Genomic DNA, 72,089 nt, shown 5'->3' on the forward strand with positions numbered 1-72,089 from the left:
CCAGCAATGTAGCGAGTAATATACTCAACAGTTACTGGATCCTCAACCATAAGTTGGTGGCTTTGACATTCAATTCTCACCTTGTTTATCAAGGCACGAGCATCAGCTTTGAGCCCAGCACAGGCCAATGCAATGTGATCATCCAAATTCACAATCTTCCTCACCGTTCTACACAAAAACAACCAATAAGAGAAGATAATCTTCTTTTCATCAACATAAAATGATTCCAACACATGAGCATTGCCAACTCCCAGTTCTTATTTAACATAGACTCTAACTAGTTCAATCTTCATTTCTTATAAAACTACACATTCTAAAATAATCCAAATTTCAAGGCTCATGCCTCATGGGGTAAGGGATATAGCTAAATCTCTCTCTATTTCCTCTATCCCCAAAAACTAAACATAAATTCATACACCTGTTGGGCTTAATTGAGTATCAAAGTTCAGTAAGATTATGCAAAAAAGAGCCAATTCCAAGATCAAATCAAACCCAATGAATTTCAATTTCTAGCAAAAGTACATTTAAAAAAAACACTACATTTCCTTTCTTTCTTACTCCAAATAAAACCCCTAAAATCATAATTTCACAAAAACTAGATCAACCCAAACCCCTATAAAATGCAAATCGTTTCGGCCTCATCAGACTTTACAAACATCTAAACATAAAACCCTAGTTCAAGTTCAAAATCTCACTCCACTCAAATAAAAAAAAAAACGAGAAAATACCAAAATAAAACTCAGTTTGTATTTAGTTAAGTGTGCTCTGTAGAAGTGTTTTTTGAACAAACATAAATAAAACCCAACAATGAGAGAAGATAATGAATATGGAAATGTCTTGCTATATAAAAATGAGATATATATTTTATATCCATAGATTTATAACAACCCACTCCTTCAAAGGTTAAAGAGTGGAATTTTTATACGTTTAAAGAGATTTTAAAATTACTTGCATGATAATTTGTTCACATCAGAGACCAAGTCTTGCTCACATTTGAAGATTGAGTGAACTTGAGCAAAAGCTTTCTTTTGATTTACATAATGGAAAAACTATACCAAATGCCCTTTTGTGCTATCACCTAGTCCATGAAGCTTTAATCTCTAACTAAACATATTATAAAAATAATAATAATAAATAAAAGTAAAATCCAACTTTAAGATCAAACTTGCCCAATAAGAATTTTCTCTAGTAATAATGGTGCCTATATCTCCAACTTAAACACAGAGTTCTCTGATATGACATGAACATTAACAGAATCAGAAGAAAGGGCAATTAAGTATTAACAAGTAAAACATTTTATTAAAAAGAAAGCCAAAAAATAAATTCATATAAGATAGCATCTTCTTTTCAATAAATAATAAGCAAAACATGCTGGTACTGGAAAACATATTCAGACTTTAGACAATCAGAAATTTGTATCTGAGAAATACCAAATTAAACAAGGATATCATCATTTATGTCCAGTACAGAACTCAGTTAATTGGCATCATCTGGTTTGGGACAAACTGACTATAACGAGACATAGATTTCTGGTTTGGTATGTCACCAATTTTTTTTAACGAATAAATTAATAATGTTAACATGGGTGTGCATACAAAAATAAACATAATCAGATGACAATATATCTTCTTATACAGATTTTCTAGCCACTTTACATTGAGAACGAATTCAAGGGAGTGTAAGCATAATGAAATACCCATGAGCAACCTCAATATTCAAATCCCAAACCCCAAATCATATCTGACTTTCACATAGACACGGAAACAATTTGAAACTACAAACCCCAAACCGTATCTGATTTTGGGATGTAGAATTTGGATTATACTACTAAAGTATTGTAACACCCTATAAATAATTAAAAAATAATGTACAAACTTGCAAAACAACCAATTTCCCCAAGAATTTTTTATAAACAAAAGGAAATACAGAGATGGAAGATAGACCAGTCGAGCCATGTCGTGGACCCACTGTCGCACCCACGAGCGAGCCACGCCATAGACCCACGAGTCGAGCCTCCCTGTCATACGACCCAAGCCGCAGCCCCCATCACCTTGTTACACACCTGCAACAAACAAAGAGAAGGAAAGAAGGATTGAACGAGAGAGTAGCTAAGAGAGAAAGATAGAACGAGAGAGAGTTACTGAGTGTGAGAGAGGAGGCGTAAAGGGTTATTAGGATTCAACCTTAGAGATTAGGGTAAGGGATGGGTTGGAGATTAGAGAGAGTTACTGAGTTGGAGATTAGGAAGCTCCACTCTGGAGCGTGACTTCGTGAGGCGGAGAAAGAGCTCCACTCTGGAGCGTGTCTTCATGAGGCAAAGATGAGTTGAGAAGACTTCGTGAGGCGGAGAGAAGAGACGAGGTTGAGAGACGGAGACTTCGTGAGGCTTCGTGAGGATGAAAGACGCTGAGAGACGGAGACTTCATGAGGCTTCGTGAGGCTGAGAGACGGAGACGAGAGTGTAGATTTAGGGATTAAAATTTGGGACTCAAAAAATTTTTTTCATTTGGCGCCTGAGGTTTATTCATATGGCGCCAAAATAATGCGTGTGTTTTTAATCACCCACCATTAATAGCACTTCTAAATATATGCTATTTTTTAATGTAATATATACTAAAAATGGTTGTAGTAATTAGAGGGCTGCGCCACGGTTCGTGTCCAACAAAATTGAGGGTTGGGCTCTCTGACTTGTTAAGAGCTGCAACGCATAGTGAGGGGCGCCACGGCTCAAATTGGGGTTATTGGGCAAAGTAGGTTTTGGGTGGCGGGAACTCAAACGTAAGGGCTCGGCATGGATTATACTACCCGGTTTAGTAGAATTCGAGGTCTCGGAGACTAGGACTTGACCCAGTATTCTTTATCTATTCGATATTGGTGAATATCGCTTATTAAATTTTTGACTAGGATATTGCTAGGGCTCAGGACGGGATCGTGCTCGGGGTCATTGTTAATTAGCTTGTGCTTGGAGTAGAGGTAAGAAAATTGGTGATTAGGGCTTGGCTCGGTTGTTAAATGTAGATATGATTAGGGCTCGGGCCCCTGTGAATGAGCATGATTATGATTATGCCTATGATTTCTTGATTTAGTATGCTTGAATGCTTTGTATTTGGATAATTGTTAAATGATGTATGCTTTTTTGCATTTTCTAACTAAAATGGCTTTATATATAAGTTAAGGACAACAATAACGTGTTGAGAGTTGGTCGAAAACATTGACTTTTAAGTCAAGGAAGGTAATAGTATGATGAGCGCTGGTCGAAAGCATTGACTTATAAGTCAAGGGCGGCAAGAGTGCGTTGAACACTGGTCGATATAATTAGGCCTAATCATGAGCGTGATATACGCTTGACCGACCCTATGGTCATTTGAAAATTGAAGCGCCAAGTATGTTAGGCCAGCTCTAAGGCTCGTTATACAGAGGATAGGGCAGTGGGCCCCAGGGTGACTCTATAGTCTCATATCCTAGGGCAACAGGAAACAGGCCCCAGTATGACTTATTAGTCATTTATTTAGGGCAATGACCTTGGGGTGACTGCATGGTCACGTATATAGGGCAATGGGCCCCGGTGTGACATTGTAGACACTTATCTGAGTAGAATGCATGCATGAGTAGGCTTATTACTGTTAGGCATGCTTATTATGATTTTGTAATATGTTATTAACTGCTTATAAGAATGTTTAAGTTTTCTTGCTGAGCATTGGTTGACGGTGCTATATGGTGCAGGTAAGGGGAAAGGGAAGCAAGACCAGCCATAAGTTGGAGAGCTTCGGTGGCGACATGTACATGTGCGGCTACTTGACCATCACGGTCGGGGTTTCTCAGAGGAACTAGGTTCAAACCCTATTTCGCCGCTTAGGTCGGCTGGTTATAACTTTTGAATTATAATTAGCCTTTTAAATGTTATTTTGGGATCCCATGTATGGAATTAAATATTTTAATGAAATGGTTATCCCTTTTGGCCAAAAATTTTAACCCTAAACTGCTAATCACGTTTAGTTACATGTTTATGGCCAAGAGACTCATTTAGAGAATATAACACTATTTAAAACACACAGTGTAACGGTCTTGGCTATCCATGGCGTCACAGCCACTATCACCCTTGTGTTAACTATGAAGCCCAGAAACTTTCCCAACGAAACGCCAAAGGTGTAATTCTGGGGATTTAGCTTCATATCATATTTCCTTAGCAGGCCAAAACATTCTTCTAGGTTGGATACCTGGTTATTGTCAGTCTTTGACTTAACAAGCATATCATTGACATACACTTCCATGTTTTCCCGATCTTGTTGACAAATATTGTTGACCAGCCATTGGTATGTTGCATAGGCATTCTTCGGCCCGAATGGCATAACCTTGTAGCAGTATATGTTACGCTCAGTCATAAAGCTAGTGTGCTCTTGGTCTGCAGGGTTCATCGTGATCTAGTTATATCTAGAATATACGTCTATGATAGACATGAGCTCGTGACTGGCTATTGCGTCTACCAACTGATCGATTCGAGGTAGTGGAAAACAATACTTAGGAGAGGCCTTATGGAGGTCAGAGAAATCAATGCAAGTTCTCCACTTTCCATTAGTTTTTGGGACCTAAACATTGTTAACAACCCAATTCAGATATTTTTCTTCCCTGATAAATCCACACTTAAGTAGGCGAGCTACTTCTTCTTCTAAAGCTTCTGATCACTTCCCCCAAAAGACTTCATTTTTGTGCATTTGCGGGCACATTCCTATGCAAATTCAGAGTATGCATTATTACATTTGGACTGATTCCCACAATATCTTCATGTGACTAGGCTAAGATGTATAGGTTATTCTCAAAAACTCGACCTGCTCCTTCCTTTCAGTTCTAAGATTTTTTCCAACTTTTACTACCCTTAAAGGTACATCTGGGTCAATATTGATTTCCTCGAGCTCTTCCAATGCTTGGAGCTCAGACTTGTCTTCACCTAATCTTGGATCAATGTCATCTTCCCAAGCGGCCTCGTTACTTCCTTCCCGAGGTTCTTCCGCCACAAGGGAAATTTTCATTACCCGAGGCTCCTCTCCTCCCTCAATAACGACCATTGCTTGCTGCCCAGGTTGTGATTTTCTCTTCCTGTAAATTCTATAGCATTCTCTGGCAATGAGCTAGTCTCCTCTCACAGTACATATACCTAAGCTTAAGGGGAACTTCATCTCTAGGTGTCGGATTGAGTTCATAGCCTCAAAATTCATTAGCGCCGGTCATCCCAAAATGGCATCGTATGCGTCTGGACAATCGATAACGACAAACTCGAGTATTTTAGAAATAGTTCGCTCATCATCCCCTAGCGTAACTAAAAGTTTGATCGTCCCTATGGATGTCGTTCCTTCTCCTAAGAATCTGTATAGTGTCATTAAGGTCTCCTTAAGATCGGTTACGAACAATCCCATCTTTTTATAGGGTGGACTTGAATAGCGCGTTAACTGAGCTCCCATTATCAACCAATATTCATCGTACCCTTTGATTGGTGAGCTAAACAGTTACCACCAGTGGATCATTATGCGGGAACTGAACGTGGCTAGTGTCCTCTTCCGTGGAAATGATTGGTTGTTTTTCCAACCAATGTTGTTTTGTAACCTTTGCTCCAGAATAAATTCAGTACCATTGTGGGTTTATAGCTCCTGTATGTACCTTTTTTGGGCCCCATTACTTGTGCCCGCAAATGGGGTACTGTGAGATGTTATATCCCCTCCTACTATTGGAGTTCTTGCCATAAATCACCTCCTATCATGATCCTTGTTCTCATTGCCAAGAGCTTGGAGCTATCATCAACATCGTTAGCTCGTGTTGCTACATTGGTGAACCAAGTTGATGTTTTATGTTAGCTAGCGAATCAACCTCAATGCGATTTTTCTTCGAATCTCGAAATTGTCCCTTAAATTCGAAAGACAATTTCTTCCACGAGGTGATTGAATGTTTTTTGTATTTGTTGAACCACAATCTGGTGGGTTCGGTCAGAGTTGCGGGGAACAAGATACATCTTAAGTCGAACCCAACATTGTGGGCCATCATTAACATATTGAACATCCCAATGTAGTTGGACGGGTCGATTTTTCCGTCATATGTGAGCATGGTTAGCATCCTAAAGCCAACAGGATTCAGAGTTGCCGCAATGTTTGGTGCAAAAGGTTCAAGCTCTTCATCGGAATCAGAATCATTGACTCATTTTCCAGATAGGAGTCTCTTCATCTATTCTTCCATTAAGGCCAGTCGCTCGAGGGTTGGATCCTTGGCCTCTAGGTTATTTGGGAGTTGATCATCAGGCCCCATCTCATTGTACACGTTAGATGGTTTGTTTTCTCTCCAAGCTTGAGTTCGGTCAGGTAGGGCATTCCCATTGTCGGATATGATAGATGGATTTCCCCTGTGCTGAGTATAACTCAAATTATAGTGGCGAATTGGATATTTTCTTTGTGAATTTAGATGATCACGCTGGTCAGGATGTGGGTCGAAACAAAGACTTTGTGCGGAGCTCAAATGATTCCTCGGGTCGCTCTCAAACCTGCCTACACGCTGGTTCTCCATCTAGTAACTTTTGTTAGCGAAACTTACAGCCTGTGGCTAGGATCGAGGACCTGGATTATTAGCGTGAGGTTGTGGGACATAGATGTCTTCTAAGGAAGCTTGGGGTCGGGGCACGGAGCTCGGGGTTGCATTTCGAACAGATCGACTGACATGGGGTCGATGGTTCCTATGAGGATTGGCAAATTGAGTATTTAGCTAATTCTGCTCTGAAGGTATGGAGCTCGGAGTTTCAGTTCTAACAGAGCAACTTAGATGTGGTCGGTTATTCCTATGGGACCTATAGGACCAATTTTCCTCATTATATTAACTTCAATTGCAAGAGGGGGTAATTAAGCCAAGATCTCCTTAATCTGCTTATTAACCTTAGCGAGATGGCACCTTAATTGGGAATTTTCCATCTTGATGGATGTCTGATACCCCGGATTGGGATTTGGTGGGCATGATGCTGAGCTCCAGTATCTTCTTGGCCCACATGTTGCTTTCCAGGACGGTGCTAAGCATCTGGGAATTTTCTAGCGGGAATGGTCGTATGATGCACGTCCTGATCATCAGGTTGTTCCATCTCATTGTCATGCATAGATCGAGTCACCACCATGGTGAGTGTTGGGTGAAACTTTTGTGGGAGATTAAGCACTAATAAGCTCTCAAAGAAAGCACCAATATGTTGACGCAATTTTTTGCCAATATTGGATTAAGAAATCCAAAAATAGAGATATTAGGCTTTCATACTAAACTGTGATTAGACAAATGAATAATATCACAAACACTCACACTTTAACGTGGTTCAGTGGTTAAAATCCACCTAGTCCATGAGACAATCTTATTAAACTCTTTAAGGCTATGGGTAAAGTTGTTTCTTACAATTTCAGCAGAGTTTCTGTATATCAAGAAGACGCCCCTTTTTCTATCCATTCCCTTGATATTTATAGAGGGTTTTCCTGGACAGCTTTGGGTAATCGCGTGCATAAATATGGTAAATAATAAATCATAATAATCTCCTATTTACATAGTAATAAATCATAGTAATTTCCTATGGAATTTACATTCATTATCTCGGGTAATAAATATGTAATAAAATTTGGGCATTAATGAGTGTATAAGGAATCTCCGAGTCTTTTGGGATCCTTCACTATGCGTCATGATCAGGCTTCCACAAACTGAACACTTCCTTCGAGATGGATGTCTGAGAGATAACCTACCCGGACACGGGCCAGGTTCAATCTAGAAGGCAATCTAGCCATCACGCATCTCGAACTAGGTTGTTGGCACAAGAGGCGATCTGGAGATTATATAGTTGTTTTACTGTCAAGTTTGACTTGAGCTGCTCACACCAGAGTTAACTAAATGTTCTACCTTTACACTTTCACCATGTGCTTATCTGCCAGTTCTACCTTTATTTTGGAGTACAACAGAAGTGTGCTCGAATATCTTCACATTTGAGATGTTCCTCGTGCTCCCAAATCCACCGCTAATTTCGAGTGAATAGAGTTTCAACTCGAGGAGATGGTGGGTGGTAAGGGATTGCAAGCTCGGACCCCCATCGATTCTCTAAAGACTACGACATCTAACGATAAAGAAAAAGGTGAGGGTCCTTCACTTAGAAAGAATAAAAAAAATTGAAGACTTGAGCTCGAAAGCTCAAGACAAAGGGATTGAGGAAGGTGAGTAAAAATTAGAAAAACTCAAGAATTTGAGACTGAAGGCTCGAAATAAGCAAGGAAACTCGGATTACCTAACTATTTACCCAAAAAACTATTTTCTTGATGACGTGGCACAATCAGAACGCACATGGATAGCACCTGACTATTTAGTGATGACAGTCTGGTCGACGAACGACCATGAAACAGTAAGCTTGATGGACAAAAAAATATATGCTGAACAGTAAGGAAGAAGATGTGCTGGCATATGCGACCAGGTCTGATTGTAGGAACGAAGCCATAATTCAAACACAGTTATAAGTCAGATATTTCGAAGATATTTGGCCCTCTTTATGTGTAACTATTATTATTTATGTTATTATTCAAATATGCTTGTAACAATGATTGAACACAGCCCATCGACCCATATGAACATCCTTGTGCCTATAAATAGGATTCATGGGATTCATTTAAGGGGGAAGCGATAATTTATATTCAGGGAGAACAAGTGATTTTATACACGACTTTTTTATTCCACTTTGGAGCACTACTACAAAACCGGGCTTTCCCGACACCAAACCACGATAGTCAACTGTGTTGACTGTCGTAATTGCTTAGCACGACTCTATGCCGATAGTTAAAAATTGTAGGCTTAGAAACAAACGTTGACAGTTAATAACTGTCACCGTTACTTTTGACTATCGCTATTGACCCCAACGCCGACAGTTAATTCGAGACCAACGCCGACACTTAATTCGAGACCAATGCCGACAGTTAAAAATTGACGTTATTAACCCCAACGCCGACAATTAATAAAAACTCAATACCGACAGATATAAAATGTAGCCAAATTCAAACAAAAAATTATCTAAAATTATAATTAATAAATAATATAATTTAAAAAATAAACTAAATTATGTAAATATATTTATAAAAATTATTTATTAATTAACAACTTTGAAAGCTAGATTTTCTTTTGTTTCTAAATTTTTAATATTATATTAACTTTTCATTTATAATAATTTCTATATCAAAATTTAAATTCATTATGATATAATGAATAATATACTTAAATTTTATTTATTTAACATATTTATGGTAAAATTAATTAAAAAAGAGTTATTTTATTGATTGGTTAAATATTGTAAAATAATTTTAAAATTTCACTAATAATATTGGTGTTTTTATTTTTTTAAATCCTTGTTGAAAATATTTGAAAAAAATAAACAATAGTTGAAAGTAAGTTATTTATATATGGTTAAATGATTTAATAATTTTAAAAAAAAAATTATAAGTTGTTAGTTTTTATATACAATTAGAAAACAATAACTAATAATATATCATTAATATTTTATTGTATTGTTTTTTTTAATATCATTGTACAGAAAAAATTATTAATTAATATTTTGTAATAAGTTAACAATAAATTATTTAAATCATTTACCAAATTTATTAATAATATATAATATTAGCTATTTAAATCATTTACCCAATTTATTAATAATTATGGATATGTTTATATATGTATTAATTAATTACATATATTTTAATTTAATAGTATTTATAATTTAAAATAAAAAAACGTTATAAAATAATATAGAGTATCTCTTTTAATTTAGTATTTATCTTATTTTAATTTTAAATTATATTAATTTTTTTCAATGACATGGTAGGTCTGTTGTACGAGAACAAATCTACCATGTCATTATAAAAAATACTCTAATTTGTTTTTGCATTATTTTAATTTTAAAATATATTAATATATTTTAATTATACATATACATAATTTATTTAAGCATGAAATAAGTATTAAAAAAGTATATTTATTATTATTACATACATTATAAATTTTGAACTATAAATAAATAAATAAATTATTTGCAATAAAAAAAATTAATTTAATTTTTATAAATAAGAAAGTATTTTAATTTAATAGTATTTATAATTTAAAATCTAACACTAATAAATAAATATTATGCTACGCGAGTACTAAAAAATTTGGGCTCCAACCTTCAACTTTTTCATTTTCATTTCACGACTATTTGATTTAAATACTTTATTTATTATTTTATTTGGGAAATTTGAGTTTTAATGCAATAAGTGACACTACATTTAAAAAATATCCTATCCCTATATGTTGATTGTGTTTTTAGCTAACGACGTGAGAACGTCAAAGACGACAAGCCTTCAAGAGAATTTAAACGACACTGACGGTTTAATAAAGAAAATAAAGAACACACAAGATTTTTATAGTGGTTCAGCCCCGATTGTCGGTAATAGCCTAATCCACTTAGAGTTGTGATTTATAGATCCGTACTCAAGATCAGATAGACTGAGCCAACTGAGTTTCTTCAGTACAGATTGCAAAAGTACAAGAATTCTCTCAAATGCCAGCACTTTCTCTCTCTAGAATACTCAGACCCAAATTTCTCTCTCTAGAAAGAAGAAGCAGAAGAAACCCCTCTCTAATCCCATAAGCCCTCTATTTATAGGCTTAGGGTCATACATACGGTATCCCCTAGAACCGGGATATTTTATTATATTTATTACATTTAAATTACAAAGAAACATTCAAAATTCAAAATGTAACAGACCCCCCATTTGTGGGAAGAATGAGAGATTCCCGCGTATCTTGTTGAAGTTGTTTCTGGGAATCTTGACTTAGTCTCCTCTAGCTAGTTGATCCACCTCCTACTGACCACCCATGCAAGTGCTGGTCGAACATGTGCATGGTGGTAGGACAAACATTTGTTGGTCGGACGTGCATGGTGGTAGGACATGCACTTCTCTCCTCTAACATGGCACTCTCATCTAGCATGCCATGTTTCTCCTGGGTCTCCTATGACCACCCTCTTGGGGTCTCCTAGGACCACTCTCGTGAGTTCTCCTCGGATGCACTCTCCTTAGCTCTCCTAGGATGCATTCTCCTTAGCCTCCTAGGATGCATTCTCCTTAGCCTCCTAGGATGCACTCTCCTTAGCTCTCCTAGGATGCACTCTCCTTAGCCTCCTAGGATGCATTCTCCTTAGCCTCCTAGGATGCACTCTCCTTAGCTTTCCTCGGACCAAGGTGCACTTGGCTTGGTTATGACATCTTTCAAGCAGTCCAAATCCTTCGTCAGTCTACCGGGTCACTTTATCACAACTCTGAGGAGCAATGTATTTATTGAATATTTAATGTGTCTTTTACGGACCATGTACTGCAATTTTTCACCTCTATTGCCACGTCATTGATCTCCAATTTTTGGGTATAACACTATATAACTCTTATTTTGGTGATACTAATGACGTTACTACCCAAAATACCCCTTGCATAATTTTCCCTCTCTTTTTCTCATAGTCTTCACTCTCTGTCTCTTATGTTTTCCCTCTCTATCTCTCAAACTCTCGTACACACAAAAAAAAGCCAGCCACCATTAATTTGCATTTCGGATCTAGGGGCAAGTTGTGAGTCCTTTCAAGTCAAGAAACTTCATTTTGGATTTTGGATCTAGGGAAAAAAATCGTATGGGTAAGTATATATTTGTTATATGTAGTGAGGAAACTTGTCTGGTTACATTACTTGTCTTATTTCGAACAGATCTGTGTATGCCTTCATGTTTTATTGCAATTTTTCACTGTCGGAATGAATTTTGGATACTTCGTGCGTTTTTTTATGGATTTTTTTCCTTCCTCGATGAGTTTCGATGAAACTCGATAGGTCTCGATGTGTTGCATGCATGCTGGCTCGATGGTCCTCGATGGACCTCGACGTGCCTCGAAAGTGTTAGGATGTTAATACCTCGTTGGTCCTCGATTGTACTCGACAAAACTCGATAGGTGTATAAGAGTTTAATTGGATTTAATAACTCGATTGTACTCGATAAAACTCGATAGGTGTTTAAGAGTTTAATTGGATTGTTTGCCTCGATAGTCTTTGATTGTACTCGATAAAACTCGATAGGTGTATAAGAATTTTATTGGATTGTTTGCCTCGATAGTCCTCGACTGTACTCGATAAAACTCGATATGTGTGACCTCGATAGGACTCGACATATATCGATAGAAATCGATATTTTCTGTTTTATGTTGTAGTTTAACTTTTTGACCTTTTTTTTTTGTTTTTTTTGTTGCAGATTCGATTGTTTCCGTATTTTTTGCATTCAATGGTGCTTGGGAACTCGAAAATAGGGATTGGATTTTCATATATGCTGAAAATTAAGTTCTGCCCGTGGAGAAAGGTGTGACGTATGAGCAACTGCTTGACATTCTGTACGATGAGCTTGAAGTGGATAAATGTGTGCATGACTTGAAAATTGAGGTCCTGTACACATGCCTATCACAATCCGTCAAACCTATCATTATAAAAAATGATAGGCATGTGCGTGTATTCATTGGGTTAGCATCGAAATCTGTAGAGAAGCTCATTCCTCTATGTGTGACATTGATTAAGAAGGGAGGTGTAAGAAATGCATCGGCTTCTGCCAGCGTTAATAAAGAAGTTCGATTTGAAGAGAACATTTCTCCTCCATGTCATGGTTTCAAAGGAACTCAAGGTGACGTTGGAACATGTGTTCCCGAGACAAATCCAGATGTCATAGTCCATGATGATATCCTGGTTAGAGATCCGTGATATGTGCATGACACGGCGGAGTACGATCCCTATGGCTACGATCCTTATGTCAATGACGATCCTGTTGCTGATGCAACAGATCTTGGTGGGCCAAATGTTAGGGAAAATTTTCCAACACAGAGTTCGGATGTTATGGTAGATGAGGAGCGTAGGATAGAAGATCGGCAAACAGCTGGGACCAGCAGTAGTCGTCCAGGTCCAAGTAGAACCGATGATAGTTTTAGATGGAGTTCTCCATTGGACTTAGGTGAAGATCGTAGAACATGGAGTGCTCCCATGTTCACCAAAGAGGATATAGAGACCTCACATAAACATCATTCCTCAACTAGCAAAGCTTCAGGAGAATTGTACCTTGGGAAGTTCTTTCAAAACAAGCTTGAATTGAAAACCAAAGCATCCATATTTTCGATGAAGAATAATTTTGAGTTTATGGTGAAGAAATCTAGGATTGATGTGTGGTACATTACCTGCAAGGATCCTGATTGTGGTTGGAGATTGAGGGGTAAGAAAAAATGCGATCTGAAATGTTCGAGATTACTGTATACAACAAAGTACACACTTGCACACAAGAAATTCGAGATAAGGACCACCGTCAAGCATCACCGTGGGTTGCTGGGCACCTAATCAAGAGGAAATTTGCTACCGATGGTACTCGGTACATGGCAAACAACATAAGGGAGGACATGAAGCACCATTTTGGGGTCAAAATGAGCTATGAGAAGGCGTGGAGATGCAGAGAAAAGGCTCTTATGTATGTCAGAGGGATACCTGAGGAATCATACTCCAAGTTACCTGGATACATGTGTCAATTAGAGCATAAGAACCCAGGTGCAATTACTGATTTTGTAGGAGAAGATGGTCGTTTCTTGTATTGCTTCTTTTCCCTCGGTGTTTCTAGGCGTGGTTTCCAGTACTGTCATCCTGTAATTTGTGTGGATGGCACATTCTTGAAGAATAAGTATGGTGGCCGCATGCTCTGTGCTGTTGCGTTGGATGCAAACAACCAGTTGTTTCAAATTGCGTTTGCATTGGTGGACAGTGAGAACCATAACTCTTGGACTTATTTCATGAGAAAATTGAAGGAAGCCATAGGGGACGTTGAGAACCTTACTTTTGTATCGGATAGGCATAAAATCATTAATCATGCTTTGGAGCTTGTGTTCCCAGATGTGTATCACAGTGCATGTTACCATCATCTCTGTATGAATGTTGTGGCAAAATTCAAAACTGACCATGTGCAAGATATCGTGGGGTGTGCAGCGTACGCATTTCGAAGAACAGAATTTCACAAGTTCTTTGACAAGATTAAGGTAATTGATCTGCCCATTGCTCAATATCTAGAGGGAATTGGCTTTGAAAGGTGGAGTAGCGCTTATTTTCCAGGTAACCGATACAATATCATGACGAGTAACTACGCAGAAAGCTTTAACAATAAGACCAAGGAGGCAAGGAGCTTTCCAGTCGCCACTTTTCTTGAATTCATAAGATTCACTCTTTAGTCTTGGTTTGCAGATAGACGTGAAACAGCTGCAAAAGCAACAATTGTGTTATCACCTGAGATGGAAAAGGATTTGAAGCAAATAGGTGATAAAGCAATTTTTTTAGATGTCCAAGTCCTTGGTCATCACGAATTTCTTGTGGTCGATGGCAATGGTGATGGTGAGGTGAACTTGGCCACAAAATCATGCTCTTGTGGCATGTTCCAAACCATTGGGATACCCTGTGTACATGCTTTTGCTGCAGCCAGAAAAAGAAGCATAAACATTTACTCATTGTGTTCCCGTTACTATAGAATCGAGGCATTGAAGGACACTTATACAGATACTATTTACCCTGTTGGGAACGAGGATGAATGGGTAATCCCTAATCACATCAGATATATGGTTGTCGGCGTCCCTGTTGAGAAAACCCCTGTAGGAAGGCCCAGGAAGTAGAAAGTGGGTAGGCGAAAGACAAATCGCTATGCTTCACGCGGGGAAAAGATTGTCAAGCCACGTAAGTGTAGCAGATGTGGTGGTAGTGGGCACAATAGGAAGTCATGGAAGGCTAGGATTTAAAATATTGCGTTATGTAATTATTTAATTGATTTTGCTGCATTTATTATATGGAGTACTTCTTCTAATACTTTGTTGGTTTGGATGTTGAGGCAGACACATTATGTGAATTTAGTACTTTTTTATTTAATAACTTTTTCAAAAAATATTGTTTGATAAAAAATGGTATACAAAACTAACTATATGCTATACTATACAGGATGTGTAAGACAAAAATGTAACGAGCATCACGGGGACAAATTCTGATAGAATAGGTCCACACATAGCTTGGTCCTGAAATGCTGGATGTTCTCATCGATAACGGTATCGAGTGGTAGCCTGGCAACCAGATGCTCGATATGTTTGATGGCAAACATACCACAAGCCCCACTGCATATAATAGATTTTGTGTCAATAGAAGATAAAAATAACTTTAATTTTCAGATTTCAAAATACACTAATTAAATAGGGGAATACCTTGTCTTAGTCTGAGGACACTCCTTCGGAGGAATACGACAATATGAAAAAGGCCTTGCATTCTGCTCAGGATATACCTAGAGGTCCTCATGTTCGTCAAACATGCCAAAACACCATAACAACGAAGGCAACAATAAGCACCAAGGCTTGATGGCTTCCTCCATCAGAGTTGGACTGAGCACGCTATGGTTGGAATCATAAATGTTGATGCACCACGTTGGAATGGAGACTTCAATGGAGATCCAATGTGCGGCTTTCTCGATGTGCAAGGCAAAATATACTTCACTCACATTTTTCCATGATACAAGGAATTGATTATCATCGCCCTTCAACATTCTCAGCACATTGTCGTCCCATGTATACTTAGTGTCGGTCTCTCTGAAATGATTCCAACATCCTAGGCGTACCTGGGGGAAGGTGGTGTTCATGATCACAGCATCCTGCCGAAATGCAGCATGGTAAAAGTGGCGTTGACGGCGTAGCATGTGCAAAGCGGCATCAATATGCTAAAAAAACATGAAAATTCGTTAGTACCATCAATATATTTTAAGATTGAATTGAAAACATGAATGTAATCTACATACTGAATCCCAAAGCCAAGTCTGGACTGTGTGCAACTGCAAGAACCATGCCACACCGTGAGTCCTAGTATAGACGTTCCGGTCTCTCTTGTTGTCGATCTTCCCGATGATCCACTTATGGAAACTCTTCTCCTACTGTGGGTCACACTTCCTCAGTGGTTCAGCAACTAGCCCCTGTTTATCTAGTCTGATCTTCTTTGTTGGGTCGGTGAATTCATCAAAACGCTTGGGCCTGCATTTCTTCCTGACAACTTCAAGGCCAGCTGCCTCCTCGGGCTGTAGTACTCGTACACTGGGACTGTTAGCATCACTGGAAACTATAGATGTATGGGCCCGTTGAGTGGAGGGTTGATCACCGCACTCGTAGTCTGCAGGCAAGATATGAGACTCTATATCTGATTTTACGTCGGTGGATCGACCTGAGACCAGTGAAAGCAGCTGCGCCAACTGAGCCATGATCGTGGTCTGATTCTGTAGTAAGGTTGCCTGACCCTCCTCAACCCTCTTGAAACTCTGCATCAATTTCTCATAATCAGGCTGGGCAACATGACTAGATGAAGCTGCACAGGCCTGTGAAGTGCCCTCCTCAACCCTCGGGACATCCTCATAAAAAGTGGAGGCTTCCTTTGCAACTTTTTCCAGCTTCTCTGCCTCCTTCTCAAGTACCACTACTTCCTCCGCTGCAGTCCCAGCCTCCCCCACAGTTGATTCCAACTCAGGGAATAACCTAGAATCAACTTCTGGGAGGTTATTGTAGTAGACTACCTCACCGGGACGTGGCTTCAGCATGGGAAATACCACTAACTGCATGGTTGAATAACATGTGTCAGGAAAACTTTAATAAAATAAATCGTTAATCAATTAATATGTGACATTTAACAAGATAAAATGGAACTTACTCGACGGTTGGCGGATATAGGAACCAACAGAGCTGTCGAAATAGTGATATCAGTCTTCGTAGCCCAGCTAAGCATTCTCGGAATCTGATTCCCACTGTTTTCACTGAACTTACTCCCGAGAGAAGGCATGGCCTCAAAAGCCCAGTAAAGAAACGCAGGTGCATAGCAATTGAAAATATACTCGCCTCCTTCTGTTTTTTGCTTGACCCCTCTTTCTTCTTCTCCTCGTAGTGTTTTAATTGCTTCTTCATGTCCTTCTGAACTCCTTTCCTAACCTTCTTAAATGACAACTTCCCCCATGGATACTTGAAAAAGTAATCAATATCCTCAACCATCCTCAGGGAATCTCCCCATATCGTCGTTGTCTTCTCTGGGGCATTCAGTACCCCCTCTATCGAATAGCATAAACCCAGCTTAAATGCATCTTCTGGGTTTGTGGAGGCCTTCAATGCATCTTCCAACTGACCAAAACTAACCTTCGAATCACCAATAAAAATTCCTGGATGATCCGATCACTTGAAAGATGCTCTTTCAACTCATCTGGGGACGGTGATTTCCCAAAATTTAGCCTGGTAACTAGGGAAAACTCTACAATACCAAATCTACACATAGTGTTGCCCAGGTAGAACTAACCCTCTTCAGGCTTCTTGCTTTCTACCTTACGCAACATTAGCTGATGCAGTAGAACCCCAAAAAAACTAAACGGCTTCGCCTTAAAGAACTGTCCCAACGGGTATGCCTGTGCCCTTTCAATAAGACCATGACTCTGAAACTGCTCTATAAGGGTATCCAAGTAGGCACTACCCCTATAAGTGACATGACCAGGAAAGTGCTTCTCCAATGGCACAATAAGGTCAAGCATCTAGAAAAAAAATAAAAAAAATGTTAAAAATGTAAAACAATCTGGTCACTATCAAGGCAGTTACTATCGAGGCCTATCGAGTCCCATCGAGGTAGAAACTATCGAGTCCTATCGAGGCCTATCAAGGTGGGTTCTAAAAATCACAAAGAATAATAACATCGGGTTACTATCGAGTCATATCGAGGCCTATCAAGGTAAGGCCTAAAAAATCCCAAAGTCTTGTAGTATCGAGTGCTATCGATTCCTATCGAGGTAGGCCCTAAAAATCCCAAAGCCCCGTATCATCGAGTCCTATCGATTCCTATCGAGGTAGGTCCTAAAATTCCCAAAGCCCCGTATCATCGAGTCCTGTCGATTCCTATCGAGATATATGTTAAAATTTCTATAAGCCTAGAATTTCATCGAGTCCCATCGAGGCACAGTCAAATCCAATCCCTATCATGCACTATCAAGTCCTATCGATTTCTATCGAGTTGCATTAAAAATATTGAAAAAAAAACCCAGATTTCTTCATTCCCCAACTCCGATCTATCCTATGAACAAAAATCAACAAAAAGAACCAGGCACATACACATATTGCAGATTAAAAATGAAATCCCTCGCCTTCGCTTTCTTTGTGGTTGTTTCCTAAAAGTTTGGTCGGCTTGCTCGACGTTTTCTCCTTCCCCTTCTCCGATCGTCAACTCCGACCCTTTGGGAGCCCTTGTTCGTGGTCGTGGAAGACAATGAAAGTTGGGTTCTACGGATTCAATCGAGGCCTATTGATTTCAAAGTTTTCTTGGTTCGAGAATTTGGGAGAGAATACAGAGAGTTTGAGAAAATTATGCCAGGCGTATTTTGGGTAGTAACATCATTAGTAGCACCAAAAAGAGAGTCATATAGGGATAGGGTATTTTTTAAATGTAGTGTCACTTATTGCATTAAAACTCAAATTTCTCTTTTATTTTTAACTATCTCTTATGAAATCCCTCATCTCTCTCTTTCTCAATCCCTAAATTTCTCCATGCCTCCGATCTCCAGCCTCTCACTACACCTCGCGCATGATCGACTATCGCCTTTAGCCTTTTCGAATAAATGGCCTTTGAATCGAGCTCATCCTCGTCTCCTCTGGTAGGTCAATCGAAGTTGAGTGCCACCTCTGCTTGCTTGGGACGTTGCCTCCTTCAGTCTCGTCGCCCCCGCTGGCCGGGGTGAAGAAGTTGAGCATGGACTAGGTTGGGTATGTCCCTTCACTTGAATATATACTTATATATTTATAAATATTTGTTTACTCTATTTTTCTTGCTAAAAATGATGTTTTGAATTTTAAAATTGTGGTGTTTACTATAATCTTTTATGAGACTATTTTCCTCTTTTTTTATTTATTTTTTTAATTTTGTGAATGGAGAAAGGGGTTTCCGTGAAAAAGTGATGGACTCTTTAATCTTGTAAATTTATATATATTGAGCAGGTGATTATTTAGTATTTTGAGTGAATGACTTATGCTTCGGTTTGTATGTATGTAAGTATGACGTTATCTTTTTTTTTTCATTGATGCATGCATTCTTTCACTGATGGTGGAGAGGTCATGTGACAAAGACAGTCCTTTATGCTATTCTATTTTCGTATAGGTGCTTCACTTTTAGAAGTGCTGTAATGCCCCAAATTTCCTAATAAGGTTTAGGACCTTGATTAGGAGGTCGGGAGGACCATAATTGATTTATTAAGTTATTAAATGATTATATGCATGTTTAGGTGTATCAAATATGCATGTGAACCCATTTTTGAGTAATTTGGTGATTTTTATATTTTGGTCATTTCGGGCATATTTGGCATATATGTGATATGTGTGTGGAGCCTTATTATTATTTGGTTATGCTAGGGTTACTCAACACGAGACGATCCTAGGAGGTAAGCTAGTGGGAAAGTCACAACGAGATTTATACTTGACTCGGAGTGAGTCAGTGGGTATTTAGTGCATTACCGAGTTATTGGGTAATTGGAATAAATATTTGATGATAAATTGGGAGTTAGTAAGATAAGGGGGAAATTCTAGAGGTTTTGACTATTTTTCCCCCGGGGACGTTTTCGGGACCCCGAGCGTTAGGATTTGTTTGAGGCTACTTAATCTTGAAGTAACCAGTTAAGAAATAAAAAGAACGTTCAGAACGTTCTCTCTCCCTCAAAGTTCCATTTTCGTCTCCCAATCGCATTTTCGAATGAAACTTGAGTTCTAGAACTCGGATTCAAGCGAGGATTGAGGCATAGCGATCCTATGAAAGATTAGAAGCTTATTAGCAGGAGGATTTAGTTGGGAAACAACTCAATCGGAGGTAATTCATGTTTTATGTTCTAAGTTTATAAAGTTTTTAAGCATGAATTGGACTTTGTGTTTTGATGAGTTTTTGATTGAATTGAAGCTTGAATTTTGTTGGTTTTAGATCATGGGGATGTGTTGGGAACTGTGATTTTTGAGTTTGGAGATGTCTGGATAGGTTTTTGGAAGGTTAAAAATGAGGAAAAATGGTTGGTTCGAGGTTGGGCCGCGGCCCAAGCTTGAAGGAGGAGGAGGCTCTGTCAGGGGGGCAGATCGCGACATGGTGTATGGAGGGCTGCGACACTTAAGGGAAAAGTTGCTCAGAATTGTGTTTTTGTCATGGGAATTTAACTCTAAGGGCCTGGAATCGATCTTACTACCTAGTTTAGTGGGATTTGACGTCCTGGAGGCTTGGGTTGGGTTTGAAAGTATTTATTTACTCATTTTGATGAGGTTTCATATTATGGTTGTGACTAGGTTATCACTAGGGGCTTGAAATAAGGATCATGCTTGTGGCTCGTTTATTGGTAACCTGTGCTTGGACCAAAGGTAAGAAAACTGCACCCCATATGTGACATGCATGGTTATTATTGAGGCATGTCGAGTGTTCAATTGTGATGCACAAGAAACATGTGATTAGGGCATGCCATGAATATTGAATATGAGATTGATCAGAGCTTGAATCTCTATGTTTGTGCATGATCATAATTATGCTAGCAACTGTTAAGTAAGCATGCTGAATGCCCTACATTTGGATATTTGACATATGACATATGCAATGGTGTCAGTATTAGCTGTGAAGCTGTGACTTACTTGTCAAGTTCGCAGTAGTACTGAGCACTGGTCACCTGGTATTGACTAAAAAGTCAAGAACGGCATAAGCGTCATGAATGCAGAGCCGATAAAAGATTAGATCTAATCGACATCTGCATTGAAGGACTCAAATGAGCATTAATGTCGGACCGACCTCAAGTTCGATGAAAATTATAAGCGCTTGTTTAGCCAAAGGCTAGTTACTTAGAGCAAGGGCCAGAGAGCCCCAGTGGCTATTTAGTCACATGGCTATGGGTGTTGAGCCCGAATGACTTACCCTGCAGTCACTCATTTGATTTGAGCCAGGGCTAGAGAGCCCCAGTGACTGTTTAGTCACATGGCTATGGGTGCTAAGCACAAGTGACTACCTCGCCACATGACTGTGGGTACTGAGCCCCGTAGTGACTTGTTTGTCAGTCACTCATCTGATTAGAGCCATTTCTAGAAAGCCCAGGTGACTGTTTTGTCACATGGCTATGGGTGCTGAGTGTGGCGTGCTGCCCCTTTGGCACACGCACATGGGGCCATTTTGTAAATGAGCATGCCTTGGTGCTTGATCATTAGTCAAGTCTTGCACCAAGCATCCTCATGGGATAGGGTAGTGGCAGTTTTGTAATATTGCATATGTCTTCCAGACAAAAATCATATATGTTCCTGGGAAGACTTTATTTCCCTAGAAGGCTCCTTAGGGGGAGGTGACCTGGTGACTTAGGGAAGCAACATGGCCATCAGCAGATAGGGGCCAAAGATGCGTACTCCCTTGCCCTATCAAGGCTATATATTAATGAAATAACATTTATCCATACTTGCCCCTGTGTGCTTCCTTGTTGCTTATGTGTTACTTATTTGTTATCTTCGTTGGGCCATTGTGTGCCACTTGCCTTGTTGTATGCTTTGTGTTGTCTGGATGTTCCTAGGAATGACTTGCTTTGTGTGTGCTCATACTTCGTTATTCCCCGTTGCATGTCCGAGATGTGTATGTGGCTAACTGCTGAGTTTGTTTGCCTGTAGGTGTGTGTTGTAGGCTGACTTGCTAGCTTGAAGAATCTGCAAATGCCGCACGTTCCGTCTAGTTGGAGTACCCAAATAGCCGGCCCGTGACACTGAGCCCCGTAGTGACTTGCTTGTCAGTCACTCATTATGGTTAAACAAAACCTTGAAGTGATATTGACTCATCTGTTCAGGGCTATAAGCTTTGCATGATCATAGTAATCATCATATGCATGGCTGTGGGTGCTGAGCCCCGTGGTGACTTGCTTGTCAGTCACTCATTATGGTTAATGGAACCACCAGTATTAAATCACTAATCTGATTAGGATTGACTTGATAGTCATCCAATCAGGAGGGCAGGATTTCTTATCCTAGATTCCCCAGCATTATCTGAGGTTATTTGCATGCTTGAATAAAGCTATATTTGCTAGGCATGCCAGATATGATTTGATGTCATGGTATGACTATTCATGAGCATATTGAGTTTTCTTGCTGGGCTTCGGCTCACGGGTGCTATGTGGTGCAGATAAAGGCAAAAGAAAGCTGGACCATCCTTGAGTTGGAGAGCTAAGGTGACGATTTGTACATATGCGGCTGCTCGACCACCACGGTCGAGGTTTGAAAGAGGAACTAGGGTTAAACCTTGTTTTGCCGCTTAGATTGTCTGGTTGTAAATATTTTCTTGTAATGAACCTTTAAATTATATATTTTGGGTTCCCAATGTATACAGTAAACGTTCTAATGAAACGTTATATCTTACCGAAAAATTTTAATCCCTAAACCGCTAATCATACTTAGTTACACGATTATGGCCAAATGACTCGATTAGCGAGTTTAGCACTATTTAAAAGGCACACCAGAACGGTCCCTGGAGTTTAGGGCGTTACAACTTGGTATCAGAGCGAGCCAAGGTTTATGGGTTCCTGAAGACAAGTTGGGCATGTACACTCGTCACTGAAGATATCTTCACTTAGGGAATGGTAACTATTTATGTAGTTATGTGCTTAACTTCTTAAATAGATTGTAAATGCTTTACCTGCACATTGTATTAGGGAGCAAGAGATTCTGATAGAGCCTGGCTCTTGACTGTATGATTATATGCTCCGTGAATATATATTTGAATGTGATCATATGATTACCTGCTCCATGAACATATATAATTGTGATATTTGCATGCTGGAGTTAGAGCCATGGTATGAATGTTGGAAGAGCAGGGATTCTGATTGATGTATGAATGCCATGGGCATGATTTAACACTACAGTGGTTTGAAAATGTGGTGTAGTAAGATTGTTCCAGCGGGAAAAGCTCTTGATATGCTCATCATGATTAATGGGTCAAGTTATTGACTGCAGACTCAATCAGCAGATTTGTATGCAAGGAAAATAATGAGGCCTAGTGGTGGTTATACTGAGGCTGGGAGTTTCAGTCAGGGGTTGAGTTCTTCATCTTCCCCTCAGAATTTCCAGCAAATGTTTTCAGGTTTGCAATTAAGATTGCAGAGGCAGGAGGAAGAGATTAGGTGTTTGAAGCAACAACATAATCTGTTGGGGAACACCTCCTCCTTTGTTATGCCAGGAGTGGCACCAATTTTGGCTCAGCCTAGGGTTGAGAGCAGATGAGAATTTCTTTGTGGAAGATTCCAGGAGTATTACCCTCCAGTCTTCGAGGGAGGCCTAGATCCATTCGAAGCTGAGCAATGGATGGGCATTATCAGTTCCATTCTTGACGGTATGGGGCTAGTAGGTCATAATAGGGTGATCTGTGCTACATATGTATTTCGGGATGATGCCCGGACATGGTGGGAAGTAGTATCCCAAACATGAGACACAGCTGTGATGGATTGGAAAGAATTTAGGCAGCTGTTCAATGAAAGATATTACTATGATGCATCCAAGACTGCTAAGATAAATGAGTTTGTGAGTCTCGTTCAGGGAAAGGCATTAATAATCGAGTATGTTAAAAGATTTGATGGGTTGGCCTAGTTCGCTTTTGACATGGTACCCACAGATGTAGCTCGGAAGGAAAGGTTTATTCAGGGGCTAAATTCCAAAATAGCTCAGGGCATTAGAGTTTCCCCAGTGCATGAAATCTCTACTTATGCTCAGGTGGTAGGAAAGGCTCTTGCTGTGAGAGAGTAGTAAATCAGATTGAGCAAGAAAGTGCTGGAGAGCACGGATCTCAGACAATGATGCCTCCACTGGTTAGAGCAAGCAAGAATGAAAACTGGAAGACTTATCCAATATGTGCTCGGTGCAAGAGGCGTCATCTGGGAGAATGCCGAGTAAGGGCATGTTTCTTATGTAAAATAGTTTGGCATTTCAAGAAGGATTTCCCAAGGCTAAGAAAGGATGAGCAAAAGGGGATGGAGAACTCGACTGCAGCTCGAGTGTTCATTCCGATGCAGTCAGAGACTAAGACTGACACTAGTTCCTCAAGGGTGGCAGGTCAGCTTTCTAGTTCTTATTTTTGTATTGTGCTGACTAGTTTTGGTATCATGTTGTTTCTTTGTTTGATGCTTCTTGAGAGGGATAGAGTTGTTATGCAGATTACATGGTCATGTTATGATGGGAAATTAAGACTATATTGGTGACTTAAAAGATGAGTTTGATTATGATGAAAAGGACTCATCAGTGGTTTGGATAGAGCTGGTTATGACTGGCTTTGGTATGATCTTCGATATGGATTGGTTAAGTAATTTTGGGGGCAATGCTAAATGGTAAGGAAAGGATAGTAACTCTTGGGTTTGAGAGTCGAAAGCCTTGTGAAAGTTGGCATTGTGCATGGATTTGGTATGCTTAGGATATCGGTATTGAGAGCTTTTATTGCAGGGAGATGCATAGAACTATTAGCGAGTGTGGTGGATACCACTTAGATTGTGCCAGTGGGATCAGGACAGACTGGATTGGTCTATGAGTTTCTGGATGTGCTTCTAGGGGACTTGTCAGGGTTTCCTATACGTGAAGAGATAGAATGGTGATTTGATTAGTACCAGGGATGGAATCAGATTTAGGGCACTGTATTGAACGACTCAGCAGAGTTGTAAGAATTAAAGGTTCAGTTATTGAGTAAGATGGTGTACTCCAAGGTAGATCTTTGATCTGGTTATTACCAGCTAGAGATCAGGGGGAAAGTTATATAGAAGATTGTTTTTATATCAGATAAGGGCACTGGGAGTGCTGAGTTATGTTTGAGAGTTTGATTAATGTTGAGTGTCTTGATGAATTAGATGGACAGAGCATTCAAAGGATTATTTGAATGGGATTTGTGATCGTCTTGGACGATGGTATTGTGATGTATTTCTTGCGGAGATTTTCCAAGGTCAAGGAACGCCTCAGTAGGCAGGAGTTTCCTTGGATGGGCAGGATATTACACGTACTATGTGAAAGCGTTATGAGTTTTCTTACAGATTAGAATCAATTGGTAGGTTCTTATGACACCTCAGTGATAGGGAGAAGTGATTGCTTATGCAACATGTTGGTTAAAGGATCTGACCAAAACTAGAGTAGAGTTCTGGTGGGCCAGGTGGCTAGTTTTATGCTTGAGATTATCATTTCGGAAAGGATCAAAAGGAAAACAATTAAGTGAACCACAGTTAGGAAAGATTGAGTGGAAAGTCTTAGCTGGATTAGCTAAGGATTTTTTAGTGTCAGGTATGAATTTATTGAGGTATAAGGATCGGATTTGGAATCCGATGGACATTGGGATTAATTGGGAGATTATGGATGAATCTCATGCTACTCTCTTATTCTCTTAATTCAGGCATCATGATAGTGTACCAGAGATTGAAAACTTCATATTGATGGCCTGAGATGGAGAGGAACATAATGGAATACATGGTAAAGTTCTTAACCTGTTAGCATGTCAAATCAGAATATCATAAATCAGTAAGGCCATTGTAGCCTTTGAGTATTTTATTATGGAAATAAGAAAACATCACGATGGGTTTCGTGGTGGGATTTCCCAGGTTAGTGGGTCAGTATGAGTTTGCATTGGGTCATTATGGACCAGTATTCAAGTGAGTTCATTCCTATCAGTAAGAGTAAATAACACAATTGATCAGTATTCAGATCTCTCTGTGTGAGAGATAATTTGCCTTCTTGAGAATTCAAGGTCTGTCTTATCAGATGAGGACTCTTTTTTTTACTTCCAAGTTTTGGGGAAAGTGGCAGAAGGCAATAAGTATATAGATGGAATTCAGTACATTTTATTATTCTCAAACTGATGGTAAATCAGAGAGAGAAAGAGAGTTGTCCAGTATTGGAAAGGTACCTTATGAGATGAGATATGTTTGAGAATGTTTGGCACCCGTTCATTGGAATGAGATGGGTGAGGTGTTGATTTTGGATCCTGAGGTAGTTCAGGGGACCATTGAGATTATTAGAGGTTAGAGCTTGGATGCTCACTTCTCAGAAAAAATGGAAAAGTTTTACTGAATTGAAAAGTAGGAACATGGAGTTCTAGAAGATTGTATTCAAGTATCACCATGGAAAGGGGTGAGGAGATAAGGGCAAGTTGAGCCCTAGATTATTCTGACTGTTTGAGTCATGGATAGGACTGGTCAGGTTGACTTTGGATCGGCCTTATCTTTGGCACTGTCAGTTGTATACAATGTATTTTATATTTCCATGCTGAGGACATGGGTTAAAAGAAACTCATGAGTTGAGTTATGAGAATCTAGAGATCTGAGGCTAAGTTATTCTGTAAGGAATAGCCAGTCCAGATATGAACAAAAAGAATAATATTCTGAGGAAAAAAGTTATACCTTGGGTTAAGATAATGATACAGAAACAGTGAGGTCGAGGGAATGACCTGGGAAACTGGAATCAGTTGTGCGGAATTTATATTCTGGGCAGTTCAGATAAATTTCGAGGACGAAATTTCTGTAAGGAGGGGATAGTTATAATGCCCCAAATTTCCTAATAAGGTTTAGGACCTTGATTAGGAGGCCGAGAGGGCCATAATTGATTTATTATGTCATTAAATGATTATATGCATGTTTAGGTGTATCAAATATGCATGTGAACCCATTTTTGAGTAATTGGGTGATTTTCATATTTTGGCCATTTCAGGCATATTTGGCATATATGTGATATGTGTGTGCTGCCTTATTATTATTTGGTTATGCTAGGGTTACTCAGCACGAGACGATCTTAGGAGGTAAGCTAGTGGGAAAGTCAACAGGATTTATACTTGACTCGGAGTGAGTCAAGGGGTATTTAGTGCATTATCGGGTTATTGGGTAATGAGAACAAATATTTAATGATAAATTTTTAGTTAGTAAGATCAGGGGGAAATTCTTGAGGTTTTGACTATTTTACCCGCAGGGACGTTTTCGGGACCCCGAGCGTTATGATTTGTTTAAGGCTACTTAAGCTTGAAGTAACCTGTTACGAAATAAAAAGAACGTTCTTTCTCCCTCAAAGTTCCATTTTCGTCTACCGGTCACATTTTCCAAGGAAACTTGAGTTCTAGGACTCGGATTCAAGCGAGGATCGAAGCATAGCGATCCCAGGAAAGATTAGAAGGTTATTAGCCGTAGGATTTAGTTGGGAAACAACTCAATCGAAGGTAATTCAAGTTTTGTGTTCTAAGTTTATAAAGTTTTTAAGCTTGAATTGGACTTTGTGTTTTGATGAGTTTTTGATTGAATTGAAGCTTGGGTTTTGTTGGTTTTGGATCATGTGGATGTTTGGAAACTTTGATTTTTTAGTTTGGAGATGTTTGATAGGTTTTTGGAAGGTTTTAAAAGGTTAAAAGCGAGGAAAAATGGCTGGTTCGAGGTTGGCCCCCAGCCCTGTTCTAGGGCGTCGCGGCCTAAGCTTGAAGAAAGAGGAGGAGGCTCTGTCAGGGGGGCGGGCTGCGGCATGGTGTATGGAGGGTCGCGACACTTAAGGGAAAAGTTTCCCAGAATTGTGTTTTTGTCATGGGAACTTAACTCTAAGGGCCTGGAATCGATCCTACTACCTAGTTGAGTGGGATTTGATGTCTCAGAGGCTTGGGTTGGGTTTGAAAGTATTTATTTACTCATTTTGATGAGGTTTTATATTATGGTTGTGACTAGGTTATCACTAGGGGCTTGAAATCAGGATCGTGCTTGTGGCTAGTTTATCAGTAACCTGTGCTTGGACCAAAGGTAAGAAAACTGCACCCTATAAGTGACATGCATGGTTATTATTAAGGCATGTCGAGTGTTCAAATGTGATGCATGTGATGCACGAGAAACATGTGATTAGGGCATGCCATGAATATTGAATATGAGATTGATCAGAGCTTGAGTCTTTATGTTTGTGCATGATCATAATTATGAGCAACTGTTAAGTAAGCATGCTGAATGCCCTACATTTGGATATTTGACATATGATATATGCAATGGTGTCAGTATTAGCTGTGAAGCTGTGACCTACTTGTCAAGTTCGCAGTAGTACTGAGCACTGGTCACCTGGTATTGACTAAAAAGTCAAGAACGGCATAAGCGTCATGAATGCAGAGCCGATAAAAGATTAGATCGAATTGGCATCTGCATTGAATGACTCAAATGAGCATTAATGCCGGACCGACCTCAAGTTCAATGAAAATTATAAGCGCTTGTTTAGCCAAAGGCTAGTTACTTAGAGTAAGGGCAGAGAGCCCCAGTGTCTGTTTAGTCACATGGCTATGGGTGTTGAGCTCGAATGACTTACCCAGCAGTCACTCATTTGATTTGAGCCAGGGCTAGAGAGCCCTAGTGACTGTTTAGTCACATGGCTATGGGTGCTGAGCACAGGTGACTACCTCGCCACATGACTGTGGGTACTGAGCCCCGTAGTGACTTGTTTGTCAGTCACTCATCTGATTAGATCCATTTCCAGAAAGCCTAGGTGACTGTTTTGTCACATGGCTATGGGTGCTGAGCCCCATAGTGACTTGCTTGTCAGTCACTCATTATGGTTAAACAGAACCTCGAAGTGATATTGACTCATCTGTTCAGGGCTATAAGCTCTGCATGATCATAGTAATCATCATATGCATGGATGTGGGTGCTGAGCCCCGTGGTGACTTGCTTGTCAGTCACTCATTTTGGTTAATGGAACCACTAGTGTTAAATCACTAATATGATTAGGATTGACTTGATAGTCATCCAATCAGGAGGGCAGGATTTCTTATCCTAGATTCCCCAGCATTATCTGAGGTTATTTGCATGCTTGAATAAAGCTATATTTGTTAGGCATGCCAGATATGATTTGCTGTCATGGTATGACTGTTCATAAGCATAATGAGTTTTCTTGCTGGGCTTCGGCTCACGGGTGCTATGTGGTGCATGTAAAGGCAAAAGAAAGCTGGACCATCCTTGAGTTGGAGAGCTTAGGTGACGATTTGTACATATGCGGCTGCTCAACCACCACGGTCGAGGTTTGAAAGAGGAACTAGGGTTAAACCTTGTTTTGCCGCTTAGATTGTCTGGTTGTAAATATTTTCTTGTAATGAACCTTTAAATTATATTTTTTGGGTTCCCAATGTATACAGTAAACATTCTAATGAAACGTTATATCTTAACGAAAAATTTTAATCCCTAAACCGCTAATCATACTTAGTTACACGATTATGGCCAAATGACTCGATTAGCGAGTTTAGCACTGTTTAAAAGGCACACCATAACAGTCCCTGGAGTTTAGGGCGTTAAAAGTGCCATATACTTTTGTCAAGAAGGTAAATAAACTTTCTAAAGGTATTATTTAAAATAATTATTGTAAATGTTTGGATATTTGTATAGAAACTGTGTGACAAAATATTTTAGAGAACCATAGTGAGGGGTGTGTTCAGTATATTCTTTCTTTTTCATGTTCTTTAATTTGTAACTTACATGTGATTGCGAGTAGTTGTAGTGTAGCTATATACATGTGTGCATGCTAAATACATCTTTTTGGTGACCTTTGGTCAAGGTTTGACTTGCTTTTGTTATTTTTTTTTCCTTTGCGTATTTGTTATTTAACTTAGCATATGTATTTGTTTTGGTCAGGGTTTGACTTGTGTAGTATTGTACTGGCTAATTTTCTTTGTATGTTGAGTGTATTTATTGTTATTGATTCTTGTTGCTTTCCCTTGGTTAGGAGAAGCACTTTGTATTAAAAAAAAACCAAACAAATGCATATGGAAGGCCTAGCTTGATCAACTATATGCATTATTTTTGCATGTATTTCCAGGTTGTGTATAAGAAAGTTTGTTTTCTTCTGTAACTTAGCATATGAGATTTGGGGTATGGATTTCTTTTAAATAAAAAGAGTCAAACTCTATGGAATGTTGCTACAATAACTACTTTCTGATCTGTATTGAAAGCAAGCATGCAAGATGAAAAGAAAAATGGATTGGCAGAGCATCAAAACAAGTACTATAAAAGTTAAAAATACTATATATGCATACATTAATTTATATATAAAATTTAGTTTCATATAATTTAAATATTATATATATACTACTATTGTTATTTTATTTTGAAAAGTCTAAAAAGAAAGAAAAATAAATATGTTGATTGTATGCTATACTGGCTGAGTAAGTCTCTCTCTATATATATATGTATATATAAATGTTAGTATTTGACTATCTCAAAATTTATAAATACTGAGAATGTATGAAATTATTGTACTACTATGCAGACCATTTGATATAATAATAACACACAAAACTGTTTAGTTAAAATTAAATGTTTGGATAGGATCTAAAAGGATTGGATTAACATAATTAGCAAGAGCACAAGTATCTATTCTAGATTCTTATTTTCTTCTTTGCTTATTTTTATCGTTTGCCTCACTAGTTGCTTTATCTCACTTAAATTTTCAATGAAAGATTTTAACATATAAGAATTGCAATTGCTTGTACAGTTTCGAGAGGATTGGATCTACAAACACTTTGATGCTGCAAACAAAAATGAAGAAGGCAGAGTTGAACATAAATGAAAAGGGTTTGATATCTGCTTTACAACACTTGAATCTTATCAAATTGAATGGATGTTGTATTGAAGAAAAGCAGCTGTAGTTGGTTTATGAATAATTGCCTTGCTCATTCTCTATTTGGTAAGCTTATATTCTGTATTCGTCTCCCTTTCTATGGAAAAATACTTTGCTACTTTGATGAATTTATTGAATATCTTTTATATTTAAAAGGCCATGAAGAAGGTCAACTATCCATTCGCATATTCTATTAAAAAACATTTGTTATGTGTATTCTTAAAGCTCATGCATGGTACTTAATTCTTTCTATAATTTTTGCAATTTCAAGCATTCATGTATATGTGTATTGATTGATGTTTGCATTCATATGAAGAAATTTTTTTGAATCCGTGACACTTTTATTTGCTGCCATATATGATATGTCCTTAATTTAATTTTCTACTGCAAAAAATTCAAGATAGTGTTTTGGCTAATGATGGATTCTTTTTACTTATTGTAAACTATGATAATGCATGTAGATATGCCATATATAATATGATTTTATTGTATTTTGTGTCGTAGTCCATAAAACTGTCAAAAGACCCATGTAAGGAAGTCTCTTTTATATAATCTTTTAGGTAGCCAATATAGCGATAGGAGATTCATCTTTTATATAATCTTTTGAATTTGCTTGAGGCTCTTTACAATCCTCAATCAAATATATGTTAATGCATTTAATATATATATATATATTGAATATCTACAATGTCATTATTCCATTATTAATAATGTTCTAATCTTTGATAATATTTGAATGGTTTTAATTTTCTAGTTTCACAATTTTGGTTTAGAGGTGAACTAAGTTTCTAAATAGATATTCTTTTTTTGAAACACTAAATTTGGTACTGTTTTCTTTTAGTTATTATGTGTTTGGTTGTCAATGCTAAATTATTAAAGTATCTATGACAAATGGAGATATTTGGTTCTTGGAAGGTACTAAGTACTTGGGATTTTCCTGTTTGAAAGTAAAAAATGTAGAGAAATTTTTTATGTTGTTCCTTGAGAAATGTTTGATATGCTCTGTTTTTCATATACTCTTGGAAAAAAGATAGTGGCTTCAATATTCTTCAAATCAAAATTGGCTGCTTCAGCTGTTTTGCACTGCACCCTCAGCTGCTTCGGTTATTTTGCACTGCACCCTCAGCTACACATATATAATTATAAGTTTGAATCTTATAAGACTAAAATGCTTCTTGTTATTACTCTAATCCTAGTTTTGCTTTCTGTTTTAGTTTTAATTTGTTATTATAAAGAAAAAATCACCCATTGCTTTTACTTGATTACTTTAGAGTATATTTTCCATGTGTACTCTGTTTCTCTTTGCATAATTCATATACTGGAAGTTGTAGAACTAAATTGATTGAACTCAATTGTATGAATTCTATTTCACTAGTTCAAACATGTGTTCTTTGTTATCTATTTCTTCATCCTTTTTAGAATCAATTTGTCAATTTGATTCCTATAACTAATTAAATATGCTTGTAGTAAAGCACTTGAGATTCATTTGTATTTTGTGTCATTTTAATTTTTCTATAAATGGAAACTAATTAGAAATTTTTTAAGAACTAGACTTCACACATAAATAAATTGTTTTACACTTGATTCTAAATTCGAGAGTTTGATTTTGAAGTTAGCACTTTTTTTATTATTGGATTTCCACATAAAGGTGGTATCTATTAATGAGGATTGTGCATCAACAACAAAAATGGTAGATGTAATTTTAGATACTATGAATAATTGTTGTATGTAATTGAATTTTGTTAGCTCTTATTTGTGTTTTTACAAGAGAGATAGGTATTTGTATGGGAAGGGATTGTTGATAAAGGCAACTATTGTTGAGAAATTCTCATTAATTTTTTGTTGCCATCATCTTGGATTGAATATTCATTTATACTAATTATAAATAATTTTGATTTATAGATATTTTTTTGTTGTTTTATTTTATATAAATAAGTGGAAATTTTTTATTTTATTTCTGGTATGATATTTAGCAATAGTTAATAACTGTCATCGTAGAGAGCAATTATGACAACTAAAAACTGTCGGCGTAGAGAGTAATTACGATAGTTAAAAACTGTTGGGGTAGGGAGCAATTACGACAGTTAAAAACTGTTGGCGTATGGAGCAATTACGATAGTTAAAAACTATTGGCGTAGAGAGCAATCACGACAGTTAAAAACTGTCGGTGTAAAGAGAAATCACGACAGTTAATAACTGTTGGCGTAGAGAGCAATCACGACAGTTACAAACTATCGGTGTACCTACCCCTACGCCGACATAAGCAAATACGACAGTTAGCCAACTGTCGTCGTTGCTCAACAGGGATAGTTAAAAACTGTCGGGAAAACCCGATTTTGTAGTAGTGGAGCTTATGAAACTTAGTGAACCCTAGTTTGCTGATCGCAAGTTTCAAAATTTACATCAATTACATCACTAAGTGGATGTAGGTTATTATCAATTTCTGGGGCCGAACCACTATTAAATCTTTGTGTCATTTAGTTCTTGCATTTAGCTTATTAATTCTTATCATTTTTAGTGACTCCGTGTCATTGGCTAAATCACTAGTTAACATTTTGGTACTTTCATTGAGAGCTGAACTCAAGAACATCAGGATAAACAATGGAAAAAACCTCCAGGAAAGAGGGTTAGACGGGGCAGACATCTGAAAGTATACCAAATCAACCTCCTCGACAAGATGTAGCAGAGGACGAGCCACAAGTGGAACTGGAAGAGGAAGAGATGAATGTTGAAATATTGCGTACAACTTTGATAGTATTGCAAGAGGAATTAGCTACTATGAAAGATAATCAAGAGAATGTGGCTGAAATGATGGCTGCAACAAATGGAGATTGACCGGCAGCACCAAGAACCGAATGAGCGGTAGGCCGACATGGATCGCCGATAGAGAGACACCGCGACAGCTTTAGAAGCAGCCATTCAGTTGGCTCGAGGACAACCTGCACCGACTTCTCAACCAGATCAGCCACCAAGCTCTCACCCTCGCCAAAATTCGTAGTCAAACCATCCCTAGTATCATCACAATCCACCACATCCAAGGATTCCGCAAAGACTAGAGCAACCTCCCACTGCTCGGCAGGAAAGACCAACCCAAAATCGTGACAGATGCAACGAGCAGCAACCACCCTCTCGCTCTGTTCGGGATAACGTCCAACAACATGGGAAGAATAGGGAAGAGCAGCATCCCAAAAGCCCTAGACATCAAACAGCTGGGGAACAGAACATTCCTGACAAAGGAAAACGTCCCTCAGAAATTAGAAGACAGGTTGACTCAGGCTCTGCAGTCCGAGGTCCCCCACAACATAGTAATGTTAGAGGACCTAACGATGAACGCAGGTCCCCACCTATTTATTGAGATGGACCAGAAAGAAGAAAGGGGAGCAGTTCATACAGCAGGTCGCACACTCATAGGTCACAATTCAGAGATGGGCATGACTACAATGAGGCATACTCTGGTAGGAGGAACAATGGTCGGCAGCAGGAGGAGAGAGACGGTCAGAAAAATCCTCCGCCAATGGAGAATCGACCGACAAGCCAAAATGCTGGGGGACAACCTAAACAACCCAATGTCTTTGACTGACTAGGTGCATGCGAGCAGAGATATAGGGATGAAGATCTAAGGTAAGTACTCAATAATCGAAGGGAAAGACATGACGAGTACTTCCCCCGGCCCCAGCCGCTCCAGCAATACCGGATGTTGTACAGGCTTAAATAGATGCCTTGAATTAGGTCATGCAGCAGCTAGTCAGGAATAAAATGTCCCACATAGAGCATGATCGAATAAAGGGCACCCCATTCTTTAATAAAATTGTTGTGGCAGAAATCCCGAGCAAATTCAAAATGTCAGTTTTATCCAACTTCAAGGGAGGAGAAGATCCAACATCTCACGTGAACAAGTATGAGATACAAATGGACATCCAAAAGGTGTCCAAAGATGCTCGATGTAGGATTTTTCCTGCCACTTTGTCTGAATCTGCTTAGGAATGGTATTTCAAGTTCCCTCCGGCCAGTATAGTTTCTTGGGAGATGTTCATGAAGGAGTTTTATGGACAGTTTTATGCTGGTCGAATACATCCAACAGAGGCTAATTAGCTGGTCAACATTCGAAACAAGGAAGGAGAAACTCTCAAGGAGTATATAAAGCGGTTTATGTGAGTGGCTGCTCAGGCCAAAACTGTTGGAGACGAGGGAAGGATGATGGAAATCACAGCTGGAGTGCAACGCCATTCTTTCCTCTGGAGTAGTCTATGGAAGAATGGAGTCAAAAGCAGTCAAGAATTTCTGGATCGAGCACATAAATATATCAACTCGAGGAGGCCATAGCCAATGATGGAAAGTCCCCAAAGGCCGACAAGGGTAAGAAAGAAGACCCAACCAAAGCCGCTAGTGGGTCTGGTAAACCCAACGACAACAACAAAAGAAACAATAAGAATGGGGGGAAATGGCTAACACTGAACTAGTGATGTCTTATAGCAAGCGACCCAAAAAAAATAGATATGAACCAAAGTTCACCAATTACACTGCCGTGGTCGATAGCTAAGCTAAAGTGTATCAGGCTAGTCATACCACAGTTCCTTTTAGGCGACCAACCCCGATCAAGAAAGACATATCCAAAAGGGATACGACCAAGTTTTGTCGTTTTCACAATGAATATGGCCATGATACCAACGAGTGTAACTAGCTCAAGGACGAGATTGAGTTCCTTATTCGACAAGGACATCTGAGGAGATATGTACGAGCAGGAGGAAGTTCTCAGCAAGAGGCTCATGGAGGCAATGAGCAGGCACCTATACGCCAACGCTCGCCTCCCCTACAACCAACTCCTGTCCCTGGTACATTGTTGACTATCTGGGGAGGACAACATATATCAGGCTAGGGATCTTAAGATGGTTTCTTATTTAAACAAGGTGAAGGATGTAGAGTCCAAGAACTTTACTTAGCTAGTTATTTAGTAGTATTATAGTATGTTTAGTATTATCTTTGTAACTGTGGATTTTTGGTTCAGACCGGGAATTATTTGGACACTCATAGTAGTACTTATAGATTTTCTAAGTTTAATCTATAGTTTAAGAATATTAAGTATAACCTAAGGTTTGATTAATGTGACTGATATTAAGGATTATATTTATTATATTATAAGGTTTAGACATCAACCAATAGGATTTTAAGCACATGATATGAATGGTGATTAAGGATTAAGTATTTTTGAGGATTAAATTTAATAAGGAGTAAAGTTTGAATGTTATAGGATCAGTCAGCAGCTTTGAGTACGTTGAGGGCTTAGTCAAGGCTGTTTACTCCATTCAAACTTAGCTAAAATTGTGTAATTTCGTGTTTAATTATTCAGCGTATGCTGATATATCGCAGCTATAGGGGGCGATATATCGCAGCACGTAGATACGGAAAACACGAGACGATGCACGGTCGCCTCGGGCATACTAGCCCAGGCGATATATCGGCTACAGGGGGCGATATATCGCCTCCTCCAGCATAAATTCAAACTCTTTTGAATTCATTTCCTTTCAGCCATTCAAACTCCTTCAACAGTCCAGCATCTTTTGAACGAGTCTTCAGCCTCTGCTGAACGATTATTCAAATGATTTTCACCTAAAAAGCCATTATTTTTATTCAAGTAAAATCAAGATACTTTCATTCCCAAACTCTATAAATAGGACCTAGTACCCAGCCATTTCTTCACCTTTTACTCTAAGTTCAGAAGCTGCTAGTGCTAAGTAAGTGCGAGAGTGTAAACACCTGGTTTGGGAAAATCATAAGCTTAAACATCATAAGCTTATCAAACACTTTGGGAAGTGAGATTCGTTAGTATTTCGGTTGTGGTTAGATTGATCTTGCAAGTCTTTGAGGTAAACCCAAAACTCTAGTTCATTTGATTTATGTTATGTTTCCCTTCTCTTAGTCTTCTACTCAGTTTCCTAACCTCATTCTTATTTTGGTTAGGGAATCCAAGTTCTTAAGCACATAAGTTGTGGTAAGCATATTTTTTTTAATGGTTTAGTCTTCCTATTCATTTTCATTTCTTCTTCTTAAGACCCACTCTTCCTCATATGGTTTTAGGAGTGTTCCAAAAGTCCCAACTCAGTCCATTATATCCCGGTAACTTTGGTAAGGAAAATAGGCTAGAATCTATATGTTTATGTTTATGTTATCTTATGTGTTATGTTATGTTATGTTATGAATATGTTATAAATGTGTTTGTTGTAGGCTTGGGCTTATGCCCTATTTGACTAACAAGACCCCAAAAAGATTGTGGGCATATGCCTATTTAGCTGGTAGGACCCCACTAATCTCATGGGCATAAGCTTGTTTAGTCTATGGGACCCCAAGTAATAATGGCCATTATAATAAGTGTATTATGTGTTATGATATGTCTTTACGTAATTATGAAATTGATGTGTATGACTATGTGTTAGATTTTTCCTTGCTGGGCATTAGGCTCATTCCTTTCTGTTTATGTGCAGGAAATAAGCTTTAGAGGCGGAAAGATTCGTGACGCTTAGAGGATGTGTATCGATGGTGAATGGAGTCAAGGGGCCGAGCGTTATTCGATTCGAGGATGTAGTCTCATTTTATCTTATATGGTTTTATATGTATTTTCCGCATTTCTTATGTAATTCACTTCATTTTAATCATGTTTTGTTTTTAAAGACAATGGGATCCCAAATCCTTCTTAGTATTCTGTTTATTTGTAAATAACTCTTATTTTGCAAGTTACTTAATAAAATTATGGTATTTTCGTAAAAATGTAAGTTTTATGTATAGTTTCGTTAATGGTCCAAATAGTCTAGATTAGTGGGTCATTACAAAGGATTTACTAGGACAGTTTGAGAAGTATACTCTCCAGCAAGTACCTCGCGTCCAGAATTCAAACATCGATGCCTTAGCGAAGTGAGCAAGAGCCAAAGATGTTGACAATTTGAGCATAGTACCAGTCGAACATTTATTGGCACCAAGCATTCAAGCAGAAGAATCCTGGCTAGTAATACAAGTTTCCAACACATGGATGACTCCCATCATACAATACATCGAACAAGGATTGTTACCAGCAGATAGGAATAAGGCAAGGACACTTCAATGGCAATCGGCTTAGTTTATCTTATTCTATGGAATCTTATATAGATGAGGATATTCAATGCCTTCATTACGGTGTGTCTCTAAGGGAAAGGATAAGGAATTGATGCAAGAAGTACATGAAGAATTCTGTGGAGATCATGTTGGGGGGCAAAGTTTTTCAAAGAAGGTTCTCCGACAAGGTTATTTCTGGCCTACAATGATCGAAGATTGTATGGAATTCATCAAGAAGTGTGATAAGTGCCAAAAAAATTCCAAGACACCTCGAGCAGCCCCAAATGAGCTTAAACAGATGCAAAGCCCGTGACCATTCGCATTTTGGGGAATTGACCTAATTGGATCCTTGCTTACAGGAAAAGGGAATGTCAAGTATGCAGTAGTTGCTGTCGACTACCTTACTAAGTGGGGTGAAGCTGAGCCACTCGCAATAATCACAACCAAGAAAGTATTGGATTTCATTGTCAAAAACATTGTATGCCGATATGGTTTTCCGAAAAAAAAAATCGTCTCAGATAATGGCACACAATTTGACAGCAACCTTTTCACTGATTTCTGTGAGCGGCATGGTATCACGAAAAGCTTTTCGTCAGTCGTTCACCCACAAGCCAACGAGCAGGTTGAAGCTGTTAATAAAACTCTGAAGGGCACACTGAAGAAAAGGCTTGAAGAAGCAAAGGGAGCGTGGCCTAAACAATTGCTAGAAGTACTCTAGTCTTATAGGACATCTCATCGAACAGCAACAGGCCATACGCCATTTTCCTTGGCTTATGGGTATAAAGCCATGTTACCCATTCAGTTAGATCCACCATCGCATAGAAGGCTGACATACGACCAGAGCATGAACAACCATTTATTAATGGAGTCTTTGGACTTTGTCAATGAAAGGCGCGAGCAGGCTTAACTACAGGTTGCAGCATACCAAAAAATGGTTGCTCGATATTTTAACTCTAAAGTACATGAAAGAAAGTTTAACGTGGGAGATTTTGTACTTAGAAGAGTTTTTCTTAACACTCGCGATCAAGCAGCTTGAGTACTCGGACCAAATTGGGAAGGGTCGTATCAGATTGAAAATATCCTTCAACCATGCACATAAAAACTTGCTCGCTTAAATGGAGATCTCGTTCCTCGCTATTGGAATGGAGAACACATGCGCAAGTATTATTAATGAATAATTCTTTTTAAAGAGTTGGCTTGTATTAATTTTACTTTTTACATGTTTGTGAACAAGGGCTAGCCAGTTAGATGGTTGGTCACTTATAAGAGTAAGATCAATTTTTGATCACTCGTGCAAACACGAATCTTGTCCATTTTATTACGAGAAATAAAAGGAATTGTGCGCAGCCAGTTATTCTTGCAAATTATTGTATCAATTACAAATATTTTCTTATTATAAGTGTTGTTTTGTTATATTATCATTGATTGATCATAAGTATGCGAGCAGTAATGTTCAAACTGTTGGGGTTTTATGCCTTAATTAAAACCCAATATCTTTGTAATCTTATTTTATCATTAATAAAATAATAGAAATCATTTTTTGACAAGGTCAATCACTTTGCTCACATGTTTTATTTTCATGATTATTTGTTTAATATAAACTTCTATTAAATCCCGAGCATATAGCTAATCATATTTATAGTGGCGTAATCACACTGGAATATAAATATTATTATATGTTCAAAATAAGTTAGTCCTAAGATTAGTCAGTGCACAGGATTTACACTGAGTTGCCAATCTACTTACACATTGTAGTGTTATGTTTTTTCCAGAATATTAGCAAAGTAGATAAGATCGGATGTATTTGTTACATCGAACAGGACCGATATTGACAATTGATAGGATAAGTAAACATACCATTATTATCTATTCTAGACATATCATATAGATGACCATAGGTCAATTCAATCTCAATTCTGAGTGGTTAGTATTCTAACTGATTGTATTATTTGAGTTCTTTGACTTGTTCGTTACCAGCTTACCCTATTGACTAGCCCATACTTACATCTTGGGAACTCGGTAGTATAATTGAGTGGGAGTGTTAATCGTAGATATGAACATCTATAGCTTTTGATGAAGAATGGAAATGATGGTTTCCTTTTAGTTTGGTTGAAGGTGCTAAATGATAGAGATCTCATTTCAGTAATTAATATTAGTTTACTAAAATATCATTTACAAGGTAATAATGTTCTATGGATAAAATACAATGAGGGGTAAAACAGTATTTTAGTCTCATCTCATTGTAGACTGTCTATAGAAGATTGAGTGACAATTATGATTGTAACAATGGATAATTAATATCGTATCTATATTTGTTATAGAGCGTTGTATGAATTCAAGAGTGCAATTCCGAGTCTATAGTGGAGTCACGAGGAATTAATAAGTTAGTAAATTTATTTGTTAGATTTATGATAACTTATTGGAGCTTGATTTCATAGGCCCATGGACCCCACTGTACCTTCGATAAAATCACTAAGATAGACTCAATTAATTGATTTAATTATCAATTAGAATTATCAAAGTTGACCAGGTCAATTTTGGATAGTTTCACAGAGTTATGTAATGTTGAGAAGAAAATATAAATTAGGGCAAATTTATTAATTAAGATAAATTGGTATCTAAATTAATAGATAAGTTTAAATCAAGGTTCAAATTATAAATAAATAATTTGATAAAGAAATTAAATAATTATTTAATTAATTAAATCAATAAAAAATAATACATGCCTTGATTTAAAGTCCAATAGGCTTATAATCAAATGGGAAACTTCACGGGCCTAAAGCCCATGATAATTTCGACCTAGGGCTATTAATTGGCTATTATTTTATTGGTTTTTTAATTAAATAAATGACCTAATTCAGTCTATAAAATTAATGTTAAGAGAGAGTTGAAAACACAAGTTAAGTCAGATGACAGACACAAGTTTCTAATAGTTTTTAGATTCTCTCTAAACACAAGTCATTTTCTAAGCTTTATTGTTCTTTTCTCTTCTTCTCTCTGTATCTATCTCATGGGTTGAGAATTGCCCACTCTAGTCTAGGTGATTCTAAGGATACTTTGGAAGACTGTGAAGAAAATTGAAGATTGGTTTAGTTTCTTGGTAATACTCTGCGACAGAAAGGATACAAAGGTTAGAGAAATTGAAGGAAGGACTCATTCATTCCGCTGTGTATAATGTAAGTGCTCTTATCATTATTTCTCTTTGAATTCAATTTTAGAAACATGTTCTAGGTTATCTCATATTAATTTGTTTAATATTATATCTACATGAAAATAAATAAAGATCATGTATATGTTTCCTAATAACTGGCTTTAGAGCCTTTGGTAATCTTTATTTTCATGCATGAACATCTTAAAAATTGAATTATTTGATGCGTTTGAATAATTGGATGGATTTTCATGTTTTTATGAAGCATATTGATTTTATGTGATTATTAGTAATTTTTAAGTTATTTTGTTGTGTTTTATATGCCATTAATTTTTATATATGCTTTATTTTGTGTAAAATATGGTAAAACTTAATTAGAAAATGTTTTTGGTTTGAAAAATTGAACTAATTTTTTTTTCCAGAAAATTTGGCCTGGCTGCCCACACGCGTGCGCATCGCACTGCCACCACACGCATGCTTGCACACCTGCGCGTGCCCCTGCGCACGCCATTGCCACCATGTGCATTGCTCACACGCGCACCAGTCCCACCTGCGCGTGCGTCCCTCGGCAGCCAGAGCATTCTCGTGCGCGCACTCCCTGTAGCCAGGCCATTCTGTGAACAATACTCAAAACGAGTACTGTTCATCCAGAATTTTTTTTTTTAATTTAAAAAAAAATGTGAAAATTAATTATTTTAATCAAAGCCAAAAATATAATATTTGTTTTTGCATTTAAAAATGGTTTTTAGAATAAGATATTTTTGTTAGTTGAGATTTAAATAATTAGATATATTCTACAAATATCCAAATTCAAATTTAAAAATAGCCTAACAACTTAATTTTAAATCTTTTAATATATTAAAATATTAGAATTAAGATATAAGATATTTAAGATATTTTCTTTTAAATACTTGATATTTTTATTAAATCTTTGTTTGAAAATATAAATATTTGTTTATTTTATAGTTTTTAATATTAAAATTATTTGAAATTTGAAATTTGTTAGTTAGATATTTTCATGGATATTTGAATTTGTTTAACTGTTTTAAGATATTTTAGGGTTGTTATAACTATTAATATTTTATTTTTTCAAATGGTTAAAATATTATCTAATAGTTGTAACACAAGATATTTTTTAAAACAATTAAAATATTGATTTTAAAGTTTAATATTGGTTAAATTTTGAAAAATATCATTTTTTTCAACCAATTAATAGAATATTTTTTTAATAAACGGGATTAAAATGAACTTTGATTAATTGTTGATAAATCCTATTTAAATTAAATTAATACTTTTTTTTTCAAATTAACCTAAAACCAAGTTGATTGTTGATAAGTGAAATTTAAATTAACTATTGTTAATTGTTGATAAATTTCATTTAAATTGACTTATTTTTGTAAAAATTTAATTAATTTGAATATTTTGATAAATTCTAGAAATTAATTGTGATATTTTTGCAAATGAAATAAATTGTGATATTTTTGCATAAATTCATAGATTTCCTCATATAGTAACATGATTAGTCCCATCCAATTATAACATGTCTGTTTGTACTATATGTGGTATTTTTGCAATTGGGCTTAGATGCATATAGTGGCCCATATGTTTGTTAGATATATGGATTTTGCCAAATAAAATATTCATAAAATGATAGGTTTTATTTGGGCCCATTAGAAAATGTAAAGTTTAAATTCCTCTATTGTGGGTGATTCCACTTGTGAATGCCTATTTGTTTTGCATGATTATAGTGGGTCTAATCAATTAATAACAAGTAATAAAATGAAGGAATAAATTCTTGTATTTTGGATCTTGTATGGAAGTTTGGGGGCTTTTGTAGTGGGAACTACATACTGGACCCAGCCCTCCTCCATACCAGCCCAATTGTTAAGGCCCATTTACCTGAGTTGGACTTAATTGTATAGGTTGATTATAGTAGTTAAACCTATATATTGATTAGCAACAAATTAATTGAATTTGTTTCAATGTGACACTTTAGAATTAATAGGAAATTATAGGACTTTGGTTTTTAAAAATGTAATCCTTTTAATTTTTTGGAGAACCATAGTCATTAATTTTCTAAAAATAAATAATAAAAACACTATTTTTAATTTTATAATGAGCTTATTTTAAGAATTATATTCGATCTCCACTGTTGGTTTAATAAAGTCAATAACTTAATGGGGCATCGAGACGCTTTGATTCGTCCCCCTACAGAAGGTGTTCATTAGTTATTTTGACAATGTTAGATTTCGAAAGATAGATAGTGATAGATCAAATTCTACTAGACTCACCCCTACGGTGACTACTAGGACTAAATCTATGATTATCGAAACTGTGGGTCTAGCTCATAAAATAAGAGATTTTGATTTCTTATTTTGATCGAATAGTAGGTTGTTAATAATGGTGTCCATTATTAAATATGTTTAAAACTTTATTTAACTAGTGGTATTTTTGACTCTCGCCAACCGGGACAAGAATATCATAGATTAGTTAAAATCCTAAAGAAATAGAGATATGATTATTTCGGTATTTTTTCTTATATCTTACATATTTTTTATATATGTTGTGCTATTTCTTGAAACTTGTGTGAATAGGAGTTTTATTGAGCAAAAGTGGTTGATTTCTATTTTATTGATAATTTGTAGTATAATTATGGTTGTGTCTACTCTCATCCTTTCTCAACTTTCGATGGAGAAACTCACTGGAGAAAACTTCCTTAATTGGAAGCAGAATATCAACATAGAGTTGATTGGTGACAACTCCTAGTTCGTCATGATTGAGGAATCCCTAGAACGAGCACCGTGTCCGCACGTTCGTGATGGCACCATAAATGATTGGATAGCACCATCTCCGCACATACGTTATGACACCGTGAATGCTCAAATGGCACCGTGTCCGCACGTTTGTGATCAACTCAACTATGGTCTGACGCAGCTCATGAACGAGCTTAAGATTTTGGAGCTTATCATGGGTGGACCTAGTAAAGGAGGAGAAAATAAGACTACTACTGTTGTTGCTGATCTAGCTAAGGCTGAAAATAACCATGCTTCATCTTCGAAAGCTGGAAATAAGAGGGAAGGTGGACTAAACAACAACCCCAAGCCTGCAAAGATGAGTGCACAACAAAATGCACAGATGCCTAAGGGGAAGAACATGAAAAACAAGAAAGGTAAAGATAAGTGCTTTCACTGCAAAGAGAAGAGGCATTGGAAACAGGATTGCCCCAAGTTTCTAGCAGCGAAAAACAAAGATAATGATTATAGTTCATTTATCTTCAAAACATGTGTTTTAGAGAATGATAATCTGCTTCGATTATTGATTTTGGATCTACCAATCATGTTTGCAACTCTTTACAGCTTCTTGAATGGTGGGAGGAAGTGGACGAAGGTGGCTTAAAGTTTAGAATTGGGAATGGAGTGTTCGTTGCTATCCATGCTAGAGGAATAGCTCGTCTGAAGTTCGTAAATAAATACTTAATTTTAAAAGATGTATTTTTTATTCCGGATTTCAATAGAAATTTAATTTCAATTTCCATGTTGCAATTAGAACAATTTGTTATGACTTTCACTAGTTCTAATATATCTATTTCCTTCAATGGATCACAATTGTGTATTGCATGTTTGGAAAACGGGCTTTATATTCTGCAACCTAACGAACCCCTCGCTCTTAACAATGATTTATTCAAAGTAGCTAAACTTAGGACCAATAAACGTCAAAAGACCGATAACAATAATATGACATATTTATGGCACTTGAGACTAGGTCACATTGGCTATGATAGGATTCAAAGACTTACAAAGCACGAGCCTTTGAGGGAACTCACCTTAGGTGAATTACCTCTCTGTGAATCTTGTCTAGAAGGCAAACTGACCAAGCATCCATTCTTGGCAAAGGGTGATAGGGCCAAAGAACCACATGGACATGTGCATTCAGATGTTTGTGGACCTTTGAATGTACAAGCTAGTGGTGGTTTTGACTATTTCATCACTTTCATTGACGTTTACTCTAGATACTCATGTCTTTACCTAATGCATAGGAAATCAGAAACATTTTCAAAGTTTCAAGAATTCCTAGCGATGGATCAGAACCCATTAGGTAAAACGTTAAAGATCTTGCGATCTGATAGAGGTGGATAATATTTGGATATGCAGTTCCAAGATCATTTAACTAAACTCGGGATTTTATAACAACTTACTGCCCCAAGTACTCCGCAACAAAATGTTGTAGCAGAACGTCGGAACAAAACTTTATTGGAAATGGTTCGATGCATGCTTAGTTACTCAACTCTACAAACTTCATTATGGGGACATGTAATTGAAACCGCAAATGACATTCTCAATGTCGTGCCATCTAAATCAATCCCCAAAAATACCTTTAGAACGCTGGAATGGTCGCGAACCTAGTTTACACCATTTTTGAATTGGGGGTGTCTCGCCCACGTCCTGAGGAAAAAGGAAGGAAAGCTAGAACCGCGAACTGAAGTTTGCATGTTTATTGGCTATCCTAAAGGTACTCCAGGTGGACTTTTCTATAGTCATTCAAAGTGTTTACTTCTACGAATGCCACTTTTCTGAAAAATGACTATGTTCAAAACTTCAAACCACACAACAAAGTACTTTTAGAGGAGATGGTTAAAGAATTGAATCCAACTAATGTTCCATCGTCATCAACGCAAGTTGATGATGAAATTCTAACTCTTCATGTCCAACCGATGCAAGTCGTTTTCAATGAAGAAAGTACCACTGTTCCTAAGCAAACAATCACTGAACCTCGTCATAGTGGGAGGGTTTCTAGGAACCCAGTTCGATATAGTTTGAATGGTGAAACCAATATGGTTGTTGGTGACACTGGTGACGATGATCCATTGTATTTCAAATAGGTAATGGCTAGCCCTGAAAAGGAATTATGGCTCGAAGCCATGAGACAGGAAATGGAGTCCATGTACTCAAATTCCGTCTGGGATCTTGTGGAAGCACCTAGTGACTTTAGGATCATTGGGTGCAAGTGGATCTACAAGAAGAAACGAGGTGTTGATGGAAATATTGAGACTTATAAAGCTCGATTAGTGGCAAAGTGTTATACCCAAAGAGAAGGCGTGGGCTATGAGGAAACTTTTAGTCCGGTAGCCATGCTCAAGTCCATTCGCAACCTCCTATCCATAGCAGCCACTCTCGACTATGAGATCTGGCAAATGGACGTCAAGACATCTTTTGTAGCACCCTGGATAGCCAAGACCGCTACACTGTGTGTTTATAAAGATGCAGGACTTGCTAATCAAGTCATTTAGTTAAAACATGATACTAAAACCACTAATGAACTTGGGTTAAAAGGGGTTTTTGTCTCAAAAGTGTACATTCTATATAACAAAACATTTTATACATGGGATCCCAAGAAGGAACAACGTTCGAAAGTCAGTTACAAAATTTCCAAGGTTTAAACAACTATTACCCATTCTAAGGCAAAATAGACATTTCTGGTTCCCATGTTCCTGTCTTCCCCTCAACCGGGGCGGCTGAGCAGCTGGTCATGTACATTTGGCCCACAGAGCTCTCTAAGTTAGGGCTGATCAAGTTTGCCCTCGCCTTTACCTGCACCACGTAGCACCCATGAGCCAAGGCCCAGCAAGAAAACATAATATGCATCACAAATAACAATAACAGATCAATAATCCTTTAAGCATGATCAAACACTTAACACTCATATTAATCATATAGCATGTTTTCAGAATCAAAGATGCAACTAAACATTAATAATGATCAAGTTACAAGATAATCAGGACTGACAACTTAGGCCGCACCCTCTGTTTACCCCACTGACTCTGACCCGCTTAAACCGAGCTCAGTGCATAATAAGCTGTCCTCGACTACCAGTGGCCGAGTCGCGCCCTGTGCGCTAGTGTAACCTTGGGCACTCTTAGGCCGTGGTTTACTGTTTACATGGCATAATACCATCCTTTCAGAGCATACATATTAGGGAACCCTTAGTCCCATTACAAATACACAACCGGGTGCAGTTTTCTTACCTTTAATTTCCACGTTCACTGACTACAAGCGATGACTCTCAAGCACGATCTGCTTCCCGAGTCCTAGCTTAATACCTAGTCATAACCAAGGTAATGGATTCCATTAATATTCAAATAAAGGTTTCCAGGTACAATGCTAGCTTCCAGGACGTCGAATTCCACCAAACACGATGGTGGAATCGACCCCGTGCACCCTAGGTTAGGTTCCCGCGCTTAAAATCCCAAAAGATCAAAAATGCACCTAAGGGCTGCGGCCCCTGAAACCTAGCCGCGGCCCTCCCTTGAAACAGAAACCAAGCCCCTTTGAAGGCAGACATGCGCCGCGGCCCTTCCCTGTGGCGCTGCGGCCCTCCCCTCCGATAGGGCCTCCCTGGCTCCTTTGCTTCGTAGGGTCGCAGTGCTCTAGAATAGAGCCGCGGCCCAACCCTTCGTGCCCAGAAAAACCTCCATTTTTTACTCTCAAACCTCACTCAAACTCCTCCAAAACTACCCCAACTCCACAACTCAATTACCCAAAGACTTCCCACACCATTCTAGCAACACAACCCAGCTGAAACCTAGACTAGAAACCCATTAAGAACCTATTTCAATCTTTGAAACTTACTAACTTAAGAACACAAAAACCAGCCATGGAGATACCAAAATTCAGCCATTAAACCATAAATTCAAGCTTACCTTAACTGCATAATCAATCCTCCAGGAGATTTCTGGGCTAACCTCCAAGGTTCTAGCTTAAGTTAATCTTCAAATACAAAACCCAAAAACCACTTAGAACACAACCAAAATCACAAAATTTCAACAAAAGAGAGTGGGAATCAATTCTTACCTTAGTCCTTGATTGAATCCTTAATTAATCCTTGAGCTAATCCTCTAAATCCCAGCTTCAATCCTCAGAATTCCAGCTACAATTTCTAGGTTCTATGTTTTCCTTTGAGAGAGAAAGAGAGGAAGAGGAAAGAGTCGGTCTAATTTGTTCTACTATTTTCTAAAGCCTCTTAAGTCTATCCTTAAGCAATTAAGTTAATCCCAAAACTTGAGGTACCGGAAAGGTCCCCGAAAATGGTAAAATTCCCCAAAATTCCTGCCTAAGCTTCCTAACCTCAAATATATCTCCATATATTTATTTCCATAACCCGATAACCCAAATAATCATCTAATACCCAAATTACACCTTGACTTACCCCAAGTCAAATATTGAGCCCCGTTGTGACTTTCCCGCTAACTAGCTCCCTAGGACCGCCTCAAATCGCACGCTGCAAATCTAGCCACAATAATAATGTGGTTCTCACAGATATATTATTTAACCACATTTACATTCATATAATCATACAAGCATGCTTATCATATAATCATGCATTAAATCAATAAATTCACACATAAACCAATTATGCCCTCCCGGGACACTAATCAAGGCCCTTGATCTGTATTAGTGATTTTGGCTCATTACATCTTTTCTTAATGGGAAGCTTGACGAAGTTATTTATATGGATCAGCCAGAAAGATTTAAAATAACTGGACAAGAAGGAAAAGTTTGCAAGTTGAATAGGTCCATTTATGGACTTAGCAAGCTTCTCATTCCTGGAATCTTAGGTTTGATGAAATAATCAAGACCTATGGCAACAACAGTTACTAAACGACTATCGGAGTGGCTCCGTATGAGATGTTTTATGGGAGGAAGTACAGATCACCTATCCACTGGGAAGAGACAGGTGAGAGGAGATACTTGGGTCCTGAGATGGTTCAGAGGACCAATGAGGCGATTGAAAAGATTAGAACTCGAATGCTTGCCTCCTAGAGTCGCCAGAAGAGTTACTCAGACCTGAAACGCAGGAGCGTAGAGTTTCAATTTGGAGACCACGTGTTTCTCACAGTTTCTCCCTTGAGAGGGGTGAAACGGTTTGGTGTTTGGGGCACGCTGAGCCCTAGGTTTGTTGGCCCCTTAAGATTCTAGAACGGGTTGGTGAGGTAGCTTACAGATTGGCGATGCCTCCAGCTCTATCAGGGGTTCATGGAGTATTTCATGTGTCCATGCTCCAGAAGTACGTATCAAATTCTAAGCATGTACTGAGTTATGAAAACTTGGAGCTGGACACGGATTTGTCATATGAGGAGAAGTCGGTTCAGATTCTTGATCGAAAGGATAAAGTCTTGTGGAGCAAGACCATAGCCTTGGCGACAGTGATGTGGAGGAACAGCAAGGTTGAGGAGGTGACGTGGGAACTTGAGCCAGATATGCGGGAGCGGTATCTCGAGTTATTCAGGTAATTTTGAGGACGAAATTTCTGTAAGGAGGGGATAGTTGTAGCGTCCCAAATTTGCTAATAAGGCTTAGGGCCTTGATTAGCGTGCCTGGAGGGCAATAGTTGATTTATTGTATTAATATTTGAATTTGATAAGTATGTGACTAGAAATGCATGTTTAAGTGAATTAAATACGCATGTGGGCCTCATTTGGTTGTTAGGGCATGTTTGTAATTTTAGCCCGCTGAGGGCCATAAATGCAATATTTGTGTATATTGTGATCTTTACCACATGTGAGTGGTGATATATTTGTGATGCACGATTCGAGATAGTCCTAGGGAGCGGTTTAGCTAAAAAGTCACAACGGGATCGAATACCCGGCTCGGAAGGAGCCTAGGGGTATATAGGGAATATTATATGTGTTCGGGAATTATTGAGTAACGAGTAGTAATTTAGTAATGATTTGGACATGTCGGGATTAAACGGTGATTTATAGGAACACTCGAGGAATTAGCGGGATACGACAAATGACGGAATTGCCCTTGGGTTACTTGAGGATTGAGGATAAGTTTAAGGGGTATTTTAGACTTTTGGTTTGGGGATAGGCTTATGTCTAGGCAGCTGGGATTCTAGGAGGCTTAGAAATAAAACAAAAGGGAAACTCAGTTTTGGTTCTCTTTCTCTCTCCACTGATTCTCTCTCTCTCTTTTGGAGTGTTGAAGTTTTGGAGAAAACTTTGAGGTTTTGGGCTAAGGACTTGGTGAATTGGAAGCTTGAAAACTCAGGGAATTCATTCAGAGTCTGAATTAAGTGCAAAGGTAAGGGATTTCTGTTTAACTTTCCTTGCTTTGTTGGAATTTTGAAGGTTGGAACCTAGATAATTGAACTTAGATTAGAGTGGGATTTTGTTTGGTTTCTTTGAGCTTATATGCTACCCTGAGTTTGGTATGAGTGGTTTGGGACTAAATTATGGTTTTGGTACAGGTTTGGTTGAATTGCAGGGGATCTAGAGGTCCAAAATGGAGGAAAATTTCTAGGTTTCGGGGTTGAGTCGCGACCCTGTTCATCGGCGTCGCGACCCGCTTGAGTTTTTAAGCCAAAGGGACTTCAGGGAATTTCCCAGGCGCCGCGGCCATAGTCTATCAGATGAGAGGCATTTTTCCTCTGATTTGGGGTGCTCTGCGACCCTTGTGGGGGGCTGGGCCGTGACCCAAATGCATGATTTTGGCTTTTTGAGGGTATTTAGCTCGGGAACTTGAACGTTAGGGCTCGGGAAGGTATCTGCTACCCAATTTGGTAGAAACTAAGGTCCCGGAGGCTAGAGTTATGTCTATAAGCTATTTCATGGATTAGAACTTGATAATTCATTTTTATTCATGCGTTGTGACTAGGATTTCTTCACGGCTTGGGTTAGAGGATTGTGCTTGTGATCGCGGTGCTCGTGATTGCGGTGCTCGGATAGCTTGGGACACGGGTAAGAAAACTATTTTACCTGTAGAGCAGGGCGTGGCCCTATAGTTTGTATTACAGGGCACGACCCTATGTGATTGAATTGCAGGGCGTAGCCCTATTATTTATGTTTTGTATTTGTTTAATTATTTCTTGATTATATGCTATGTATTGCATACTTGTGAATGAATGAAAAAGGGCAGAAACAGCGAAGGCCGAGAATGGCAGGAAGCCGGGTACAGCAAGGGGCCGACAATAGCGTTAAACACGTGGAGTGCAAGGCCGAGTATGACAAGGGCCGGGAGCAGTATTGAACATGCGGATTGCAAACTGCTAGGGTGAGACCCTTCATGGATGCATGAGTCATCCTCATGGTGTAGACCGCGAACCCAGGGTCTGGTAAAGCGCTTAGGACGGCATGGCTACTATATGTTTAGTATGTTGGCAGCTTTGTTATATGTTGATTGATAGATATGCATATGTTGATTATTTGTGTTGAGTTTTCTTGCTGGGCTTTGGCTCATGGGTGCTCTATGGTGCAGGTAAGGGCAAAGGAAAGGTCGATAAACCATGAGTACGGAGAGCGTGAAGCGAAGTGTACATGTTCGATTATTTTTGGGAAAATTCAATGTATAGGCTTGAATTTGTCGTTTAGTCGACCTTAAAATGTATTTTGAGTTGTAAATATTTTCTAAATAGTATTTTGGGATCCCAAATGTTTGACTTTTAGTATTTTCAGAGAATGACTATATTTTTTATAATTATGACTTTGTATTATAGTTTAGCTACACTTTTAACCTAAAACCTCGATTAGTGAGTGATTGGCACATTTTAAACTCACTTAGTAAGGACTCTAAGGAAGTAGGGCGTTACACCTATGGTCCGCACTGTACTTTGGATAAAATAGTCTAGATAGTCTCAATTAATTGATTTAATTATCAATTAGAATTATCAAAGTTTACCAAGTCAATTTTGGATACTTTCACATAGTTATGTAATTTTGAGAAGAAAAGAGAAATTAGGGCAGATTTATTAATTAAAATAAATTGGTATCTAAATTAATAAATATGTTTGAGTCAAGGTTCAAATTATAAATAATTAATCTGTTGACGGTAAGAACTCGTCAACGATTGATGGTTAGAAAACTTCAATCTCTATACTCTAAGAAGCTATGAGTTAGATAGAAAGAACTCTAAACAACAGGAGAAAAATCAGGCAAGCATAAGAACCAGAAGCATATATTTTATAAGTCTCCTTTTTACATTCAGTTTTCCAACCCCTTAGCCTGAGGGGTTGGAGCCTATTTATAGGGGAGGCTCTATTGGCCCAGGATACAAACAAGTCCCAGACCACTGGGACGTACATAGGTACTCTGATAAAGTAGTGGCTCAGGGCGTAGTGGTGTCTACCCTGATGGTGTCAGAGTCGTGGCCTTGGACATAGTACTGTCAGCTCTGGCGCATGGTCGAGGGTGTCCCAGTGGTCTCACCACTCTTCGTACAGGTCCGTACCGCCACTACTCCTCAGACGCAGATCATAGGGTCGTGCCTCTGTTCTCTCCATAACCGTACACCCCGTGTCAGCGCACGTGTTCCGTACTCGGTGGTCCTCATCAATTCCCGTTAAATGCTCCACATTCGTTTGGCCTATCAACAAGATTCCCCTAAGTGATCCCATGCCTGTGCCAAGGAGGCTCTTGAGAAGTCGAGGTGCCGAGGGTCAGGGCCGGCCTATGCGGATCGCATAGACACGAGGCTAGGAGCACGGGTACCTCAACACACCCCTCACCCTCGCATAGCGAGGCTGCCTCTCCTCCTTCTGAGCATAGCGTCGCGAGGCTAAGAACACGGATACCTCAACACGGCCCTCAGCCTCGCATAGCGAGGGTCCCTCGCATAGCGAGGCTGATGTTCTTCCTCCGAGGTGCGGTGTCGCGAGGCTAGGAGCACGGACACCTCCACATAGCCCTCACCCTCGCATAGCGAGGGTCCCTCGCATAGCGAGGCTGATGCTCTTCCTCCGAGTGTGGACGAGGCTTGATGCCTGCTGGAATGGGGCGCACGAGGATGGCCAGCTAGGGGCCCTCGCATAGCGAGGGTGAAGTTTGGATCGGCGAGTGGCCGAAGTCCCTCGCCTAGTGAGGGTGACTCTCTTGCCCCAACTCCTTCACCATCATGTGATGCCCTTTCAGGAATTCTCGTAACATAGAGCTTCACTTGTGAATAGAATTCACAAGGAAAAAATTCCATATTTACATAATCTATAAAGGATTTAATTAATTAAATCAATAGAAAATAATACATGCCTTTATTTTAAGTCCAATGGACATAATCAAATGGGAAATTTTACGGGCCTAAAGCCCATGCTAATTTCGACCTAGGGCTGTTAATTGGCTATTATTTTATTGATTTTTTTAATTAAATTAATGACCTAATTGAGTCTATAAAAGGAATGTTAAGAGATAGTTGAAAACACAAGTCAAGTCAGATGACAGACACAAGTTTCTAATAGTTTTTAGATTCTCTCTAAACACAAGTCTTTTTCTAAGCATTATTGTTCTTTTCTCTTCTTCTCTCTATATCTATCTCATGTGTTGATAATTTCCCACTCTAGTCTAGGTGATTCTAAGGATACTTTGGAAGACTGTGAAGAAAATTGAAGATCGGTTCAGTTTCTTGGTAATACTTGCGATAGAAAGGATACAAGGGTTAGAGAAACTGAAGGAATGACTCATTCATTCTGCTGCATATAATGTAAGTGCTCCTATCATTATTTCTCTTAGAATTCAATTTTAGAAACATGTTCTAGGTTATTTCATATTAATTTGTTTAATATTAGATCTACATGAAAATAAATAAAGATCATGTATAAGTTTTCCCAACACAAACAGGTATTGGTCATGGCAAGTGACCGAGAACCTTAGACTCCTCGATCACTTGGGGGCATATAAGACACTAAGTGAGCAAAGCATATCAACATAAACATATGTAAACACACGAGCAAAATAAGGGAAAGCATACTACGACACTTAGAGTATTTTAAAAAAAAATTAGTTAATTTTGTGAAATCTTAATAAAGTGTTATGCTAAGTTCGGCCATACAAGTAGATGTTATAATAGCAATAATAATGTAATATAATATCAAAATGAAACGTCCTTACACTGCAAGCAACTGTTGCGCAGATGTAATTAAAAATATTAAAAGATAAGTAAAGCTGCCTTAGGTAGCAAATTGTCTCAACTCCGCGAACAATTTGTTCGAGTGTTTTAATTACATAAACAAAAAATTTACTGTGCAGCTGAAGGGGGGTCCTGCTGAGTCTGTTGTTCGATTGAAGGTCTGGCTTCTTCATCAACACAATCGATGCCCGTCACCAAGGAAATTTCAGGAGAGTCTAAGGCATTTTGAGCATTTTTCTCCTCGTCTAAGCAAGCAACACACTTGGCAAGTTCGACTTGTTTTACCTGCTCAGGAAGGTAGTCAAAAATTTCCTCTGGATTATTCTTCCAAAACATGTAGAAGCAGTTGAAGGTTGCTCCTCGGAACCTCTCCAAGTTTTAGGAATTTTCTCCTCAAGCAGTTTGACTCGCTCCTCTAGATCAATGGCCTCCTTCATGCTTACCTCCAGGTCCTCTTGAAGCTTGGCTGCTTCCTTGTAGTTGGTCTCGGAGGCTTCCCTAAACTTCTCCTTGGCAGCAACAGCCTTAGCCAGATCTTCTTGGCTCTTCTTCAGCTCCTTGTTAAAACGGCAACTTTGTCTTCAGCTACCTTAACCTTGGCCTCCCATGCCTTGATCTCCTCGGCATGCTTTAAATCAACCTCCTCAGCATAGCGCCAACCATTGTTCATGGTTAGAATACCTTGTGAACAAGTAGAAGAATGAAGTTGTCAGTGCTAGTCAAAGGAAATGTTGTTCGACTAAAATACAATGCAGAAGAAACTTACATTGAGGACTTAATTGAACCCACGAGCAAGGACCTAGCTGGGTCTCAACGAAGGAAGATAGGCAAAGGCCTCTTGGCTACAATGGTGCTTGGAAAAATTTTGCAATTTTTCGTTTGTTGAGCTATAAGCATTGCTCAGAAATTCTGCAGCCAAAGATCCCCCTGTCTGGTCGGTGGAATGCTCAGTGCGAGGAGAAGGAGGAGGCATAGTTGATCTAGAAGGAATGGGAGTTGGAGGAACCTCTGGTCGAGCCCTTTTTCTTGAAGGTTCCCCACTGGCTTCTCCAGGATTTCTTCTGCTCAACTTCTTCGTACTTGATGGAGTGCCTACCGAAGCGTATATGTCGAATGCGTCGTCGGATTGCATGACTACAAAACAAAAACAAACAAGCAGATATGTCAGGAAATAGTTTGCAATGAAAAAGAAACGAACTAAAAAGAAATTCTAAGTAGTATACTTGAACTATTATTACTGGTTGATACATTATCTAAAGAACTACTATTACACTCACTATCTGTCTTGAAGAATTCCAAGCTAAAACTACTGGATCTAAATTTAAAGTTGCCATCCCTATCAAATAAATGATAAGGGATGGGTAGTTTATCTAAGAGTGAGAAATCTATACCATTCTCGTCGGAGGATTCGAATGTAGGGCCAGTATATTCCGGTAGATTTTGTTTTCCCCTCCCATGTTGGGAAAGAGTATTAGTTGCTCGAGTGTTGGGGTTAGGTTCTCGGATGGTCACTCCCGTTGGTCGATGCCTCTGGAATTGTGACACATCCTGCTACTGCTCAGGGTTTTCATGTCCTTCAATGCCATCTCCAGTGGCACTCCCGCAGTTGATTCCTTCACTTCCTGGTGAGGTTCTAAAAGGTTAACTAGCCTTAAGTTGCTCTCTGTAACCAGCTCCTTGATGCTTTTTTCTATATTTGTCATGCTTGCCAGAGTTACGGCTCTTATCTCCATCTCTGGAGTAGGGTGTAGTGGGTACCATGGACCTAGATACAGCGCAAAACAACTAAAGACAAGGAAAGATGAATATCACTGGATAAATGTTCAACATAGATTAAAAGTTTACCTCCTCGTGTGAAGGCCATGTTTTCTGCGACCAAGTCGGTCGTGAGGAAGTATTATTGGAAGTACCTTCCTACATTGGACTTGTAGGTTATGTCACTCAGGAATGTGCGAGCAGATTCCTGGTGGTAGAAATGGAAGAACCCCGTGTTGTTCTGATTGGGATTGGATTTGAGATCGAACAGATAGTTGATTTCATGAGGAGTAGGCATAGGGAATTTTGTGTGGTTGTATAGGATATAGAGTGTTGAAAGTACTCTATATCCATTGGGAGTTATTTTGAAAGGAGCGACCTCGAAATAATTGGCCACCCCCGGAAAAAGTTGTGCAAGGGCAAGATTGCCCCCGCTTCTATAAGATACCTCGACCAGGCGCTGTAGGCGCCTCCGAACCCATTTTCCCTCTGATCGGGTGTAGGGTTGTTTAGATTAATCTCGGGAAGCCCATACTTCTTAGGATATTTGGCCACCATCCTATTCAATATGACGCTAGGAGGGGCGATGTACCAGGCTACCTGTGCTCGAGGGCCATCACGAGAACAAGCTTTGGGCTGGATATCTAGTGGTGAAAAGTTTAAAGGTTAAGGATCACTTGAAGGACCCACGGTATTGGCTGTGGCCTGGTTGGTAGGAGAGTTTGTGGGTTTCTTTTTTCTACAAGCATTGTATTTGACACGTCCTATATTCTATTAGTTTTGCGATGGATTGTGAGGAGGACTGATTGTAGGGTTTGGGTGTGAGGCCGAAGGCTCAGAAAAAGGCAGAGAAGGTTGTTCTTGATACTCGAACAGCAAAGCAAGAAGATCATCGTTTATTGGTATCTCCCCTCCCCAGGGATCATGCATGAATATCTGCGAAGAGCAAAGGGGAAGTGAGAATCTACGACCAATAGATAGAAGAAAGAAAAAAGCAAGGATAACATTGCTTGGTGTTGACCTAGATTTTGGTCAACTGACACGGAGTCGGAATATGCTTGATGTGAATGAATATGTTGAGAAGAATCCAATGACAAAAAGTAATAAGAACACGATATTTTATAGTGCTTCGGCCCCAGGATTTGGTAATGACCTACGTCCACTTAGATTGTGATTGATATAAGAATCAAAGGAGTGATCAAAGAACAAGGGTTCAATGAGTTTCACTAACCTCTGAAGAACAATACAATATTCCAAGGAGAATTACTCTAATCTTCAATAATTCCAAAGCCCAAAAAAATTCCCTTCCTTGAGCTCTCTTTTTCTATTTATAGGCTTAAGGGGGATTACATAAGATCATTACAGATATTCTCTCCTGAATAATCGGATACTCAGGAGATTGTGTGAGTTAAATTTGGGATTTACAAAGATCTTCACAGTAATGTTACATTGCATGTGGAACCATCGACCAGACTGGTCCCAGGTAAGACTGGGCTGTTTACTGCTTCTAATACGTCTTCTGGTCGATGCACTAGCAGAGTTCCTCCAGATGTCAGCCACGTGTCCAGAGATCAGTTGTCACGTCATCAATGCCAATTTTTTGGATAACACTTGGGAATAAAAGTTAAGCTTTTATATGACCAGCAACATCTTGATAAAAACACCATAAACATGTAGATCAGTGCCAGAATGCATAAAAATTGCTACAAAAGTAAGAAAATAGAGTCGAAAACGTACTTGAAGAATGGATTTATTGAATAAAACATGAGGATGATGCTTGAAATTGATCGTAGAAGTCTTGGATCGAACTGAGGATGCTGGTTTTTTTGGAGATTTTTCTGAGTGTTCTTGAGGAGAGAGATGGTTCGGGTAAAGAATGAAAAGAAGTGAAAGGGCATGTATTTATATTGATCAGAGGTGTTTGTTGTGTAATGATGAGATTTGAGGGATTTTGCATGGGGAATGGCAATAACCATCAAATCGTTTCTAGGAAACTGTAAAAGTCATAATTACTTATTTTTTCGAAAAAGAAAGTGCTGACAGATGTGGCAGGTCAGAGAGATTGCTGGTCGAGTAAGTTTATTAAATGATGATTGCATTAAAATAAACTTAGGGGAAAAATATTTGCTTGATCACATGGAACGATCGGGATGCACGTGGATAGCACGTGACTGTTTAGTGATGGCAATCTGGTAGACCAACGACCAGGAAACAGTAAGCTGCTCGATGGGCACAAAAAATATGTTGAACCGTATGGAAGAAGATGTGCTGACATATGCTACTAGGTCTGATCGTAGGAACGAAGCCAGAATTCAAACACAGTTATAAGTTGGATATTTCGAAGATATTTGGCCCTCTTTATGTGTACCTATTATTATTTCTGTTATTATTCAAATATGCTTGTAACAAAGATTGAACACAGCCCATCGACCCATATGAACATCCTTGTGCCTATAAATAGCATCAATGGGATTCATTTAAGGGGGAGGTGATAATTTATATTTAGGGAGAACAAGTGCTTTTATACACGACTTTTGTATTCCACTTTGGAGCTTGTGAACTTAGTGAACCCTAGTTTGTTGATCGCAAGTTTCAAAGTTTACATCAATAAAATCACTAAGTGGATGTAGGTTATTACCAATCTCTGGGGCCAAACCACTATAAAATATTTGTGTCGTTTAGTTCTTGCATTCAGCTTATTAATTCTTATCGTTTTTAGTGACTCCGTGTCGTTGGCTAAATCACCAGTCAACACTATCCTAGTTAATACAAGTTCGAAACATCGAGAGTATCCCCACGCACAAAGTGGGAAGTTAATTCTAATAAATCCTAATTTTCAAAGGAAAGTGGGCAGTTACCCAAATAGGGATCGTCATTTTCTAAGCCTCTATTCCTTCCTCTATACGATACCCTCATGTAACCTTTTCAAATCCCAGAAGGAAAAAATACCATTTATTCTACAAATTTTCCTAAAAAAACTCATTTTCTATCATTTTTCTACTAGCAAGTTGGATCAAAATACCCTCTATTCTATAAATTTCCAAGAACCAAATCAAGAACCAGCCAGAAAAAAAAGAAAGGGTTTTCTATAAACCACAACAAGAAAAGATCAGAAAACTTATACGTTGGAAGTTGATGAGAGAATCGAAAAGTCGACTAGTAGTATCGGTGTAAAGAGATCCTCGAAAACTCATTTTCTAAAGGGGAATGAGTGGGAATTGAGGGATTCGTGAAATTTCTATTCTTTTCTTCTTATATAACATGAAAAATTTTGAAAACCAGAGCAAAAGTGATGAACTAAAATGGAGGAAAGGGTTTATATAGGCCTAAGAAGTGGTAAATATGAACCATATAAAAGGACTTATAAGGGATCAGACGGGCCGCGTTCAACCTCGAAGATTGGCAGCAAAAAGAAGAATGGGAAAAAATGTGTGCAAAAAGAGAGTACTCAAGGACTCTCGATTTGCAATCCCATAATGACGTGTGTCCAGACTCGAGTATGGTAGGTGGGCACGTTTCTCAAAAGAGAAGTTTAATAGTTTCCATCTAATAGGATTCGAACAAACACTTGTGAGGGGGTAAAATGTTACACCCGAATTTCAATAATAAATAAACAGCCTCGAAATGTAGTTTCATAAAGTGTAAGCTTGAGATTAACAAGTGTTAGCATTATATTTGTACAAATTTTTACGAAGTTCCACAGCTACGTCATCAGCGCTCGAGCATGACTTGTAGACTAGAAAGCGTCAATCTCCTCCAAGAGATGAGTTTGATAGATTGATCAAGCAAGGAGGTGGAGATAACCAGAATGGTGAGCTCGAAGCTTTGAGTGATCTAAAAACCGCATTGAAGCAATGATCAAGCTCGAAGACGCATTAAATACATACATAGAGAAGTTATTTGGAAATCCCTATTTCTTTGGTATTGGTTAAAACAGTGTATTAAATCTATAATGTTCAAAATTACCTAATAAGACTTAGGGCCTTGATTAGGGGCCAAGATGGAAGTTTATGGAAAGTTATGTGTTTATGTGATATATATGTGTGTAATTATGTGATTATGTGAGTTATAGGATAATATGACTAGATATGCATGTTTAGGTGTATTAAATATACATGTTGGCCCATTTCTTATTAGAAGGGAGATTTTTGTAATTTGGCCCGTTATGGGTATATTTGGAATATATGTGCATATATGTGATATAGGTGTGAGACCGCATTATTATGTGGATATATTTGGGTTACTCCGCACGAGGCAATCCTAGGGAGCAAGTTACCAGGAAAGTCACAACGGGACCTAATACCCGACTCGAGGTTAGTCAAGGGGTATTTTGGGTATCTAGTACATTACCGGGTTATCTAGTAATGGGGATAAATATTCGAGGATATATTCGGTATTACTGAGATTAGAAGGGAATTTCGGGAGTTTTGACCATTTTGCCCTCGAGGACTTTTTTGGTACCCTAAGCCTCGGGATTTACTTAAGGTTACTTAGAATCTAAGTAAACCTCACAAACACCAAAAACAGAGGAAAACACGTTCATCTTACTCTCTCTCTCTCTCTCTCTCTCTCTCTCTCTCTCTCTCTCTCTAATTCCTTGGGAATTCTTGCAATAAGAGGAATCGAGGCTAGCTTAGGCTCGAGATTTCTTGGGGAGATGCTCAACATCTTTTGGGGAAATTGAGGTAACGATTTCCAGCCTTGAATCCCTCTGTTTTTCTAGTTTTTAGCTAAGTTTTGGAGTTTAGAAACTTAGTTCTGAATTGTGGGATTTGATGGGGTTTTGGCCAAGTTTAGGCTTGGGTTTTGTGTCCTTTGAGGTGTTGAGTTGATTGGGAATTTTACCTTGGGGATTTAGCTATGTTTAAATAGATTTTTGGTGGGTTTTAGCTTGAATAAGTCGTGGAAATTTATGAGTTTTCATGGCGAGCTGCGGCCTTGTACTTGGGTCGTTGCGGCTCTCATGAACGGGAAGGAGAAAGAGGCGTCGAACCTCCATTTGAGTCACGGCACAAGTAGGGGTGCGTCACGGCGCGTGTTGAAATAAAGCAGAGCCTTGGGCTCTATGACTAAGGGCAGGCTGCGGCTCCTTAGTTTTGAGTCACAGTGGTGCTTGAAGGGTAATTGAGCCCCGGGAGGGTTTTGAGTGTGGGAACTCAAACCTAAGGGCTCGGGATCGATCCTACTAACCAATTTAGTAGAATTCGACGTCTCGGAGGCTGGGACTCAGTCCAGAAGCCTTTATTTGCTTGTTTTGACGAGATTCTCTATTGTTTGTGACTAGGATCGGGCTCAGAACTGGGATCGGGCTCGAGGGTCATTCTTAATACACGTTGCACTCGGACCTAAGGGAAGAAAATTGCACCCAGTACGTGATATATGTGATTAGGGCTTGGCCCGATTGTTGATTATAACTATGAATAGGGCTTGGCCCCTGAGAATGAATGTGATTTAGGTTATGCTTAAATGCTTTGTGTCTGGATAATTGTTTAATGAATGCTTGCCTTGTTTGCATAGGTAGGGCTCGGCCTCGTTAAGGAACATGGTTATTACTATGTTTATGTTTGATTGGTTAAGATACCATGATTTATATGTATGCGTACTTGTATTGTCTGAACTATGAATATTTGTATCTGTATTTGTTTGTCTAGTTATTTGAATGTATGATTAAAGCCTTGACTTATTAGTCAAGGGTGACAATAGCGCGCTTGATAATTCTAGTTTAGGGTAGTTTTAGAGTGTGTTTTAGTCTTAGTTTCGAGTCAAATTGTGAGTTTTGTACGGTATTATGCTTGTGTTTGTTTTGTTTTTCAGGTTTTTGCTATGAATTTGAGAATGGAGAGGAAATGAGCGGATTTGATGATGAAAATGGGTATTTTGGGAGTCTTTGGCCATTTTGTGTGAATTTGGGAGAGCCGGGAATATTTGGATGACTCTGGTGAAAAAAAGTGAAATCAAGAAATTTGGAACAAGGAGTCAAGACTTGCCTTTACAAGTCATGGTTTGCATGAAGACATAGGCGATTCAGTGAAGGGAACCAAAAACAGGCGGGTCGCAACTTGGTCTATTAAGTCGCAGCACCTGAGTTTCCAAAGGAGGAAGGAATTGGCAGAAAAAAAAAGGCAGGTCACGACTCAGGAATAGGCAAGTCACAACCCGCCTCACTAAAGTTTGAAAAAATGTGTTTAAATATGATTGTTAGGTCATTTTGTAGAGGGGAGTTCTTGGATTCGGGATTAGTAGCTGTTTACCATTATTGATCTATTTTCTTCACTTTTCTCTTAGTTTTTAGTAGTTTAATTTTATGTTTTTGAACAATTGTTTTATGATTTTAGTCATGTCTGATATGAACTAAATCCTCTATCTAGGGGTTAATTTAGTTTCTTGAATTTCAATTTAATTTTATTATGATGTTCTATTGATACTTCTTCTTTATTCTAATCTATATGATTTTTGCCTAATGCTAGTAAATACTTGATCACTATTTGCTTGATTTATGAATTTGATTCAAAACTCGAAAGATGTGAATGCAATATGCTATCGTTATATAGACATAGGTTACATATTGGATGAGAGTACCTATATGACTTGTGTCACAATTAGGTTACCATTCTTAATGTCTGCTATGTGTTTAAGTTTATCACATAGATGTAGAAAACTTGCATATAGGTTGAGATCTTATATCTTGAAAAAGAATAGGAATTGATTTTTGTTAACCTTCTATTAGAATAGGAAGAAGAGATTTAGAACTGATTAGTAAAATTAATAGAATGAAAAGTGGATGAAATTAATTCCCTAGGCTTTTTGTTATTGATTTTATCTTTTGATTTACTATTCTATTTACATTTATTTAAATTTTATTCGTAGTTTATAATTATTCATTTCAATTTTAATCACCAAATAGAAAGTGAAAAGTGATTATTGGTAATTGGTTATAGTCTTTGTGGGACGATATCCGTTCTTCCAGAATTTATTACTTGACACGACCACGTACACTTGCGTGCATATTTTACCAATCAAGTTTTTGACGTCGTTTGCAGGGACTATTTAATCAATATCAAATATAATTGATTCTTGATTCTAATTTGGTTTATATATTTTATTTTCATTTTTTTCCTTTTTCCTTTTATGTTTTTTTTTCTATCTTTGTTGTTTGTCTTGCGAGGAACTTGAGATGTCTCATATGCAAGTCCTCATGAATTTTGTTCAACTTGACTTTGAGCCTTTATACAAGGCATGGTAGAGATACAAAGCTTTGCTAATGAGATTGCCATACCATGATTTCTCCAAAGAGTGTCAATTAAAGGTCTTCCTCAATGGGTTGAATGTCGAAGCAAGAGAATGGGTAGAAAGAGGAGATGGTACCCCCAATTTCTACCAAGTATCTGTGGATGAAGTTTATTGGATGTTGGAAAACATGGCAAAATAAAATGAATGCTGGTATTGGAATTGTTCAATGATCAACCAAGGATGGGAGAGCAATTATAACAATATGGAGCCAACTTTTAACACTTGCACTCAAGGACCAAATGAGGAAAATTGAGATAATTTTAAAGAATTAATTATAGAAGAGAAACCTCACCAAGGGGCTCAATCAAGTTTATTGGAGGTATTGATGATGCATTATATGGCTAAAAATGATGCCTTAATTCAAAGCCAAGCTTCATCCTTGAGGAATTTGGAAAATTCAAGGGGGAAAGCACAAAGTGAAGAGGTTTATTTGGGGAGTGGTAAAGAGGTGGAGCTACTAATGGAAGAATTTGAACATCAAAAGGAGCCATCTTCAATTCAAAGTAACGAAGAAAAAAGAGAGAAACTAATAATGTCGAATGTTATCTCTATCCAAGATGTGGATACATTGTTTTAGCACAGTAGTAAAGAAAGGCTAAATCCACCATCACCCTTCATGCAACAAGTGCTCGATCCTCAATAAAGTGAGCGAATGGTAATGGAAGAGTACACATATGATGATCCTTATTGGCCACCACCATCTCCACCTCCATTAGCATCATTCCTTGATATCCATCATGCTTATTTTTCCAAGAAAAGTCAAGTTGAACATTGGAGTTCATCAATTCAAAATCTAGCCATGCTTGAGGGCATTCACAATGACAACCTTCAAGTTATTTTGTATGAAGCTTATTATGGGCGTCAACCACTTATTGATGTATGTCGACACATAAAACACTAAGGAGGATAGCAATGAATGTCACTACAATGGTGCAATGCATTTGATTACAGGAAATTTTTCTTTTCCTTTTCTTTTAGTTATACATTGTGAACAATGTTTAGACTAAGTTTGGGGGAAGGGATTTGATTTTTATTTCTTTTCTCATTGTAGATGTCTTAGTTTATTTAAGTTTTTTTAGGTTCATATTTATTTTATGTTTTGTTTAGTTTTTGTTTAGGGTGTTAGTGTGACTCAAGTTGACAATAATTAGCCAATGATAATATGATTGAATGATGTGTTGTATAAATTGAATGAGAATGAAGCTATAAAAATATGTGTGCTTGGTTGAATAGTTCTTTCCATTTTTACTTTGTCTACTTAAATAATTGAGAGCTTAATCATGAATTTTAATAAATTTTGTGTAATTGAATAATTTTTATGCTTGCTGAATGTTGAAATTTTTTTTATGAAAATGTTGTTATCCTAGAACTTGTTTTGCTTGTTATTTGAGACAAAATCCTAGATGATGCGTGCTTAGGAAGATGATTTAGGAAATTCTTTGGAACATTTGAGCCTTTCAAGCCAACCTTGATTTATTGAATCCGTAGTTACCCAATTTTGAGTATAATTTGATTGTTTTTGTTTGACACTTATTTTGAGCTTATTTGAAACTTTGTTATTTTTCCTTCCCTTTCATATACCATGAGCATATGATAAGTGATTTGGGGATGGTTTGTAATGGGGATTTATATTTAGAAATTTGTGTCAATAGAAGAAGAATAATTAAGAGAAAAAAAAGTATATTGAAAAAGAACTACACTCCAATTGAAAATACAAAGAAATAAGTTTGGAGGAGTGTAGTATAATTAGAAGGAAAAAAAATCAGTTTACGAATTTCTCTCAAAGTAAGAAAATTTTTTGTATTGTTTTTTTGGGGTTTGCAAGTTGATACAGGATTAATTTGTTTGGTTTGTATGTTTATGGTATATTTGAGCCTAAATGACTTTTTCATCTACCTTTACCTAAGCCCTTCAATTATAAGCTGTGAAAGTCCTATTGATTTCTGAGCATGTGTTTTCTACATTAGTGGAGATTAGAAAGTATATCAAGCTTATGGGATAATGATATTAATTGATTGTAATGAAAAGAAAAATTGGTGAGCATGAATTGATTCGAATGCATTTTATTTATTAATCATGATTTTGAGAGATTTTATTTTTGTTTGGACTTAAGTGATATATGTGATTAGGGCTTGGCCCGATTGTTGATTATAACTATGAATAGGGCTCGGCCCCAGAGAATAAACGTGATTTAGGTTATTCTTGAATGCTTTGTGTATGGATAATTGTTTAATGAATGCTTGCCTTGTTTGCATAGGTAGGGCTTAGCCCTGTTAAGGAACATGTTTATTACTATATTTGTGATTGAATGGTTAAGATACCATGATTTGTATGTATGCATACTTGTATTGTCTGAAGTATGCTTATCTGTATCTAAATCTGTTTGTCTAGTTATTTGAATGTCTGATTAAAGCCTTGACTTATCAGCCAAGGGCGGCAATAGTGCTGCGCGCTGGTCGAGAGGCTTAGGCCCAATCAGGGACATACTATTACGTTGATCAACCCTATGGTCATTGAAAAACAATGCGCTTGGCTAGCTCTATGGCCAGATACTCAAAGCTAAGAGCAAGTACCCCAGGTGACTCTATGGTCACATAGCTAGGGCATAGGGCCCGGGTTGACCCTATGGTCATCTATTCAAGGCGGCGGGCCCCAGAACGATTCAATGATCATTTACATGTAATTGTATGCATGCCTGAGTAGGTTCATAATACTGGGCATGCTAGATATGTATTTAGAATATGTATTTATTGTTCATGCACATATTAAGTTTTCTTCCTGAGCCTTGTCTAATGGGTGCTATCTGGTGCAGGTAAGGGGAAAGGAAAGGTAGACCAGCCATGAGTTGGAGAGCTTCGGTGGCGGCGTGTACATATGTGGTTGCTTGTCCACCACGACTGATGGTATCTCGAAGGAACTAGGGTTGTATCCCTTATTTTGTTGCTTAGGCTGACTGGTTGTTACTTTTGATTGTATATACCTTTTCAAACATCTGTTTGTATCCTTTTGGGATCCCATGTATGTATTAAACTTTTAAATGAAAAGTCAATGTTTCTTTTGACCAAAATTTTTAACCCTAATCCTTGACATTAACCTTAGTTACATGTTTATAACCAAATGACTTGATTAGCAAGTCTAACACTATTTAAAGTACACAATGTAACGGTCCTATATTAGGAGGACGTTACAACTTGGTATCAGAGCTGACAAGGTTTAAAGGTTCCTGAAGACTGACCGAGCATGTACACTCGCCACTAAAGATAAACTCGACTCAGGGTTTGGTAACCACTTATGTAATTGAGTGTTTAACATTTTAAAATAAATGTTTACGACTTATTTGCATGCCTTATTAGGGAGCATGAGATATTCTAATAGGGCATGGCCCTTGACTATTGCATGAATGATAAAGAATGTGCTTATTAGCATTGTTATTGCTTGTGAATGCAAAGGTACCACTTATTAGCATTGTTATATGGACATGTAGGTCAGAACATGCTTATTATCGTTATTGTTTGCATATGGGCCAGGAAATAATTATTAGCACTGATAATACTGGCATGGATCAAAGAACATGCTTATTTGCATCGTTAATTGCTTATGTATGCCAGAAATGCTTAGTTGCATCATTATTTGCTGATGAATATCAGGAAGTGCTTATTAGCACCATGATTGAGTATATTCTGTGTTGGCATGCTTATTAGCATTGCATATGCTTGTTTATTCAGTCTTGGACCGTTAGGCGGCAAGAGGTATAGTTATTACTTACCTAACAACCGATTTGATCAATGTAGAGTGGGATAGTTATCAATATGCTTCCTCGAAGGCTAGAGAGGTTGGTTGGCCAAGATGTACAAGCTAGAGAAAAGAATGACCAGGGTCAGGCCCCACTGCCAGATCCAGAGAACTGGCAACAGGTGCTTGCTGATATGCAAGCCAGGTTACGAAGGCAGGAAGATGAGATTCGCCTCTTGAGACAGCAATAGGTTCCAATAGGTCCACAGTACTGGCAGTGTTACAGCCAGGGGTACCAACGACAGTACAGCCCCAGGCAGGGGGAGATAGATGGGAACCCCTATATGAGAGGTTCATAAAACAACACCCTCTAGCTTTTTAGGGCAACTAAGATCCACTGAAGGCTGAGCAGTTGATGACTATGATAACCACGATCCTGGATTTCATGAGGGTATGTGGTAATGAGAGAGTGGCATGCGCCACTTACATGTTTTGGGAGGATGCCTTAATATGGTGGGAGGTGGTATCCTAGACGAAGGAGTGAATACTATGGAATGGCAGGAATTCAGAACTCTGTTCAATGAGAAATACTATAATGACATAGTTAAAGCTGCGAAGGCTGAAGAGTTCAGTAAGTTACTTCAGGGAAACATAACATTGACTGATTATGCTCTGAAGTGCGACAGATTTGCAAAGTTTTTCGAGGATCTGGTGGCCACTCATCGAACGAGAAGAGGGAGGTTTCTGTTTGTTTTGTGGTACTAAATCAAGTATGCAACGGAGCATTTAGGTTGATTATCATTGTACCGACCCCAAGGATCCCCCATATGCGACGTATATTAAAATAGAAAGCAATAATGGTAACAGAAAAATACCTCTTGACGCCTATCAAGTGTCATTGCTTTCTTTTCGTATTAAAAACAATCTTCCTATCCAAGCTGTTAGAATATGATGATGATGAAAAACTCACACCATAGTCTTCCAAGCCTACCTGAACACTTAAGGATTAGTGTGGGTTAATAGGATTCACAAAATTATGTGTTCTTATTTTGGTCTCAACTCATGAGCAAGAACAATAATGGGAGAGAAGAGTAAATAATTCGATTAACCTTTTTAGGTTTCCTAAATGTATCGATATATAGATTTAGGATTATATCGGTCTAATTAAATTAACCCTATAAAATATTATTTAGGTTAAGATAATAATATTTAATAAATATATTCTTTTATTTGAACATTAAATGATCATATTATAAATATTTAAATAAATATCTTTAACTAATTTTATTATAGATATAATTTCAAATTTAAATATTTAAATAATTAGATATCTAATAACCAAATGAGAGAATATCTTAACCACTTGAGGGAATACTCAACCGCTAGGAGAGAATCTTTCAACTACCTTTGAGAGAATATCTCAACCACATTAAAATATCTATAACTAACTTTTAAATTTAAATTTAAATAAATATTTAATTTTTGGATTAAAATAATAATCCAAATATAAATTCGAGTGGGCTCCACCCTATGATGTAGGCGCCCACCACTGTTCTTACACATTGGTTGGTACCAATGTTGTTGTCCAAACAACATAGGTGGCGCCAACATCTGTCTTGTCCAGACAATGGTGTTTTCCCAATTTATTTATTATTAATTATTTATTATAAAAATAAATAATTACGATTATGTCCTTGCAAAATAAATTATCCTTTCTCTTTTATTTTGTGACATCCATACCCTTGACAGTGTGGTGTAGAGGCGACTCGGGAACCATGGACCTATAACACTAAGTTGCAATAAACTAGATTATTTATTGAACTCATCAACACAATAATCTAATTTATTAATTCAATTATTTCTCTACTACAAATATAGAATTGCACTCTTAGTGATTATAGATTTATATTTACTGAGTTTATTAGCAGTAGTTCATTGATATAATCATTACCGATAGTTCTTCCTCCTGTTATCAATTCATAATTAGAATTGGTCAAAATTACATTTTTACCCTTTTAATTATCTCTTTATCCTTTAGTACCATTAATTCACCAGTGAAAGTTATTTTAGCTCAAATCTAAATTTGTGCACAACTTTTCAGTTCCAGAATTAACACTGAAAGGGAACCAATATTCGATCTATTAAGAAAGTCGGGATTCCATCTTGTAAATCATGTTCCCAGCCATCCATGTTACTAAATTTTCCAAAACAAAAGTTGTAAGCTTCATTAATAAAGAAACTTTAACGAGTGAATCAAATAACTTAGTAAACATGAACAAGAGTTCATGACTACTCAGGATTTAGACTGATCTACTAATTGATCATGTAAGTGATATGAATTAAGTCTTTATAATAAACGACAAGTTCTATAAAGAAATTAATTCATATCGGTCCAGTCATATATAATCATAATTATATACAGAACATTTACTAAGATGTCTATCTACATCAGCAATCTAAATCTAAATTGTTTGCACCGAATAAGGTGCTTAGTAAACCATACTAGCAACCATTGATTAAAGATTTCATACTTTAAAATGTTGCTGACAATTTTATTCATTGTGTATGATCTTAATTCTCTCGTACTCATACAAGATCATACCCTCATAAATGAATATGGAATTTTTTGATATTCATATACTATAAATTATTTAAATAATCAAACATATTTAAAATTTTCACTTTATTTAATATTGAAAATGTCTAATATAACTTTTTAGGGCATAACCCCTAACAGTTTCTCCAGGGGCTACAATCTATGATAGCCTGAGATGTTCGTATTACTAATGTGTCAGGGATGACTACCTATGCATAGGCTGTGGAGAAGGCACTTACAGGTGAGAGCACAAAGAACAAGATCTGGTGTGAGAATGCGGCCAAAAGGAATTCTAGGAGGCCTAGACCTCCATTTGCAGGCTTTGGTAGGGGCGGAGGCCCTAGTGACTAAAAGAGAAAGACTGCAGATACACTTTCAGCTCTAAGGCCAGATCAGAGGCAACGAGGCATACAGATAGGCCACCGGGGTGGCGGTGAGACTTGGAATGCAATCCAAGAGTGTACTTGGTGTAGGAGGTGCCATATTGGGGAATTCGAGCGAAGGCCTGCTTCGTTTGTGGGAGTGTGGGACACCTGAAGAAGGACTGCCCGAAAGCCAGAAAGGAAGAGCCCAAAAAGGTGGACAGTCTGACGTCAGCTCAGGTGTTCACCTTGCCCAAGCAGAAGTCGAGGCTAGTCCCTCGGCAGTTACAGGTCAGCTTTCTAGTCCTGGGACCCTTTATACTATTTTGATTGACTCGGGTGCTATGCACTCTTTTGTTGCTAGTAGGATTATAAATGGACTGTGTAGAGCATGTGGCTTTTATCCTGTGGGGTTTCGTACTATGCTTCCTATTGGGGAGTTAGTGGTTTACAAAAGATGGGTTAGATCACTACCAGCGACAGTTGATTGCAGGGAATTGTCAGTTGACTTGGTAGAGTTGGTTATGACTGATTTTGAAATAATTCTGGGTATGGACTGGTTAGAGAAGTATGGGGCAACCATAGATTGCAAGAATAAGATGGTAACCTTTGAGCCTGAGGGTAAGGACCCTTTTTTATTCGTTGCTACTGTGCATGGACCTAGTATACCTATGATATCTGTACTTAGAGCTAGAGAACTATTTAGTGGGATGCATAAGATTCTTAGCAAATGTGGTGGATACCACTCAGGTCGTGTCAGTGGGACCAGGACAAACCAGATTATTCTGTGAGTTTCTAGATGTGTTTCCACAGGATCTGCCAGGGTTACCTCCACATAGGGAGATAGAGTTTGTGATTGAATAGGCACCAGGGACAGAGCCAGTGTCTAGGGCACCTTATAAGATGGCTCCGACAGAGTTGAAGGAACTAAAGGTTCAATTACAAGAGTTCCTATACTTGGGTTTTATCTGGCCCAGTTTCTTGCCATGGGGCACACCAGTTCTCTTTTTGAAGAGGAAAGATGGTTCTCTGAGGATGTGTATCGATTATACAGAATTGAACAGGTTGACTATCAAGAACAAGTATCCTCTGCCAAGGATTGATGATATGTTTGATCAGTTACTGGCTTGGTTTGTGATTGTCTTTATCGATGATATACTGGTATGCTCTTAGTCAGAGACAGAGCACGAACAACATCTCATATTAGTACTACAGAGGTTGAGAAAACACAGGTTGTATGCGAAATCCAAGAAGTGCGAGTTTTGGTTGCCACAGGTGACTTTCTTAGGTCACATAGTTAGTAAGGATGGAATTATGGTTGATCCAGCGAAGATTGAGGCGGTCAGAGAATGGCCAAGGTCGAAGAATGCTTCAGAGATCAGAAGTTTCTTAGGATTGGCAAGTTATTATAGACGCTTTGTGGAGGGGTTTTTCAAGATTGTGTCACCATTGACAGAGTTGACACGCAAGAATCAAAGGTTCATATGGTTAGACAGGTGTGAGGACAATTTCTAGAGACTGAAGAATAATTTGATCACCGCTCCAGTTCTGAGCTTCCTACAGATCAGGACAAGTTTGTGGTTTATTGTGATGCCTCGAGGCAGGGCCTAGGCTATCTCCTTATGCAGACAGGGAAGGTGATTGCTTAAGCATCATGTCAACTGAAGGAGTATGAGCAGAGGTACCCCACACATGATTTGGAACTTGCAGTAGTGGTTTTTGCACTGAAGGTGTGGTGGCACTACTTGTATGGTGAGAAGTGTGAGATATACACAAATCACAAGAGTTTGAAATACTTCTTCTCCCTGAAGAATTTGAACATGAGGCAGAGACGATGGTTAGAACTGGTGAAGGATTATGATTGTGAGATCCTTTATCACCTATGGAAAGCCAACATAGTAGATGCCTTAAGCCGGAAGGGTCCGGGACAATTGTTTAGTGCTAGGCAGATATCTAATGAGTTGGCTGAGGATATGACTAGAGCAGGAATTGAGCTAGTCTACTCTTTTGGAGAGGATTAAGGAGAAGTAGTTGAGTGACCCACTATTCAAAAAGATCAGAGGGGACATCCTAGCTATATTGGATAAAGACTATACAGTGTCAGACATGGGTTTATTGAGATACAAGGATTGGATCTGCATTTCGATGGACATTGGGATCAGACGGGAGATTCTGGATGAATCTCATACTACCCCTTATTCTCTACATCCAGGCACCACAAATATGTACCAAGATCAAAAAGCCTTATATTGGTGGCCTGGGATGAAGAGGGATGTGACTGAGTATGTGGCGAAGTGCCTAACCTGTCAGCAGGTCAAGGCAGAGCATCAAAGACCAGTAGGGATGTTACAGCCTTTGGATATTCCAGAGTGGAAATGGGAGGACATCACAATGGATTTCATGGTAGGATTTCCCAGGACAGTGGGCCAGAACGATTCAATCTGGGTCATCGTGGATCAGTATACTAGTGAGGACAAACTACACGGTTGACCAATATGCAGATTTC

The sequence above is a fragment of the Humulus lupulus genome, chromosome 5 (assembly GCF_963169125.1).
Source record: "Humulus lupulus chromosome 5, drHumLupu1.1, whole genome shotgun sequence".
Lineage (NCBI taxonomy): Eukaryota > Viridiplantae > Streptophyta > Magnoliopsida > Rosales > Cannabaceae > Humulus > Humulus lupulus.